General features: G+C 48.7%; 2 protein-coding genes across 4 annotated transcripts; one reads left to right on the plus strand and one right to left on the minus strand.

The window, feature by feature from the left end:
* Nucleotides 1–28,078: 28,078 nt before the first annotated feature.
* On the minus strand, nt 28,079–33,022 carry LOC103633129 (Octicosapeptide/Phox/Bem1p (PB1) domain-containing protein / tetratricopeptide repeat (TPR)-containing protein). 3 transcript variants are annotated; one of them, XM_035961059.1, is made up of 5 exons: nt 32,839–32,928; nt 32,316–32,416; nt 30,282–32,210; nt 29,629–29,849; nt 28,079–28,477 (listed from the first exon to the last, which is right to left on the minus strand). In XM_035961059.1, exons 3-4 carry the CDS (start codon nt 32,194–32,196, stop codon nt 29,701–29,703), a joined length of 2,064 nt encoding a protein of 687 aa, XP_035816952.1. In that variant the 5' UTR covers nt 32,197–32,210; nt 32,316–32,416; nt 32,839–32,928; the 3' UTR covers nt 28,079–28,477; nt 29,629–29,700. The 3 variants fall into 3 exon arrangements, with proteins under 3 accessions (XP_035816952.1, XP_020396563.1, XP_035816953.1); XM_020540974.1 differs by having other exon boundaries at nt 32,316–33,022; XM_035961060.1 differs by having other exon boundaries at nt 30,282–32,226; nt 32,316–32,930.
* Nucleotides 33,023–33,263: 241 nt separating this feature from the next.
* LOC100283950 (uncharacterized) lies at nt 33,264–39,038 on the plus strand. The gene is made up of 6 exons (NM_001156848.2): nt 33,264–33,639; nt 33,827–33,874; nt 33,991–34,053; nt 34,447–34,500; nt 37,947–38,033; nt 38,637–39,038. Exons 1-6 carry the CDS (start codon nt 33,514–33,516, stop codon nt 38,760–38,762), a joined length of 504 nt encoding a protein of 167 aa, NP_001150320.1. The 5' UTR covers nt 33,264–33,513; the 3' UTR covers nt 38,763–39,038.
* The last annotated feature ends 32,635 nt before the right edge of the window (nt 39,039–71,673 follow it).

Raw genomic sequence — 71,673 nt, forward strand, 5'->3', positions numbered from 1 at the left:
AAATACCTGACGAACTAAAAGCAACTGCTTTCAGCCTAACTCCACATAAAGCTAGTCCACCTCAGTCAAATGGGACATTTGCTGAGTACGTTGATGTGTACTCACCCTTGCTTTCACAAAACACCAGGTTACCTTTGCTGCAATCTATGCTCAGGTAAAGAAAGAGAAGAAGGCGTTGAGGCGGATCTCCAGGAGTTCCAGGATGTCGATGAGTTCGAGGATTAGGCTAGCGACCTCCCCCAGTCAGGTGCCTGTGGTGGGTTAATTTACGTTGGCTACGTTTCTATCATGTGCACTTTGATTTATATTATGTAAATGGCTCTAGTCTTTAATATTATTACTTACTCTTTATTGTAATTCAAAGCATTGTGCTATGATGAGTCATTTATGTAATCGCTGTGTACGTGAATTTTTGATCCTGACACGTACATGGTTCACATTTGGTTTACCTTCAAAATCAGGTGTGACACCCAGGCTATGAAGTCCAGGGGTTGGCATAGCCCAAATGATGGTGCTCGGGACCCACGCTATACACACCGTCTGCCATAAAGAATATGGTGCAACCAGGTGACCCCAGGGCCCACGGGCTGCATGGTTTCACCCTAGATAGAACACTTGGTTTTACCATTGCCCGATGGCTCCTTCTTGAGAAAGCCATCATTGGCCGACCCCGTCCTTGGCCTATAAAAGGAAGAGGTTGGCCCCCAGACAGACAAACACACACACATGAGCAATAGACAGAAACCAGACACGAAGACGACAGACTGATGAACATGAGGAGGACGCACCAATGAGGATCTAGAGGCCAAAGCCCCGCCACCAACCCAAGACTTAGTTAGGACTCAACTTTGTAATCCTTAGCTCCACCTCCACTCCTCCACCATGATAAGAGACTTGGGAGCCTCTCCTCCCTCTCTCGCCCGCTTATAACCCCTAGTGTGAGCCTTGATCATCAATGGAGCCAGTAGCGCAAGCCACTGATGACTGGAAGTAGGGACATTCTACCTGAACAAGTATAAATCTTGCGCCCATCGCGCACACCGTTTGAAGCCCGCAACACGCACAATAAATTTACTTGTCAGAGTGAGGTTCAAAACACCAACAGTTGGCGCGCCAGGTAGGGGGCTTGCGTATTCCCGATGAAGTTGTTCAAGCTCTCGATGGCCAACAATGATGCTGGCGCGGTTTGGGCCCCCAAAATGACCTTCCATTTTGGGAGTCTCAACTTTGTCATCGACAGCAAGGGAGCGATGGGTGAGCCCTAGAGGCCCGGTTCGCCCCACGCCCCACGACGATTCTCTCGGCATCATCGAAGGTCTTGACGCCCTTCGGCTTGGCCCCCAAAGAGGAGGTAACGGGCGGCGGTGTGCGTCGCAACCCGCTTCTTCCGAGATCATGGGAATGCCTGGCCTCATCTGGTACTCCTTCCATGACCTCCTCCTGATAGGGTCAGAAGGTGGACTTAGTTCCCCATCGGGCGAGACCAGCCATAACTTGGCCTAGGAGTGCCTCATGGTCACTTTGGCAAAGGACCCCTCCCTGCTCACGGGGAGGCCCAATGGAGCTTTCACCGACGGCACAGTGTACGTCACGACGCCTGCCCCGCCCCGATTCGACTTGCCATCTTGAGAACCGTTGCAAGGGCAAAGCCCCTCCTAGGGTGACCAGGGTCCCTTGGCCAGAAGGTGGGGGTTTCCGCAATGGCAAACAAGGCGGCCGCAACGGAGCGCACGACGAGCGTGCGTCGTAGCGGTTAGCGCCTGCCGCCGCCTGATCTACGGTGGGGCCGACCTACCACGATTCCCCTAGGCAAGCCAGAACGTCACAACCGCTGCGGCGCTCCTGGACAAACTCTCCGAGGTGGAAATTCGAGCGAACGAAGGACCCACCAAGTAATCTGAGGCCTCCTTAACCTCGCTTTACAGCAGCTAGCTGAGAGTTCCTTGTCACGACATTGAGAGTTGACGACTGACTAGTACACCGCATCGACCCCAATGAGAAACGACACCTTGTTGGGGTGACCACACGAACCCGAGGAAGACATAGCACGAACCTCACCCTGCCGGCACCCAATGTCAGGCAGACGAGAGTAGAGCGCGCCTAACCTAGGGAACAACGAGGGAATGCGCAGGGAATCGAACAACGACCTTCAATACAACCGGCTCCACGAAGGTCGTTTCAACCCCAATGAGGACCGAAGTCTGAGCCACCACCGCGGAGGCCTCGGGCTTTAGCTGTCACATCCTTCAGGCGCTACAGCCCCCCCCCCCCCCCCGCCAACATCGCAAAATATTGTAGGGGAAATAACTCCAACCTCTGGCTGGGAGACTATCGGCTAGCGTGTCAGGCGAGAGGGCATATCATGACGACTTCATAATCCGGAACCTTCCCCTCTATCTGGCGGATTCGACATGAGCATGGCTCGAGAACCTGAGACCTGGGTGTATCCAAAATTGTGCTGACCTCGAGGAAACCTTCATTGGGAATTTTTAGGGCACATACATACGCCTAGGTGAAAGGGAATTAGGCTTACACCTATTTCCTAATTAATTTTGGTGGTTGAATTGCCCAACACAAATAATTGGACTAACTAGTTTGCTCTAGTCTATAAGTTCTACAGGTGCAAAAGGTTCACAATAAGCCAATAAAAAGACCAAGAAAAGGGTTCAAACAAGAGAGCAAAGGGCTACCCGAAGTGCTCCCTGGTCTGGCGCACCGGACTGTCCGGTGTGCCACCGGACAGTGTCCGGTGCACCAGGGGACTCCAAGCTGAACTCCTCACCTTCGGGAATTTTCAGAGGCGCTTTGCTATAATTCACCGGACTGTCCGGTGCACCACCGGACAGTGTCTGGTGCCCCAAGGGAGAGCGACTCTGAACTCGCCAGCTTCGAGAATCCGCTCCGCTATAATTCACCGGACTGTCCGGTGTGACAGCGGAGCAACGGCTACTTCGCGTGCAACGGTCGACTGCAACGCATTAAATGCGCGCCTGCGCGTGCAGAGGAGCAGAGCACGCGCGGGTGGCACACCGGACAGCCTACAGGGCCTGTTCGGTGCACCACCGGACAGCCAGGAGGGCCCACAAGTCAGAGCTCCAACGGTCGGAACCCAACGGCCACGTGACGTGGCTGGCGCACCGGACTGTCCGGTGGGCCCGTCGACAGCAGCCTCCACCAACGGTCAAGTTTGGTGGTTGGGGCTATAAATACCCCAACCACCCCCACATTCAAGTCATCCAAGTTTTCCACCTTCCAACTACTTACAAGAGCTCTAGCATTCAATTCTAGACACAACCAAATAGATCAAATCCTCTCCCAACTCCACACAAAGCTCTAGTGATTAGAGAGAGAGATTTGTTGTGTTCTTTTGAGCTCTTGCGCTTGGATTGCTTCTTTCTCTCATTCTTCCTTGCGATCAACTCAATTGTAATCGAGGCAAGAGACACCAATTGTGTGGTGGTCCTTGCGGGGAAGTTTGGTTCCCGTTTGATTGAGAAGAGAAGCCCACTCGGTCTGAGGGACCGTTTGAGAGAGGGAAAGGGTTGAAAGAGACCCGGTCTTTGTGAACACCTCAACGGGGAGTAGGTTTGCAAGAACCGAACCTCGGTAAAACAAATCCTTGTGTCTCACTTCTTATTCGCTCACGATTTGTTTTGAGCCCTCTCTCTCGGACTCGTTTCTATTTCTAACACTAACCCGGCTTGTAGTTGTGCTTAAGTTGTTAAATTTCAGATTCGCCCTATTCACCCCCCTCCCTCTAGGCGACTTTCAATTGGTATCAGAGCCCGGTGCTTCATTAGAGTCTAACCGCTCGAAGTGATGTCCGGAGATCACGCCAACAAAGAGACGGGGACCGGCGAGAAGCCCATTACAAGCCACGGGGAGGCTCCATAGGGAGAGTCCTACAACAAAGGGAAGGGGAAGGAAAAGGAATCCCCTTCACACAAGTCGCGTCGGAGCGGTGACAAGAAGAAGAAGATGAGGAAGGTGGTCTACTACGAGACCAACACCTCGTCGCCATCCACCTCCGGCTCCGACACGCCGTCCGTAACTTCTAAGCGCCATGAGCGCAAGAAGTTTAGTAAGATCCCCCTACGCTATCCTCGCATTCCTAAGCATACACATTTACTTTCCGTCCCATTAGGCAAACCACCAACGTTTGATGGTGAAGACTATGCTAGGTGGAGTGATATGATGCGATATCACCTAACCTCACTCCACAAAAGTATATGGGATGTTGTTGAGTTTGGTGTACAGGTACCATCCGTAGGGGATGAAGATTATGATGAGGACGAAGTAGCCCAAATCATGCACTTCAACTCCCAAGCCACCACTATACTCATCGCCTCTCTAAGTCGAGAGGAGTATAATAAGATGCAAGGGTTGAAGAGCGCAAAGGAGATTTGGGACGTACTCAAGACGGCGCACGAAGGAGACGAAATAACCAAGATCACCAAGCGGGAGACGATCGAGGGGGAGCTCGGTCGCTTCCGGCTTCGCCAAGGGGAGGAGCCACAAGACATGTACAACCGGCTCAAGACCTTGGTGAACCAAGTGCGCAACCTCGAGAGCAAAAAATGGGATGACCACGAAATGGTTAAGGTTATTCTTAGATCACTTGTTTTCCTTAACCCTACTCAAGTTCAATTAATTCGTGGTAATCCTAGATACACACTAATGTCTCCTGAGGAAGTGATAGGAAACTTTGTGAGCTTTGAATTGATGATCAAAGGCTCAAAGAAAATCAACGAGCTTGATGGCCCATCCACGTCCGAAGCACAACCAGTCGCATTCAAGGCGACGGAGGAAAAGAAGGAGGAATCTACATCAAGTAGAACACCCATCGACGCCTCCAAGCTCGACAACGAGGAAATGACGCTCATCATTAAGAGCTTCCGCCAAATCCTCAAACAAAGGAGGGGGGAGGATTACAAGCCCCGCTCCAAGAAAGTGTGCTACAAATGTGGTAAGCCCGGTCATTTCATTGCTAAATGTCCATTATCTAGTGATAGTGATAGGGGCGACGACAAGAAGGGGAGAAGAAAGGAGAAGAAGAGATACTACAAGAAGAAGGGCGGCGATGCCCATGTTTGCCGGGAGTGGGACTCCGACGAGAGCTCCACCGACTCCTCCTCCGACGAGGACACCGCCAACATCACCGTCACCAAGGGTCTTCTTTTCCCCAACGTCGGCCACAAGTACCTCATGGCAAAGGACGACAAAAGAAAGAAGCTAAAATCAAGATCCTCCACTAAATATGAAACCTCTAGTGATGAGGATAATGCTAGTAATGAGGAGGATAACTTGTGCATCCTTTTTGCCAACCTAAACATGCAACAAAAAGAAAAATTAAATGAATTGATTAGTGCTATTTATGAGAAGGATGATCTCTTGGACACCCAAGAGGACTTCCTTTTTAAAGAAAACAAGAAGCATGTTAAGGTTAAAAACGCTTACGCTCTAGAAGTAGAAAAATGTGAAAAACTATCTAGTGAGCTAAGCACTTGCCATGAGACTATTGACAACCTTAGAAATGAGAATGCTAGTTTAATTGCTAAGGTTGATTCAAATGCTTGTGATGTTTCAATTCCCAATCTTAGAAATGATAATGTTGATTTGCTTGCTAAGATTGAAGAATTGAATATTTCTCTTGCTAGCCTTAGGATTGAAAATGAAAAATTGCTTGCTAAGGCTAAAGAATTAGATGATTGCAATGCTTCCATTTCCGACCTTAGAAGTAAAAATGATATATTGCATGCTAAGGTTGTAGAATTAAAATCTTGCAAACCCTCTACATCTACCGTTGAACATACTTCCATTTGTACTAGATGTAGAGACATTAATGTTGATGCTATCCATGATCACCTAGCTTTAATTAAGAAACAAAATGATCACATAGCTCAACTTAATGCTAAGATTAGTGAGCTTGACTTAGAAAATGAAAATTTTAAATTTGCTAGAAGCATGCTCTATAATGGGAGACGCCCTGGCATCAAAGATGGCATTGGCTTCCAAAAGGGGGACAATGTCAAACTTAATGCCCCTTCTAAAAGATTGTCTAATTTTGTTAAGGGCAAGGCTCCCATGCCTCAGGATAACGAGGGTTACATTTTATACCCTGCCGGTTATCCCGAGAGCAAAATTAGGAGAATTCACTCTAGGAAGTCTCACTCTGGCCCTAATCATGCTTTTATGTACAAGGGTGAGACATCTAGTTCTAGGAAATCAACACATGCAAAATTGCCTAAGAAGAAAACTCCTAAGGCATCAAATGATTCTAACATCTCATTTAAGACCGTTGATGCCTCTTATGTTTTAACTAACAAATACAGCAAGGTAGTTGTCAAATATGTTGGGGGCAAACACAAGGGATCAAAGACTTGTGTTTGGGTACCCAAAATTCTTGTGTCTAATGCCAAAGGACCCAAAACCATTTGGGTACCTAAAATCAAGAACTAAACTTGCTTTGTAGGGTTATGCATCCGGGGGCTCAAGTTGGATCATAGATAGCGGGTGCACAAACCACATGACAGGGGAGAAGAAGATGTTCTCCTCCTATGAGAAAAACCAAGATCCCCAACGAGCTATCACATTCGGGGATGGAAATCAAGGTTTGGTCAAAGGATTGGGTAAAATTGCTATATCACCTGACCATTCCATTTCCAACGTTTTTCTTGTAGACTCTTTAGATTACAATTTGCTTTCCGTATCTTAATTATGCAAAATGGGCTACAACTGTCTTTTCACAGATGTAGGTGTTACTGTCTTTAGAAGAAGTGATGATTCAATAGCATTTAAGGGAGTGTTAGAGGGTCGGCTATATTTAGTAGATTTTGATAGAGCTGAACTCGACACTTGCTTAATTGCTAAGACTAACATGGGCTGGCTCTGGCATCGCCGACTAGCACATGTTGGAATGAAGAATCTCCACAAGCTTCTAAAGGGAGAACACATTTTGGGACTAACAAATGTTCATTTTGAGAAAGACAGGATTTGTAGCGCATGTCAGGCAGGGAAGCAAGTTGGGACTCATCATCCACACAAGAACATCATGACGACTGACAGGCCACTTGAGCTCTTACACATTGTCACACCCGATTTTGAAGGTAAACCGAATGCGAACCATGTACGTGCCAGGATCAGAAATTCACGTACACAGCGATTACATAAATGACTCATCATAGCACAATGCTTCGAATAACAATAAAAAGTAAGTAATAATATTACAGACTAGAGCCATTTACATAATATAAATCAAAGTACACAGAATCGAAACGTAGCCAACGTAAACAAACCCACCACAGGCAGCTGACTGGGGGAGATCGCTAGCCTAATCATCGAACTCGTCGAAGTCCTGGAACTCCTGGAGATCCGCCTCGACGCCTTCTTCTTTACCTGAGCATAGGTTGCACCAAAGGCAACCTGGTGTTTTGTGAAAGCAAGGGTGAGTACACATCAACGTACTCAGCAAATGTCCCGTTTGGCTGTAGTGGACTAGCTTTATGTGGCGTTAAGCTCAAGCAGTTGCTTTTAGTTGGTCAGATATTTATTATTAGTGGAAGCCAAGTTTTAGTAATAGCCAACCCGTGAACAGCTTCCTCCTCGAGGAACATCATGATCATCATCGAACCAAAAAACATTAATAGAACCATTGAGTCTCGAACCAGTTGTATCTCTAATCAAAGAGGATCCCAAGGCTGCTCTTAACCGTGAGCACGGCTGATATATCAGTTTCATTCCCTCTGCAGAGGTCGCACACTTTACCCATGAGCCGTGATTCCCGTCTTGCCCGAGGATCATGACTCCCCATTGACCACTTCCTAGGTGGTCCGGCAGGGTATCACTACGTAGCCTTTACAAAGATTCCCTAGAGGTCATAGCCGCCCGTTAGGTTTCTCCAGTTTGATAAACACAATACCTCTCCCCGCAGGAGGGTGACTAACAAAAGCAAAACGAAAGAACCTCGGCACTCAGCCTCGGCAGAGCAAGCACTGTGCCTGGACCCCATTGACGGCACGACGGCGAAGCAACTACACCTCTAGTTCCTCTAATTAATTAGCTAAGGGCATCCCATTTCACCCTCATGGTTGCACTGTTATCCCGGGTGGTCTCTCAACAAACAGGTCCTTACGGAGAGGTACTCGGAAAACAGCCCGAGTCCCCTTAAATGCCACAAATATATCATCATATCCAGAATAAAATCATAGTATCATCATTGTATCTCATCATGTTCATTGATTAAAGTAAAGCGCTAGCATGTAGCTAACCATAGTAACCCAAAAGGTAAATCAAGGACAAGATAAATAGAAAGCTAGTGAATCCTTAGGTTGTTCATAGTAAGCGAGACAGGGTATTGTAAAGTAAATGGGACATAATGGGTCAGAGGACACTTGCCTTCACCAAACAGATGCTCAGGGTCTTCAACTTTGTAGAACTCGATGAGTTTGATCTCTTGGTCGCCGAAGCTTGACTGTCGATTCCTCGAAGCTCGGAAATAGATCGCAGTCTATTCGCGACGCGCAACGAATACAAACAGGCACAAGCAAACATATACTTGCATAAGAACATTACACCATACAAGATAAAATATTATAAAAGCGAGCAATATAAAATAGAGAGCGCTTCTACGGTTACGCGAGGAAAAGAAACGTCGAACTCGAAGCTACGGTCAAGAAGTTAATGGGTTTATGCTAAACAAATATTAACTATATTTTTTCATTCAACATTATCAAATATAAATAATATCTACCATTTAGTTTTGATTAAATTTGCTACACTAACAGCTGTCAAATAAATAAGTAATTTAATTAGCAGAGAGATTCTAAGCGAGGCGAGTTTACGATGCGCGAAACAGCATAACAGCGTGCGAACGATACGCGGACACGCGCGACGTAGCACGCTGGCGATGCACGAAACAGTGTGCACGGCTAGCGCGAACGACGCGCGAACCAGCACGCGACTATAAGCACATCACACGCGCAAGCGCGCGACAGGCGAGAAAGACTAAATAGATGACGCGTTTATACTAAACAAGTATCGAATCCAAACATTTAAGTTGGTAATAATTAAGTTAGTACTTATTTGAGTTGGTATTAATCATGCTAATGTTTATTTATAAAAGCGCAAGAAAACTATAAATTAAATTTAATTGGAAGGTCACTTTTATAACTATCGAATGAATACTAATTAATTAATTAAAACTTGCGATGGGGTAAAATAATGCTACTAGTATGAAATCGACGACGACTGAAATGTATCGAAACGGGTCTACAACGCATAATATATTGAATAAATAGCGACTCGCAGGTTACCGGTGGTGTGGCTAATTCCTACTAGCCTCAAAGTGGCCACACGAAGAGTCACGGGAAGCACAACCACAGAGGATCCAAAATGGGGATCAAATTTGGCTATGGCAATTCTTTTCTCCCTCTTCCTGGCTCCACGGACGGACAACTGCACATGCTTCTTCTTCTCCACGGGTAGTTCTTCAAGCTGCAGCAAGAGAAGGGATCTATGGCAGAGAAGGAAGAGGCTGGCCTGGGCGGTTTCACCGCTGCGTAAGGGTGTGGGGGTCTCGGCGGTGCCGACTGGCCGGCCTACCACGGCGAGACACAGGCAACACGACCACGCAGGAAAAACATGTGAGAAATCACCATTGCAGGGGCTAGAGCAGGGCTGTGCTAGGGCCGAGCTGCTGGCCGCGCTAGCCTAGAGCAGGCTCGCCGGCGGCTCGCCAGCCAGCGGCCGTAGCCACGGGGCGCAGCAGGCTGCCCCACGGGCACGCAGGGCGCGGATTGGGCGCTAGCTGGAAGCGGGTCACGCACGGGAGAGGCCCAGCCGCCGGCCGGGGGCAGCACCGACCAACGCGCCTGCGAGCTGGCTTGCGGGCTTGGCTAGGGGCGAGGTGCTCGCGGAATGGGACGAGGCAGGGGCCGGACGTGACACTGCTGAGCTGGGCAGCAAGCTGCGTCGCGCGCGGGGGCTGCTGGCCGCGCTGCGCGCTGAGGCCCGGACGGGCTAGCCGGGACAGTCCGCTGTGCCGCGCGCGCTGAGCTTGCGCGCTGCCGCGCCGGGACACCGAGGGGCACATGGAGCCAGGCCGCCGCGCCGGAGCGCGGGACAGGCGCGCAGGGGCGGGCTGCTGGCTGCGCAGGGCTGCGGGAGTGGGGCCGGCTGGGAGAGCACTGCTCCCTACGCGCTGAACCAGGGAAGAACAGGGGAGGCAGCCATGGATTGAAGACAACCTGCTGCAGGGGACATGGCCACGGCACAATCGCTCGACCGGGGAAAACAGAGGGAGCGCAGGGGAGGGGAGAGAGGGAGAGGGCTCACCTGCGCCTGGTAACCGTCGGGGTGCCTGCTCCTGCGCGTTTGGATCTAGGGGAAGATGAGGGGTTGCGAGGAGGGATGTGTGCGTATATATAGAGGAGGGGTGCGACAAGGCGGTTGCGCGCACGACGCGCGGGGCGTTGCGCAACGGGGCAAGGAAAAATGAGGTGACCGCGACCGAGCAAAAAAAACAATTGCGCGAGACAATATAAGACAGACTGACTTAGTCAGGTTAGATAAAATTAGACGAAGACGGTCAGAGCTGGTCTGCGACCCAAAATAATGAGGATAGCCGACGCGGGCAGCATGCCGTTCGCGAGAGGAAGCGGTTCGGTGATCTCGCGAAAAAGGACACGAGATCTCGGATAGGTTCGACGAGAGGAAGATATAAATATATATATTATCGAGTTTCCAAGATCTTGTAGTTTTCGTAAATACTAAATTTTAGGTATTTAATTAATATTAGAGAGACTGAAATTCATATTTAATACTTGAAGAAACGTTTTGAAGGTTCCCAAAAAAAATTCGGAAACAAAATCAAGATAATTCGTTTTAGTTTGAAAAACGTTTGCACTCATAAACACTATGCAACAACATGAATGCAACAATCAAAGTTTCTCCAGGATTTTATTTTGCTACGCCAAAAACTCATATATATATATATAATAAAGTTAATGTCAATTATTTATAAACGAAAAAAGAAGAAAAGCAAGTGAAGAAGAGGGTAACACCTGAATTTGGTGGATATTAGAAAAGAAATTTTATACCCCCAAATTTAGGGTGTTACAAATCTAACCCCCTTAACAGGAATCTCGCCCCTGAGATTCAAGAAGAAGCTAGCAAGAAAACGAGGTTGGTTCATAGGTTGTTCATGACTTTCTTGAGTTGACTTTGACTCTACAAGCTTAACTTGGGGATTGGTTTGCTTTGACTTTCAGGCGTTCACAACCAATTGATGCAATCCTTGAGGATCCCTTGTACTTGTAGGTTAGGACCCACACACGCTTTCGCCGCGCCCTCTGATTTTGTTGGTTGATGTTGATCGCATTGTCTTCGTTGGGGTTAGCGGCTAACCCCCTTAACAAGAGCGTTGATACGCACTTGATGAAGATGTTGCCGACCCTGATCTTGACTGATTAAGAGAGGTTGCAGGATGCCAACCAGACAGGTGCAAAAGGGAAGAGTATAGATAGAAAAGGTAAGCATAGATGGCTTAAAGAGAGAGAAGGTAGAGCACCCAGCTACCTAACTATATGGCACTCAACTAGTAAACTGGTGTTATTGTGGACCAAGGGCCACAACACATCAACACTCATCACAAAGAAGCAAATCAGTCCTCACACAAAGACAAACAGCACAAGCATACAACAACAAACATCTCGTTTCTATACGTAACTTTTAATTAAATGGTGGTCTTTCCTTACCAAGGGGAAACTATTCTAAGGCCATCGAAAGGCAAGGGGAATAATAAGACATGCAGGATAGGGGCATGAGCACTATAAAAAATGGAGCTAAAGCAAGGATTGTAACCGACGGGGGAGAGAATGCAACCAAGGTCAAGATAGGTAAAACACCACTCTCAAATCGAGATGGGAAAGATGATGATTCAAAAGGTAGGCAAAAGATAGGCATCATGGAAAGATCTAGTGATTACAAAGGTACAGGAGGTAACAGGCAAAAGCACACCAAAAGATCGAGTTAAGACAAGACTTGCAACACGATAGAGGAATAGGGAACGAACAAGAGCGGGGAGGGTTAAGACAACACTCTTGAACTGAGACGGGAGAGGAGGCTTTAATTTTAAAATGCAAGTACAGGATAAGCATCAAGGTAAAGATCGAGGGATGACAAGGGTTAAGGTGATAACGAAACAACACACAACAAAGGATGTATTTTAGACAAAACTTGCAAGGCGTCAAAGAAGGGGAAGCAATCGATGGTGAAGTAGGTGAGGCATTATCCTCGAACAGGGATGGAAAAGAGGAGTCTTCAAAGGGTAGTTTCAAGGTAAGCAGGAAGGCAAGGGCAGAGATATCACGAGGGTTTTAAGGGTTATAATGGACAAGGATGTAGAAGAGGAGGTAAATAAGCATAAGGCAAATGATATAAGTACCATAAAGGATGGAGTTAAGACCGGACCTGCAAATGGAAAAGGAGAGGGTGCGTCTAAGGGTCAGATAGGTAAATTGCCACTCTCAAATTGAGGTAGAAGAGAGGGGATTTTTAAGAAGTAGAAATAAAGATGTGTATCAAGGCAAGATCGATGGACGATAAGAAGAGGATGATAGCAAATAAAAACACAGGAAGGGATGGAATTAACACAAAACTTGTAAGGCGACAAGAAGTGAAAAGAAGTCAAGGGAGAGATGGGTAACTCGCAACTCTCAAACTGGGTTGAAAGAAAGGGGAGGCTTTTAAAGGATAAGTTCAAAGTAAACATTTAGGTAGAAGGCCTCAATATCGCAAGGGTCAAAGGCGACAACAGACAAGAGTATGAGAGAAAAGATGAAGGCATTGGAGAGCTAGTGGTATGAGTACAACAAAGAATGGAGTTACGTCGAAGCTTACACGCGGTAAAGAAGAGGATATAGCCAAGGGTGAGGTAAGTAAAACACCACTCTCAAATTGAGATAGGAGACTGGAGATTTTAGATAACAGACATAATGTAATCACAAGGTAGGATAGAGTGATGAGAAGGGTAAAGGTAATAACAAACAAAAGTAGGCAAAGGATGGAGTTAAAAACTCGCAAGTGACAAAGAAGATGATACGTCCAAGAGAAAAATAGATAAAACATACAACTCTCGGATGGAGATGGAAAAGAGGAGATTTTAAAGGGCCGAAATAAGATAAACATCAAAGTAAGATATAGAGGTGATAAGGGCAAAGGTGATAATGATGAAAAGCATAATCCATGGACAGAGTTAAGGCAAGACTCGCAAACTGGCGAAGTGGGGAAACCAATCAAGGATAAGATAGGTGGGGTTCCAACGGAAGAGTTAAAGTAAAAAATTCATTACTGAGGGAAGTTACAACGAAGCAATGAGATTACCAAGGATGTGCAAAGTAAAATGACCGCTAATGGATCATTAAGAAACAAGGGTGGTCAAGGGCATGTAAGCTGAAATGCTCTAAATAGACATTGGGATATAAAGGTACACACATATATATATAAAGATAAGAGTATGCAAGGTTCCAAGGATACGAGCATAGCAAAACCAAGAGAATAGAAATTGCCGAAAGTTAGTTATTAACAACAAAATAGGAAAGGATCTCCGAAGGCAGGAAGGTCAAGGACATATAAACTGAAATGTTTAAATAGGCAGCACAGATTTAGAGATCAATATTTGAATTAAGGGAAAGGGTATTGAAGATTCCAGGGATACAAGCATGTCAATACCAAAAGAATAGATATGGTCAAATGGTAGCAATTTAATGATGGAAGAGGAAATAATCCTAAAAGACAAAAGGCTATGGTCAGGGAGCATCTACAAAGATGTCGCAAGCACAAGATGAGATCAGATCTAATAGATTGAGAGAAGTATAGACCATACTAGAAAAATACTTTTTGGCAAGGGGGCATATAGAAGCACAACATAGAATTAGTCGAGGTGACTAATATTTTGAAGCAGAATCAAGGATGAGATGAAGTAATAATCAATAAGTCCTTAAAACGGCCAATGCTACTCTAGGTCAGCGGTCCTACAGTCAGCACGGCTTTGATACCACTTATGTCACACCCGATTTTGAAGGTAAACCGAATGCGAACCATGTACGTGCCAGGATCAGAAATTCACGTACACAGCGATTACATAAATGACTCATCATAGCACAATGCTTCGAATAACAATAAAAAGTAAGTAATAATATTACAGACTAGAGCCATTTACATAATATAAATCAAAGTACACAGAATCGAAACGTAGCCAACGTAAACAAACCCACCACAGGCAGCTGACTGGGGGAGATCGCTAGCCTAATCATCGAACTCGTCGAAGTCCTGGAACTCCTGGAGATCCGCCTCGACGCCTTCTTCTTTACCTGAGCATAGGTTGCACCAAAGGCAACCTGGTGTTTTGTGAAAGCAAGGGTGAGTACACATCAACGTACTCAGCAAATGTCCCGTTTGGCTGTAGTGGACTAGCTTTATGTGGCGTTAAGCTCAAGCAGTTGCTTTTAGTTGGTCAGATATTTATTATTAGTGGAAGCCAAGTTTTAGTAATAGCCAACCCGTGAACAGCTTCCTCCTCGAGGAACATCATGATCATCATCGAACCAAAAAACATTAATAGAACCATTGAGTCTCGAACCAGTTGTATCTCTAATCAAAGAGGATCCCAAGGCTGCTCTTAACCGTGAGCACGGCTGATATATCAGTTTCATTCCCTCTGCAGAGGTCGCACACTTTACCCATGAGCCGTGATTCCCGTCTTGCCCGAGGATCATGACTCCCCATTGACCACTTCCTAGGTGGTCCGGTAGGGTATCACTACGTAGCCTTTACAAAGATTCCCTAGAGGTCATAGCCGCCCGTTAGGTTTCTCCAGTTTGATAAACACAATACCTCTCCCCGCAGGAGGGTGACTAACAAAAGCAAAACGAAAGAACCTCGGCACTCAGCCTCGGCAGAGCAAGCACTGTGCCTGGACCCCATTGACGGCACGACGGCGAAGCAACTACACCTCTAGTTCCTCTAATTAATTAGCTAAGGGCATCCCATTTCACCCTCATGGTTGCACTGTTATCCCGGGTGGTCTCTCAACGAACAGGTCCTTACGGAGAGGTACTCGGAAAACAGCCCGAGTCCCCTTAAATGCCACAAATATATCATCATATCCAGAATAAAATCATAGTATCATCATTGTATCTCATCATGTTCATTGATTAAAGTAAAGCGCTAGCATGTAGCTAACCATAGTAACCCAAAAGGTAAATCAAGGACAAGATAAATAGAAAGCTAGTGAATCCTTAGGTTGTTCATAGTAAGCGAGACAGGGTATTGTAAAGTAAATGGGACATAATGGGTCAGAGGACACTTGCCTTCACCAAACAGATGCTCAGGGTCTTCAACTTTGTAGAACTCGATGAGTTTGATCTCTTGGTCGCCGAAGCTTGACTGTCGATTCCTCGAAGCTCGGAAATAGATCGCAGTCTATTCGCGACGCGCAACGAATACAAACAGGCACAAGCAAACATATACTTGCATAAGAACATTACACCATACAAGATAAAATATTATAAAAGCGAGCAATATAAAATAGAGAGCGCTTCTACGGTTACGCGAGGAAAAGAAACGTCGAACTCGAAGCTACGGTCAAGAAGTTAATGGGTTTATGCTAAACAAATATTAACTATATTTTTTCATTCAACATTATCAAATATAAATAATATCTACCATTTAGTTTTGATTAAATTTGCTACACTAACAGCTGTCAAATAAATAAGTAATTTAATTAGCAGAGAGATTCTAAGCGAGGCGAGTTTACGATGCGCGAAACAGCATAACAGCGTGCGAACGATACGCGGACACGCGCGACGTAGCACGCTGGCGATGCACGAAACAGTGTGCACGGCTAGCGCGAACGACGCGCGAACCAGCACGCGACTACAAGCACATCACACGCGCAAGCGCGCGACAGGCGAGAAAGACTAAATAGATGACGCGTTTATACTAAACAAGTATCGAATCCAAACATTTAAGTTGGTAATAATTAAGTTAGTACTTATTTGAGTTGGTATTAATCATGCTAATGTTTATTTATAAAAGCGCAAGAAAACTATAAATTAAATTTAATTGGAAGGTCACTTTTATAACTATCGAATGAATACTAATTAATTAATTAAAACTTGCGATGGGGTAAAATAATGCTACTAGTATGAAATCGACGACGACTGAAATGTATCGAAACGGGTCTACAACGCATAATATATTGAATAAATAGCGACTCGCAGGTTACCGATGGTGTGGCTAATTCCTACTAGCCTCAAAGTGGCCACACGAAGAGTCACGGGAAGCACAACCACAGAGGATCCAAAATGGGGATCAAATTTGGCTATGGCAATTCTTTTCTCCCTCTTCCTGGCTCCACGGACGGACAACTGCACATGCTTCTTCTTCTCCACGGGTAGTTCTTCAAGCTGCAGCAAGAGAAGGGATCTATGGCAGAGAAGGAAGAGGCTGGCCTGGGCGGTTTCACCGCTGCGTAAGGGTGTGGGGATCTCGGCGGTGCCGGCTGGCCGGCCTACCACGGCGAGACACAGGCAACACGACCACGCAGGAAAAACATGTGAGAAATCACCATTGCAGGGGCTAGAGCAGGGCTGTGCTAGGGCCGAGCTGCTGGCCGCGCTAGCCTAGAGCAGGCTCGCCGGCGGCTCGCCAGCCAGCGGCCGTAGCCACGGGGCGCAGCAGGCTGCCCCACGGGCACGCAGGGCGCGGATTGGGCGCTAGCTGGAAGCGGGTCACGCACGGGAGAGGCCCAGCCGCCGGCCGGGGGCAGCACCGACCAACGCGCCTGCGAGCTGGCTTGCGGGCTTGGCTAGGGGCGAGGTGCTCGCGGAATGGGACGAGGCAGGGGCCGGACGTGACACTGCTGAGCTGGGCAGCAAGCTGCGTCGCGCGCGGGGGCTGCTGGCCGCGCTGCGCGCTGAGGCCCGGACGGGCTAGCCGGGACAGTCCGCTGTGCCGCGCGCGCTGAGCTTGCGCGCTGCCGCGCCGGGACACCGAGGGGCACATGGAGCCAGGCCGCCGCGCCGGAGCGCGGGACAGGCGCGCAGGGGCGGGCTGCTGGCTGCGCAGGGCTGCGGGAGTGGGGCCGGCTGGGAGAGCACTGCTCCCTACGCGCTGAACCAGGGAAGAACAGGGGAGGCAGCCATGGATTGAAGACAACCTGCTGCAGGGGACATGGCCACGGCACAATCGCTCGACCGGGGAAAACAGAGGGAGCGCAGGGGAGGGGAGAGAGGGAGAGGGCTCACCTGCGCCTGGTAACCGTCGGGGTGCCTGCTCCTGCGCGTTTGGATCTAGGGGAAGATGAGGGGTTGCGAGGAGGGATGTGTGCGTATATATAGAGGAGGGGTGCGACAAGGCGGTTGCGCGCACGACGCGCGGGGCGTTGCGCAACGGGGCGAGGAAAAATGAGGTGACCGCGACCGAGCAAAAAAAACAATTGCGCGAGACAATATAAGACAGACTGACTTAGGCGGGTTAGATAAAATTAGACGAAGACGGTCAGAGCTGGTCTGCGACCCAAAATAATGAGGATAGCCGACGCGGGCAGCATGCCGTTCGCGAGAGGAAGCGGTTCGGTGATCTCGCGAAAAAGGACACGAGATCTCGGATAGGTTCGACGAGAGGAAGATATAAATATATATATTATCGAGTTTCCAAGATCTTGTAGTTTTCGTAAATACTAAATTTTAGGTATTTAATTAATATTAGAGAGACTGAAATTCATATTTAATACTTGAAGAAACGTTTTGAAGGTTCCCAAAAAAAATTCGGAAACAAAATCAAGATAATTCGTTTTAGTTTGAAAAACGTTTGCACTCATAAACACTATGCAACAACATGAATGCAACAATCAAAGTTTCTCCAGGATTTTATTTTGCTACGCCAAAAACTCATATATATATATATATATAATAAAGTTAATGTCAATTATTTATAAACGAAAAAAGAAGAAAAGCAAGTGAAGAAGAGGGTAACACCTGAATTTGGTGGATATTAGAAAAGAAATTTTATACCCCCAAATTTAGGGTGTTACACACATGGATCTTTTCGGGCCGATAGCTTACATAAGCATCGGCAGGAGTAAGTATTGTCTAGTTATTGTGGATGATTATTCTCGCTTCACTTGGGTATTCTTTTTGCAGGAAAAATCTCATACCCAAGAGACCTTAAAGGGATTCTTGAGACAAGCTCAAAATGAGTTTGGCTTGAGGATCAAGAAAATAAGAAGCGACAACGGGACGGAGTTCAAGAACTCACAAATCGAAGGCTTCCTTGAGGAGGAGGGCATCAAGCATGAGTTCTCTTCTCCCTACACGCCACAACAAAACGGTGTAGTGGAGAGGAAGAATAGAACTCTATTGGACATGGCAAGAACCATGCTTGATGAGTACAAGACTTCGGATCGGTTTTGGGCTGAGGCGGTCAACACCGCCTGCTACGCCATCAACCGGTTGTATCTACACCGAATCCTCAAGAAGACATCATATGAACTCCTTACCGGTAAAAAGCCCAATATTTCATATTTTAGAGTCTTTGGTAGCAAATGCTTTATTCTTGTTAAAAGAGGTAGAAAATCTAAATTTGCTCCTAAGACTGTAGAAGGCTTTTTACTAGGATATGACTCAAACACGAGGGCATACAGAGTCTTTAACAAGTCCTCAGGACTAGTTGAAGTTTTTTGTGACGTTGTGTTTGATGAGACTAACGGCTCTCAAGTAGAGCAAATGGATCTTGATGAGATAGGTGATGAAGAGGCTTCGTGCAATGCGCTAAGGAACATGTCCATTGGGGATGTGTGTCCTAAGGAATCCGAAGAGCCTCCAAATACACAAGATCAACCATCCTCCTCCACGCAAGCATCTCCACCAACTCAAAATGAGGATGAGGCTCAAGTTGATGAAGGAGAAGATCAAGAAGATGAGCCACCTCAAGATGACGGCAATGATCAAGGGGGAGATGCAAATGATCAAGACAAGGAGGATGAAGAACCAAGGCCGCCACACCCAAGAGTCCACCAAGCAATCCAACAAGATCACCCCGTCAACACCATCCTCGGTGACATTCATAAGGGGGTAACCACTAGATCTCGTGTTGCTCATTTTTGTCAACATTACTCTTTTGTTTCCTCTATTGAGCCACACAGGGTAGAGGAAGCACTACAAGATTCGGATTGGGTGGTGGCGATGCAAGAGGAGCTCAACAACTTCACTAGGAACGAGGTATGGCATTTGGTTCCACGTCCTAATCAAAATGTTGTAGGAACCAAGTGGGTTTTCCGCAACAAGCAAGATGAGCATGGTGTGGTGACAAGGAACAAAGCCCGACTTGTGGCCAAGGGATATTCGCAAGTCGAAGGTTTGGATTTCGGTGAAACCTATGCACCCGTAGCTAGGCTTGAGTCAATTCGTATATTACTTGCCTATGCTACTTACCATGGCTTTAAGCTTTATCAAATGGACGTGAAAAGTGCCTTCCTCAATGGACCAATCAAGGAAGAGGTCTATGTTGAGCAACCTCCCGGCTTTGAAGATAGTGAGTACCCTAACCATGTTTATAAACTCTCTAAGGCGCTTTATGGGCTCAAGCAAGCCCCAAGAGCATGGTATGAATGCCTAAGAGATTTTCTTATCACTAATGGCTTCAAAGTCGGAAAGGTCGATCCTACTTTGTTCACTAAAACTCTTGACAATGATTTGTTTGTATGCCAAATTTATGTTGATGATATTATATTTGGGTCTACTAACGAATCTACATGTGAAGAATTTAGTAGGATCATGACACAAAAATTCGAGATGTCGATGATGGGGGAGTTGAAGTACTTCTTGGGATTTCAAGTGAAGCAACTCCAAGAGGGCACCTTCATTAGCCAAATGAAGTATATTCAAGACATTCTAAACAAGTTTGGGATGAAGGATGCCAAGCCCATCAAGACTCCCATGGAAACCAATGGGCATCTCAACCTTGACCCGGGAGGTAAATCCGTCGATCAAAAGGTATACCGGTCGATGATAGGTTCTTTACTCTACTTATGTGCATCTCAACCGGATATTATGCTTTCCGTATGCATGCGTGCAAGATTCCAAGCCGACCCTAAGGAAGCTCACCTTACGGCCGTAAAACGAATCTTGAGATATTTGGTTCATACTCCTAAGTTTGGGCTTTGGTACCCTCGGGGATCCACATTTGATTTAATTGGTTATTCGGATGTCGATTGGGCGGGGTGTAAGATTAATAGAAAGAGCACATCGGAGACTTGCCAGTTCTTGGGAAGATCCTTGGTGTCTTAGGCTTCAAAGAAGCAAAATTCCGTAGCTCTTTCTACCACCGAAGCCAAGTATATTGCCGCATGTCATTGTTGCGCGCAACTACTTTGGATGAGGCAAACCCTTAGGGACTACGGTTACAAATTAACCAAAGTTCCTCTTCTATGTGATAATGAGAGTGCAATCCGCATGGCGGATAATCCCGTTGAGCATAGCCGCACTAAACACATAGCAATTCGGTATCATTTCTTAAGGGATCACCAACAAAAGGGAGATATCGAGATTGCATATATTAACACTAAGGAACAATTAGCCGATATCTTTACCAAGCCACTAGATGAACAAACTCTTAACAAACTTAGGCATGAGCTAAATATTCTTGACTCTAGGAATTTCTTTTGATGTCTTGCATACATAGCTCATTAATATACCTTTGATCATGTCTCTTTCATGTGCTATGACTAATGTGTTCTCAAGTATATTTCAAACCAAGTCATAGGTATATTGAAAGGGAATTGGAGTCTTCGGCGTAGACAAAGGCTTCCACTCCACTCCATAACTCATCCTTCGCCGTCGCTCTGAGCATCTCTCCGTCTTTGGTATAATCTTCACTCATATTTTATTTGCCAAAGAGGAGAAAATAGTTACTAAGGGCTTATATTTCACTCAAAGTATCCGTTTTTGGCGATTCATGCCAAAGGGGGAGAAAGTATTAGCCCAAAGCAAAAGGACCGCACCACCACCTTATTTTAAAGAGTTTTTCAAATTGGTATCTTATTGTGTTCAAAAGGGGAAGAAAATAGCACCTTCAAAAAATTAGTATCTTAAAACCCTCTTGAACACTAAGAGGAGGAATTTATTGAGGGGGAGTTTTGTTTAGTCAAAGGAAAAGCATTAGAAACAGGGGGAGAAAATTTCAAATCTTGAAAATGCTTCGCAAAATCTTACTTATGTACCTTTGACTATTTGCAAAAGAACTTTGAAAATAATTTACAAAAGAATTTGCAAAAACAAAACATGTGGTGCAAGCGTGGTCCAAAATGTTAAAGATGAAGAAACAATCCATGCATATCTTATGAGTATTAATATTGGCTCAATTATAAGTAACCTTTGCACTTACAATTATGCAAACTAGTTCATTTATGCACTTCTATACTTGCTTTGGTTTGTGTTGGCATCAATCACCAAAAAGGGGGAGATTGAAAGGGAATTAGGCTTACACCTATTTCCTAATTAATTTTGGTGGTTGAATTGCCCAACACAAATAATTGGACTAACTAGGTTGCTCTAGTCTATAAGTTCTACAGGTGCAAAAGGTTCACAATAAGCTAATAAAAAGACCAAGAAAAGGGTTCAAACAAGAGAGCAAAGGGCTAGCCGAAGTGCTCCCTGGTCTGGCGCACCGGACTGTCCGGTGTGCCACCGGACAGTGTCCGGTGCACCAGGGGACTCCAAGCTGAACTCCTCACCTTCGGGAATTTTCAGAGGCGCTTCGCTATAATTCACCGGACAGTGTCCGGTGCCCCAAGGGAGAGCGACTCTGAACTCGCCAGCTTCGGGAATCCGCTCCGCTATAATTCACCGGACTGTCCGGTGAGTCACCGGACAGTGTCCGGTGCACACCGGACTGTCCGGTGTGACAGCGGAGCAATGGCTACTTCGCGCGCAACGGTCGACTGCAACGCATTAAATGCGCGCCTGCGCACGCCGAGGAGCAGAGCACGCGCGGGTCGCACACCGGACAGCCTACAGGGCCTGTCCGGTGCACCACCGGACAGCCAGGCGGGCCCACAAGTCAGAGCTCCAACGGTCAAAACCCAACGGCCAGGTGACGTGGCTGGCGCACTGGACAATGTCCGGTGGCGCACCGGACTGTCCGGTGCGCCCGTCGACAGCAGCCTCCACCAACGGTCAAGTTTGGTGGTTGGGGCAATAAATACCCCAACCACCCCCACATTCAAGTCATCCAAGTTTTCCACCTTCCAACTACTTACAAGAGCTCTAGCATTTAATTCTAGACACAACCAAATAGATCAAATCCTCTCCCAACTCCACACAAAGCTCTAGTGATTAGAGAGAGAGATTTGTTGTGTTCTTTTGAGCTCTTGCGCTTGGATTGCTTCTTTCTCTCATTCTTTCTTGCGATCAACTCAACTGTAACCGAGGCAAGAGACACCAATTGTGTGGTGGTCCTTGCGGGGAAGTTTGGTTCCCATTTGATTGCGAAGAGAAGCTCACTCGGTCCGAGGGACCGTTTGAGAGAGGGAAAGGGTTGAAAGAGACCCGGTCTTTGTGACCACCTCAACGGGGAGTAGGTTTGCAAGAACCGAACCTCGGTAAAACAAATCCTTGTGTCTCACTTCTTATTCGCTCACGATTTGTTTTGTGCCCTCTCTCTCAGACTTGTTTCTATTTCTAACGTTAACCCGGCTTGTAGTTGTGCTTAAGTTGTTAAATTTCAGATTCGCCTTATTCACCCCCACTCTAGGCGACTTTCACTAAGCAACCCGTGGGACCTTAAGATATGTCGGTAGAAATCGGACGAGATCCTGAGGGTTACATCTAGTGCTTCTCGTGGCAATGCAAGAAGGTTACCAACCTCACGGACGTTGACATTATCAGCGCTTTCATTTTAGGGACCGCTAACGAGACCCTGGTGCATAAGTTACGGTGGAAGAGCGTGCGAACAACGAAGGAACTTCTTGACATCATGACTAGCCATGCAGCGGGAGAAGACACGGTGGGAGCAATATTCGATCACCGCAAGCGGCAGGCCAAGCGCGGCAAGGAGTTTGATGAGGTTTTTGGTAGCTAGCCTGACAAAAGGAAGAAGAGAGATCGACAATGGTAGGTCAAAATGTTGGTGGTTGCGACAGGCCAGAAGGAAAGGAAGCCCCCAACTGAGGAGGCTACTAACCATTTCAAGAAACTCCTAGAGGCCCCCTGTCCGAACCATCGTTACCTACTACGACATGCCTAGTCGCCTACAAGGATTGCGGGTTGCTTAGGAAATTCCTAAGCAAGGAAGCAGCGCCCGAGAAGGGACCCGAGCCCCGTAAGGACGAAGACCCGAGGAGATGAGGCCCCACATTCCCTGATGAAACCATCTATCTTTTGATCTTTGGGGGGTACTACTACTACACCTCAAGAAAATGTCAAAAGCTCGAACAACGTGAGGTATTCAATGCCCGGTAGGTGGCCCTAGTTGCCTTCAATCGGTCCGACCACGCCATTGCCTTCAATCGGTCCGACCACCCCGAGCTCATTTTCTGGTTGGGTCGATACCCGCTTATCGTCGACCCCATCGTTGGTACGATACTATTGGTCAAAGTGCTCATAGACGGAGGCAGCGAACTCAACATTCTCTACTCTGCCATGTATGATGCCATGAATCTCGGCCGTGACCTTCTCCGCCTGTCCGGGAGGCCATTTCATGCCATCATGCCAAGAGTGCATGTAACCTCGCTCGGACGGATTGACTTGCCAGTAACTTTCGAGACACAGCCAACTTCAAGACTGAGACCCTAACCTTTGAAGTGGTCGATTTATATGGGACCTATCATGCCATCCTCGGAAGGCGGTGCTACGTGAAGTTCATGGTCGTCCCCAACTATACCTACCTAAGCTTAAGATGTCCGGCCCACTGGGAACCATCACTGTGGGCACCACGACGCAATGCGCGTACGAATGCAAGGTCGAATGTTGTGACTTGGTCAAGAAAGCCACCACAGCTCAAGAGATATCGGAGGAACTCCAAACCGTCGGCGAGCAGGCCCCGATGTGAAGAGGGCGAGAACGACCTTCAAGATAGCGAATGACGCGAAGGGAGTGCCGCTAGGCCCCAGGCGACCCAATGTGCAGATGGCGCGCATAGGGTCCATGTCCCCTCCTGAATAGGAGGGTGCGCTTGTCAACTCCCTTCGCAAGGAGAAGAACACCTCTATGCGGAAGCTCACCGGTGCGAGGGGCATCCCGAAAGAAACCGCTGATCACTCTTCATGGATTGGTCCTGGCTCACGTCGACCAGGGCAGTTGGCCGACTCGTTGACGGACCGAAAGGAGAGCATGAAATGGAAGACATGCGTCGGTCGCGCTGGCCTCGAAAGGCATAATTCAGATGAACCCCCCCCCCCCCCCCCCCCCCCCCCCCCCTGAGCCATTCCTACCTCCCGACCCTGGAACAACCGTTCATGGCTAAAAGACAGGCTAGCCTCTCAAAAATCTTTTTGCATCCTTTACGTTTTTTTCTCACTAACATACTTCCTGCCTTTCTTGTGCACACAACTGACGCAGGACCTCGAGAAAACTGGAGGAAATGAAAGTCGACAAGGCCACCCTTTAGAACACCCCCGCTTTAGAAATCGAGCGAACATCGGGGGCTATGGGTGTAAATGGTAAGGATATTATTCGAGCATCCGACCGTCCGAAAAGGCTAATTATCTAACTGGATAGTTTTTCGGATATCCACAGAATTTTTGGATTCGGGTTCGGATAGTACAGTTCGGATATCGGATACGGATATGAGATGACTCATATCTTACCCGATTTTGTATTTCGGATAGTTACATGTAAAATCACCCTAAATATCCAAGTTTCGATATAATCAATACTTCACTTTACCATTTTTATATGGGAACTTGAGGTTATGTTCTTATATGATGTTTATTGGTCGATACTGGAATATTTTATGAATTTAATTGCATTTTGATAATTTTCTGTAGAATAATAATAATAATACACAAATAGTCTCGAAAATTCATGAAATTTGATGGAGGGGCAATATATGCCCATAGAGCATCCTCAAAAATGTTTGGGCCATAAAATCCAAAAATTGCCAACGTTTCTTTAAATTCACTTTCACTTGTTGCGTGAGTTACATGTGAAATCATCCTAAGTATCCAAATTTTAACATAATCAATACTTTACTTTATCATTTTCACATGGAAACTTGAAGTTATCTCCTTATAGGATGTTTATTAGTTTTGGTAACTTATTTGCCATTTTTGGCCGACATTAGAATATTTTATGGATTTAATTATATTTTGATGTTTTTGTACAGAAAGAAAATAATAATGCACAAATAGCCTAAAAATTCATGAATTTTGACGGAGGGGCAACATATGTCCATATAGAATTCTAAAAAATGTTTGGACCATAAATTTCATAATGTGCTAGAGATTCTTTCATTTCACTTCCACTTATTACGTGAGTTACATGTGAAATCACCATAAGTATCCAAGTTTCAACATAATCAATGCTTCGCTTTATCATTTTTACATTATCATTTTCACATAGGGACTTAAGATTATCTTTAATAGAATGTTTATTGGTCCTGGTAACTTATTTGAATTTTTTGGTAGACACTAAATTATTTTTATGAATTTAATTGCATTTTGGTGATTTTCTGTAGAAATAAATTAATAATACACAAATAGCCTTAGAAATTCATGAAATTTGACAGAGGGTCAACATTTGTCCACATAAAATTCTAAAAAATGTTTGGGCCATAAAGTCCATAAGATGTCAGTGATTTTTTTATTTCACATCCACTTGTTGCATGAGTTACACGTGAAATCACCTTAAGTATTCAAGTTTCAACATAATCTATACTATACTTTACCATTTTCATGTAGAGACTTGAGGTTATCTTCTTATGGAATGTTTATTAGTCTTGGTAACTTATTTGCAATTTTTGGTTGACACTAGAATATTTTATGGATTTAAATGCATTTCAATGATTTTTTGCAGAAATAAATTAATAATACATAAATAGTCTCATAAATTCATAAAATTTGGTGTAGGGGCAACATATGTCCATATAGCATCTAAAAATGTTTGAACCATAAAATACACAAGATGCCAACAATTATTTTATTTCATTTCCACTTGTTTGTGTGAGTTACATGTGAAATCACCGTAAACATACAAGTTTCAACAAACAATACTTCATTTTTATCATTTTCATGTGGGCACTTGATGTTATATTCTTGTAGAATATTTATTAGTCTTGATAACTTATTTGCAATTTTCGGTCGACACTAAAATATTTTATGAATTTAATTGCATTTTAACGATTTTCTACTTAAAGAAATTAATAACACTCAAAATAGCCTTAGAAATTCATGGAATTTTATGGAGGCGTAGCATACTCTACATATAATCCTCAAAAATGTTTGGACTAAAGTAGGGGCTAAATGATTACAATTATGATATGTGTGGAATGGTGTCTTACACGATATTGGACAAAAAATATTTGTTACCGACACTATCCGTGTCTGACTAGTTCCGTATTCGACCCACGACTATCTGTATTTGTATTCGAGAACATCCATATTTGTATTTGTATTTGAAGGTATCCATATTCGAATTCGAATAAAAATATGAAAACAGATATGATTTCATTGATATTCGTCCGTATTCGATCCGATTACACCCCTACCGGGGGCGTCCATCCTGGTAAGGTCTCAAACTCATTTCATTCCTTTGGCGGGGATCGAAAAACCCATGACAGTATTGCCGTGGACTCTGGGGTCCGAAAGGCCGGTCCATGAAGGGCTCGCGGCCGCCCCAGAGAGCGAGGGGGCAGTTGGTGATGGGCACACTAGCAGCCAGGACCTTGATGCGCGGAGCGCTAGGGGCATGACCAGCTCGTTATTTGAGAACTATTAGAGAAACATTTTTTGTTTACTTCTTAAATTTAAGATTTAGAAAGTGGTTTATAGAATTATTGGAGTTGCTTTTAGAAGTCTTAATTTAAAAATAGATTCTAAGTTGATTAATTTACGCCTCTTAGATGTCCTGGTCCTCTCAGACTATATATACATGCCTAATTCTGACGGTAACATGTCTAACAATAATATATTTGGGGATGATGTATTTGTGTTCGCCGATTTTTTAGAACAGTGATTGACTCTGATTTATATTGCAAGCGAGTAACAAAATGCATGGTCTAGAGACAGTGAAACCATCCTAAGGTCACATTTTGACAAGATGTTTTTTTGTTGGCATAAAGTCATACATCCAGCGCAGAAGCTTCTTGATGAACTGGTCATGGTTCTCACTTTGGTCATTGGAGCTTTCGGTACTAGCCCCCTTAATCGTGTTGCGAGGACGGACATAGGAACAACCAAACTAGTAGATCATCAGCTTCAGACCTAGATGGTGACCACAAAACGTGCAAGGGACTTCTGTGCTCGCTACAATTTGCTGATACCTCCTAATCCCAAACCTCAAAAGTCAAGCCCAAGCTTGGTTTTGCTGATAACCCCAAACCTCAAAAGTTAAGCCCAAGCTTGGTGAGCACGGGATGCATCTCGTATGTGCGTTGCAGATGTGGACGTGTATCAGTGTTCTGTCTAAAGTCCCATCTCCTGGGTTTGGCCGCCTTCTCATGCTAGCAAATATTTATGCAATGCCCTCTCCTTCGTGCTATGGCATGTGAACCCAGACTCACCTAACTCTGCTGCAACAAGCAGCCAACAACCCAAGCGATACTGAACTACACACATTGAATTAAACCTCATACATACCACGGTAGTTGTATATACATATATCTCCCAAATACACTATTCTCATGAGATCCCTGATGGAGCATAAAAGCAAAAGCAGCTCAACATGAACATACTATGTTTTTTTTTACTTTTTTTTTTCAAACTTAAGACTTGTCTCGGTTATTCCTTTCTCGGACCATCTTCGTGTAATGAGACGCAACTCTTATTCTTCTTAATACAGAGACCCAACTCTCTTGCGTTTTCGAGAAAAAAAGCACAGCTATCCTTTTTTTTCTTTCAAACTTAAGAAAACAACGAATTCTAAATGTAACTGCAGTACAAGCCTAACTGAGTTTGCGCATTGCAGAACAGATAAAATACCACAAAGGAAAAGGAGGGTGCCACCCATGACATCCCCCAACAATGGACTACCATGTCATAATCATATGAATAACTAATTCAATAACAAAAGCACAGCTTCCTGTGAGTTACATAGCAAACCTGACCAAAACAAGAACTAGAGTATGCAAACCGCAGAGGGCTACCAGCCTTGTGAAAAGAATAGGCTTGTATGAATAGCTTCACAACCAGGAAGCAGACTCTTTCAGGTGTAAAAAATGCAATATAACAAATCCATGTAGTGTATCCCATGCAGCAATTGACCTGCAGAGTGGAATCGATTAAAACATTCAGTAAGGACAGCACTTAAGAGGATAACAATTGGACAAATTTGGTCGAACGTTAAATACAAGAACTTAATGCCGTCATGATAACCTGGCTACTTTGAATGCATAGAAGCAACTGAAATCAATTATTGAAATATCATCACAGTAGTTGAGAAAAGAATTTCATAAGGAGATACATATCATCTGACTTGAATTAGTTACAAAGGTCAAGGACCCATGGCACAAACAATGACTCGTAGTCTGGTACTCCATAGTAAAACTGTACAAAGGAACACCAAACTTGTGTTGGACTCAATAAATCCACAACCTCTTAAGATGATCTGAGGCTGAGCGGCTTCAAGCAAACATGCTTAAATACTTTAAGGCCACCTTAAAAGGAGTTTTATAGTCAGTTCACACCAATGGTAAAATTTGCCTACTACCTAGGTTAAAGTCCCTCAAACAGATCATGAAAAATGTACAGCTGGTACAGTAGCCCCATAAGGGCTAGTTTGGGAACACTAATTTCCCATGAGATTTTCATTTTCCCAAGGGAAAATGAACTAATTTCCCTTGGGAAAATGAAAATCCCACGGGAAATTAGTGCTCCCAAACTAGCCCTAAAATTATTGTACGTAGCAGTGACTGTATCCCTGTTATAATGTTGCACCTATGGATGCACATTTTTGAACATTTGATGGATTAATGATGTACTGTTGCCCCTTTGAATGCACAATCAGAAAGCAATAAAGTTCATATATTAAAGAATGTGAATTTAATCAGTAAGTACTAACAACTATTGACGATAAAAGTGGAAACAGCAGCAAGTTTGTGCTGGGGATCGGGGACTCGAGAATCCTAGTGCTGGACTATGTTAAGAAAATATTTTTCTTGGAAAAAACACACAGCCAACTTGTGCACCACAAATTCACAATCAGATGACCACTACAACTGTCTTCAAAGCAAAGCACATCAATTGTCCCCCAAACCACATGGAATGGAAAAGATCCATTCCATAGTCACAAACATTTAATTAGAAAGTGCAAGGGGGCAGGTAAAGGAAAAATCAACAAATATCACAGTGCATAGTGCTTGTCGTATGAATAAAACTAATCTATTACAAGATAAAAATACAGTTATTGTACTCACCAAAAAAAGAGAAAAGTGTCACTGATAAAAAAGCATTGAAATCCAATATGATGTAGAACAACTTCATGAGTACTATATATGTTCAAGTGCAGTATGCAATTGTGGAACTCTTCGCCTAAATAATGGCTCAAGGCGAAATGATGGAACACCACGCAGCCACCGTTTAATGTCATACATTTCATTCCAGGCTTGAACAATTTCATCAATCTTGAAGCCCAAACCTACAAAGAAATTGGACAATCATAGTTAATACTTTCTCCACAGTAAGGGTGGGGATATGGAAACATTCAGCATAGCATACAACGCTCGACCACTAACAGTTACAGATTGTGCTATATAATCATCCTTTTCAGTTTTCACAATGTTCCCAAAAAAATGACCTCAAGGTAAAGAAATAAGCTGAAAGTGATTCAACACTTGATGAATGTGCAACATATAAACTTTTAAACAATGATAATAGGTGAACTCCCAACTGTAAAGGTCCAATAATTAATTTAACAAACTCAGTGGGACTACTACAAAGGATCCACAGAACAAATGGTATTCAACACAATTTAATTAACACTTTGCATAATCCCTTTACAATTCTTGTATTCTCCAGCAAAAATCAACAGTTTAGTTTTCACAGGACAAAAACAGTAAATTTATCTTACCATCTTGAGCAGTTTCATTGGCACAGTGGTTTTTCACCAGCACAGCAATATCTGTGGCAGAAGCTCCCCCAAGTTTGAACTTTTCAATAGCAGCCATCAAACAATCCTCCCACATTGGGAGACCTAATTTAAATTCCACAACTGAACGTTCATAAAGGAGCATACCCCATAAAATGTTTATCTGAGACCTTAAATTGGAAGCCTGTTCAGCCGCATCATCAGTGGATACATCCTTGATATACTCCTCCAAGCCCATCTTCTCTAGCACAATATTCTCCTGGCTAGGTTTAGATCGATTCTTCAGACGCTGTTCTTCCATTTCCTCCCACATCTCTATACCTTTCTCAATATTATCCTCAGCTTTATTGAAGAGCTCCAGAATTTCAGAAGAACAGCTGTCCAAATCTGCATTACTACCAATTGCATAGTACCATGACAGTTTTGCTTGTTCAAACTGCTGGTGCGCCAGTGCAAGGAAACCTTCAAAAAAGTCCGGCTTGGCCTTCACGGCATCTTCATATCTTGTTCCAGCCTTATTGTATTCGTCCCTTGCCCATTCATATGCTTCCTTCACCTGCTCAAGCACCAATTCACTTGGGGAATCTCCTGATAGCAACAATCTCTTCCTGGCCCGGGACATGTGAACATTACCCCAGTGGAAAAATGCAAGTGCTGCCATCTCCTGAAAGTTTCCCTCAGCAAGATGAAACACCTCCTGGGCTTCCTCAGTAGTAATAGTGTCCTCGATTGCCTCAGTGTAGAGCTTCATACTGACCTCATGGAGGTCCAGGTACTCATCAGAGCTAATCCCAACATGGTTCTTGAAAAGCCGGGCGAATTGCACAATCCAATCATCAATACAGGTCACAGTGCTCCTGTCCTCATCCTGCCTATTGCTTCTAATACTTCCATTATCCGAATTGCTGTTTACATTTCTCTCCATATTGGTGTCGTCAACATAAGGTTCATGTTCCGGATCAGCCTCGGTAACATACAGCCGAAGTGAGCTCCCAGCCTCAGCCAACTCCTCAGCCCATTTCAGCTCATCCTGGTTGGTGATTGTCACAAGATCACCCTCCTTGTCCTTGTACTTGACAAGAACAGCCTTCAGTCCAGGAAACTTGCTCCGGACGGCCTCGCGCAGCTGTGCCATGCTGCAGCTCGCCGGCACCTGAGCCCACCTTATGTCCTCCCCAAACACGAGTTTCACCTGCCTTGGCTGCTCCTCCACCTCCTCCTTGATAGCTTCCGCAATCTTCTGTTCATCGACCTCCTCCACAGCAGCAGCCGCAGCCTTGGCAGCGAACTTCCGTCCTCCCCTCTTCTTGCGCGGTTTCTGCTTGGGTGCAGCGGCCACCACCTCCTCCGGCGTGGGCATGATCTCCTTGTCGTCCAGAACGATTCCCTTCTCCTCCATAGTCTTCTTGATCCTGTCGGATACATCCAGCGCAGTAAGGTTGTTGGGCTCCAGAGCGAGCACCTTGTTGACGTCCCTGCACGCGAGGTCGAGCCTGCCCAGAGCCTCGAAGCAGCGCGCCCGCTTGAGCAGCGCCTTGGTGTACTTGGGCGACGCTTCGAGCGCGATGTTGCACTCGTTGATGGCTCGGTAGTAGTCGGGCGGGCTCATCTGCATGTAGCAGGCGGCGATGTTGCTGTGGAGGTAGGCGACGTCGGGGTGCGCCCGGGGCAGAAGCTTTATGGCCTTGTCGTAGTTGAGCAGCGCGCGGTCGTAGTCCCGGCGCTGGAAGAGCTTATTGCCCTCTTCCTTGTGCTCCTGCGCCATGTCCGTGAAGAGGGTCTCATCGCCGTCGAGGACCTTGGAACCAGACCGCTCCAGTGACGCCGGCTTGCCCCCGTGGTCGCCGGACTTGCCGCCGCCGGAGGCCCTCTTCTTCTTCAGCGACGGCTTGCCCATCTCCGGCAACAAATCTACAACCAAAAGGCTCTTCTCGCAATCAACAAACGCGGTCTCGGATCCTCAAAAAAAACTGCCAAATTAGACGGAAGCAAGGTGGAATTCCACAGAAATCTTACCTTTCTATTGCCAAACCCTGCCAAACGGACCAATTGAAAGCAACAATTCAAGAGCGCCGCTCCTCTCAAACCCCGACAGGAAGCAACCAAATCCCCAAAGCCTGGAGGAAGGCGAGGGGGGAGAGAAAAGCCAACTACCCCAAGTCAAAAGCAAGCGAAGGACAGAGTCACAGAACGGAAACCAACAAGGCAACGAAGACGCGGTCGGAGCAGCGAATCTGCCTCTTTCTCGTGCGTGCGGCTGGGGATTGACGAATTGTTGGGATGCGTGGAACGGAGTAAACGAACAAACTGCCAGTACAGTACGCTTAACGGCTCAGGCAAGGGAAATGAACAGCAAGGCAGCAAGCTTAAGCTTCTGGTCTACTAATCCTTTATCTTTCCGCTGGCGTGGTCTGGTCTCGTGGAGCAGGTAGTACTAAAGAACGAGAAATCAAGGCTCAGGCAGTGCTCCACTAATCTTTTTGATTAGCGTGTATGGTTGGTTTGTGGGAATGGCTACGCAGCTGCGGGTATGCGGGACCTGGTCGGCGTCGGCGGGCGCGTGTGGTGACAGCCAAGACGCGGGCGCCGCCTGCCGGCCGATGCGCTGGGTGTTCCAGTGCGTGTGGTTGTGGTGTGGAAGCAACAACGGTGGCGGTGGTTAACGCCGGACCGCCGATTGTGAGCGCGACATGCCCAAACGGGGCCGTCCACCCGTCCTGCGTCAGCTGTCAACGTCATGGGCTCATGGAAAAGTTAAACGAGCGCTAAGCCGCCGCCACCCCGCGGATTAGGTTAGGGTTTCCCGCCTCGGCTGCGTCGCGTTCACTCTCTTTCAACGCCGGGCCAGGCCGCGCCTCCCATTACCAAGTGGGAGTGGGTCGACTTCTATGAATGGGCCAGCTAGGCCCATTTGTTGGCCCACGTGCACCCTGACTTCTTGACTGGATGAGCCCCTCTCCGTGACGTGCGTCGACCAATCAGCGCGTGCCACGTCATGCTCGGGGCTCTCACCGACGTGCGGGCCCTAGCCCGTCGAGGAGGATCGGCACTGCACGGGCTCCGTAAGCACTTCCCGAGAAAAGGAAGACAGAGAAGGAAACTGCAGTGAAGTCGCCGGCGCCGCCGCGACAGGAGGAAGGAGCAGCAGCGGCAGGGGAGGCCCGGCGATCTCTTCTGCTGCGTGCGGCGAGGGAGTAAAAGGAGCCGCGACAGGATGCACTCCTTTGGGCACCGCGCCAACGCGGTGGCAACGTTCGCGGTCACCATACTGGCCGCGATTTGCTTCGCCGCCTCCTTCTCCGACAACTTCAACACCCCAACACCCACTGCCTCCGTTAAGGTACCACACCCCTCTTCCCTGCCCCACCGCGTCTCTCTAAATCCCGTCGAGCCCGCCCGCCTGCCTTGTGTCCGATCTCCGCTGGCGTATCTATCTTAGTTCGTGACTTCGAGCGTGGGCGGCTCGATCTGCTTGTACAATCTTCATGTGTCATGCTAACACGGTCCCCGTCGTTTGGGTTACACAGATCTTGAATCTAAACTGGTTCCAGAAGGAGGCCAACGGCAACGACGAGGTAAGTCATCTCCGTTTTTTTTTTGTGCAAATTATTCAGAGCTAACATCAGACTACTTGTGTCAGATATGTTCCTCGAATTTGTAACGATTGATTGCTCTGTCTTTCGTTCTTCAGGTTAGCATGACGCTGAACATTTCGGCCGACCTTTCGTCTCTTTTCACGTGGAACACAAAACAGGTAAATGTGTATTTCTGGTACTTCAGACCCTTCCCTTCATGGTCGCCATTCCCAGTTTCCACTAAGTTTTACTGCACTAGAAAGTATGGTTTTAGTTTTGTGTACGAGGTCAACACTGAAAAGTAAGGAATCCTCGAGCACAGGAAGTACTCTCTCCTTAATGTTTGTGTCTTTGAGCGAATGCGAATTTGAACCTGAGCTTTGGATAACTGTTAGAGTGTTCTCAGTTTGCACAATGGTCTATGAGAAATATAATGGGAATTTGCCAGAAAAATTCGGTGAATCATGATACATCTGTGCGACTAAATCTCTAATGCACCTGATCTATTAGTGCTGCTCAAGCGAAACTTTAAAAGATCACTGCTTAACTTTGCTTTTATTGCATGCTTATAGGTGTTTGTTTTTGTGGCAGCAGAGTATGAGACTCCACAGAATGCTTTGAATCAAGTAAGTTTGTCAATTATTATTCTTCGTGAGTCCATATATTACTTGTGGTTCTGTAATGTGGGCCATTATTATAGTGGCTCAGATGATTAGCATCTCTATCAAGATGCCTCAAATTAGTGCTCCAAAAGTTGAAATACTACATCATTTAACGTGTTTAGGGCACTAAAAACAAATTGTGCTCCAATAGTTAAGCCTTAAATAATGTATTTTAGGAAATAAATTACATTATTAGGAAAGAAAATATTGAGGATGATGTAGAAAATAAGGATAGGGACTAATCCGAGTGTTGTATATTTGTGTCACTTCATTGTCTGCCCTATTTTATTTTTATTTTTTTGATAAAAAAATTGTAAAATAGAACGCTGTTGAAGTTGTTTCTTTTATGAGTAGAGCCCTATATTTTAAGATAGTGCACTGATTTAAGACACTGTTGGAGATGCTCTTAGTTACTACTAACCTACAGTCCTACACAATTGTTCATAAAAGCATGAGTTTTCTGCTCGGGACTGTAGTGCAATCTCATGCAATTGCCACTTGCTTGAGGGTTGCAGTAATGATGTCATATAGTTTTCTTCTTGGTCAACATACAATGGGATTTGTTGTGGACACATATAGTGGTTTTGGAAAGTGAATTTACTTTGCTGTGGGGTTGTGCCAAACCTTTATAAGCTACACAATCTGACCTAACCCATTAGACATCTCCATGTGTTGTTGATGGGAATTTTTTTTCACGTAGATGAACTACAGTTGAAGTATAAATCGGGGAAAACTGAAGTCTGTTAGAGTAATTAATCCATGTCCTTTTAGACCAGCTAGCTAAATCTGGTTCAAGGAACATCATAGTTGATAAAAAGAATGCAGTTTAATTGCAACAGGCCCAAAATAACATTTTAGAACAAGGTAAACAGTGTCCTTGATGTTAGCTTGATAATTTGCATAACTACTGGTTTTCCAAACTTTCGGGTAGCAACTTGAGACTGCTCTATATATTTATGTGATATAATCTTGGACTTGATGGATACCTATACAAGTATGCCATTTGCACAATTACTGTTGGTTTTCTGAGCTTTGGGTCAGCAACTAAGACTATTTTTATGTGATACAATCTGTTATGGTCGCTAGATCGGTGAGGGATTGGAGAGGGAATTTGATGGTTGGGGGTCTCTGCCCACGGTACTCGTGGTTACTGTTCACAGGACGCCGGCCGGGGGTCTCTGCCCACGGCCGAGCAAGAGGGGGGGGTTTCCCTTCTAATTCTTGCTTGCTTTATTTCTCATCCATTGATTACATAAATAGGCCGGTTGGCTGCCCCTATCTAGCTAGAGATCCTTATCTCCTAAAAACTCTCAACAAACTACTAACTGATAACCTTCCTAGATAATCTCAACTAATCTCCTAAATAATCTCAACTAATCTTCTAATCTTATCTCTAACTATCCTTATCTAATCCCCCTTGAGGGCCCATGGCTGCTGCTATCGCAGCCCCTCCGTGGGCCTCCTTAGGCCCTGACACTACACCCCTCCTGGACAAGCAGCTCGCCCTCGAGCTGCCGCATAACGGGTGCTCAAAGACCGAGTCTACTTGACCCAAAACCAAACACCTAGAAGACAAGTCTTTTACATCTCGGCTTATCTTATTATTCCGAATCTGATTTCTTTTTACCCCATAAGATAAGGCGGACACGCACGTGTGCAGCCACCTGGATCCCATGGACGCCATCTGCACGAAAGGGGAGCACATGGATGGGCACCTGGAATAGGTCGCAACAATAACCAGCGGAGGCGCCCTCGTGGCGGCCGGTAGCGGAATGTGGTGGCGCTAAATAGTGCGCCCTTGTTGATGACGAGGTGAGTGCCTTCCCTACCGCCGCTGCCGTAGAGTTGAAGTTCGTCGCCCGCGAGACACGTATCATGCTCGCACTTCGAGATAGTGGCCTGGTGCCACTGTTGATGGCCGTCCGACAGGGTGAGGTCGCGTCGACGTGTGCCGAGGTCAACCGTCACCAAGGCTGCCTCGAGCATCTGCCGGCGCATCTCCCGCACTTTCTGTCGTGCAAGGAAGCCACGAGCAGCAGCTTGTATGCCCACAGCCGCCGACGCCCGGAGCCGTGTGGACATCGCCAGCTGGTGTTGCTCATGTTGCACTGCTGCCTTGATTTGCAGCAGCCCTTGCTCAACCTTCTGGAGCGTGGCTTGCATCTGTGTGAGATCAGCCCTTATGTTGGTCCACAAATCTCCCATCGATGGAGCTGGTGATTGTTGAGTCGTGGCTGCCCCTAGTGGCGTCGCCCATGGGGACGGAGACGCCGTCAACGAAGATGATGTGATGAAATTTGGCATTGTCCCTGGGGATGGGCCCGCTGGCGTCCAGGATGTGGTGACAAAATTGGCAGGCGATGCTGCCCATGGAGATAGGGACGCCGGTTGCCAGGATGGCGTGACGAAGGTGGCATGCGGCGCAACCCATCGAGATGGGGACGTCGGTTGCCAGGACTATGTGACGAAGGTGACATGCAGCGTTGTCCATGAAGATGGGGACGCCGATTGCCAGGATGATGCCGCGAAATTGGGAGCAGAAGCCATGGGATCAGATCGAAACCCAAGCTAGCCGATACCAGATGTTATGGTCGCTAGATCGGTGAGGGATTGGAGAGGGAATTCGATGGTTGGGGATGCTGGTGGAGGTGGTGCGGTACTGTTCATGCGTGAACAGTATTCGCGGTTACTGTTCACAGGACGCCGGCCGGGGGTCTCTGCCCACGGCCGAGCAAAAGGGGGGTTTCCCTTCTAATTCTTGCTTGCTTTATTTCTCATCCATTGATTACATAAATAGGCCGGTTGGCTGCCCCTATCTAGCTAGAGATCCTTATCTCCTAAAAACTCTCAACAAACTACTAACTGGTAACTTTCCTAGATAATCTCAACTAATCTCTTAGATAATCTCAACTAATCTTCTAATCTTATCTCTAACTATCCTTATCTAATCCCCTTGAGGGCCCATGGCTGCTGCTATCGCAGCCCCTCCGTGGGCCTCCTTAGGCCCTGACACAATCATACAATCTTATGACTTCATAGAGAGAACGCGGTCATAGTGTGGTGGCAACACCTTCGAGTTAGGCTGCCAAACCTGGTTCTCCCCAAAAGAGGCCCCTCGCTGTGTGTTCCCTGTGGTCCTGGCATGGTAGCTAAAGTTTTAACGTGCAGATAGTAGCTAACTTTCAGGACCTTTTCTCGATCTTAAGTGCAATGCCTTTGAAATGTCTATTCCCTTGGGTCAAGTTTTTTTAATGACTCCATGGATATCTGTAACAGTGCCTTAAATCAGTGCACTGAATATATTCAGGTAAACAGTGCACTGAATATATTTAAGCACTGTTGCCCTGAGGTTCTGTTACATTTCAGATTTTCCTTATAACTATATTGTAATTGTTTGGATTATGTGACAGGTTTCCCTTTGGGATGGCATTATACCTGCAAAGGAGCATGCCAAGTTTTTGATCCATACCACAAACAAGTACAGATTTATTGACCAGGCAAGCACATTACTTAGACTTAATGCTAATTTAATGTAGTCTTTAAAGTTTTATCATTGATGCCAATGTACTTCCGTACACTTATTCTTTTTTTTATGAATGAGGATCTTTCCCCTTTTCTGTATATGTATTTTGAACTTGGGGGATGGGGGCAGACCTAGTGCCGGAGGCTCCCACATGTGTGGATCTACTTATAAATGGTCATGGTGCCAAATCATTTTAAGTTTTTACATGCCTTTCAGTCTACTTGATAGAAATTCCAAATTCTACATAAATTCAGGTAGAACAGTATTGGGTCTGGGATCCACACCCATTTCCATGTGGTATTTCGCTCTTTACATTAATTTTGGGTAGCTATATAAGTACAGGACTACAGGTTGACCCTTACTGGTGTACTGAGCATCCATTACTTTGGTTGAGATCAATATCCTTTATTTGTGTTAGGATAAGTTTATAATGGTCTATGTTCTGTTCATTATTTCGATCGATGAGTATACGTTGTACTTTGCAACTACCACAAAAAAATATTATGTACTGCAACACACGATTCTTCAGAGATTGCATTGAATGGTTGATTAATGATTTCTTATTATTGAATTACAGGGAAGCAATCTAAAGGGCAAGGAATTCAACTTGACAATGCACTGGCACATTATGCCAAAGACTGGCAAAATGTTTGCAGATAAGATAGTAATGACAGGCTATCGTCTCCCTGAGCTATACAGATAGTCAGATAGATCATGGACAGGACTAAGTGGCCTGCAAGAAGTGTTAGTGGCAGTGGCATAATTGATCCTGAGCGTTTTGTTCTAATCTAAGTGGAGCATGTAACCTTATAAGCTTGTACTTAAGCTGAACCAGGCAAAACAAAGTTGTAATTTGAGAGGATATGTATGGTTCAATTTTGATTTGCCTATCAAATGTTGATTCTGAACTTGAAAGGTATGCCTTGCAATTCGTGGAGCACTACGTTTGGAAGTCTATTTTTCCTTCTTTTGCCGCCGTCAAACACTGTCTTCAACTTCAAACGTCATCACAATGTTGGCCTTCTTTTTATTTATCCAAATATCATGCCAGTTTCTGCTGTCATGGCCTTTTATTTGAAAGATTGGATCGGCAAATTTTGGAGATAAAATTGACGAATCATCATAGACATCTCGCTGTCGACAGCTTACCACTAAAATCACAGAGTCACCAAATTCCAAAATATTCGCTCTCACGATGTTATTAAAGCTATCGTAATCACTGGGCTACATTCTCGCTTGATGTCCTTTTAGTGCTAGGCTCTATACGGGCTGGTCTCTTTTCAGTCATTGCAGTGGGCTTTTGGCAGGCCAGTGCTAAACAGGCCGTGATTATCTGTGGAATTCTCGAATATGACCCGCTTCCTGCTGATGGCGTTTGTTCTGTACAAAACATAGCATGAACTATTGAAGCACTCAGTCACACTTGGGCACTTGGGGACGCGAGTACCCTAGTTTATTGCTTTGGATCACTGCGCATGTTCATTTACATTTTTACAAGATTGTATGCTTTAAAGTATGAACTAGTTAGTTCTTAGTACAATGTTTAGATCACTCAATCATTCAAGATCATATTTAGATGTAACCGGATTTACTTCAATGCACAACCATATATATAGATTGCTACAAATCTGACTACATAGAAAAGGCCCAGCAGTAGATGAGCATCCATGGCATTCAGAATTTCATCTGACACTAAATCACTAGCTGCTCTATTCCGAACGGTAATAAGTTGTGTTAACTTTTTCGTTCTAAAATAAACTTTCGTGACCGAGTGTTCGTACTGTTCAAAGCAAAGAGACGCCAGGACACGTGGACGCGAATAATCCACGTTGGCGCGTGGGGATAGGTGGGCGGGGACAAGAGCAGTGGGCCCGCGGACTGCGTGTGCACTGCGTGCGTCCAGCTCCAGCATTGCAAGGTGCAGGAGTTGAGCAATGCTTCGGAGGAAGGGACAGGGAGATCAAATAAAGGAGGGAGCAGAGCAGGTGAGCCCAAGCGGCTGAGTCCAAATCCAGACAGCAACGCGAGAAGAACATCCTATCCGATGCATGGACCCTTTGCACCTTTTGAACGGAACAAACTCAAGCGGCACCGCGCGCTTTTAATACATCGACGGCTTCTGAGTATCTCTCCTCTTTTCGTTGTTGTTAGATTATCTCCAGCAACGTCTTCTATATTCATTCTCTATATCCATCCTTTACCGTCTTCTCTAAAAGATTTCATCCCCTATATCAACTTTTTCTCCAACAACGTCCTCTAAATCACGTCTTCTATATGCAAATACTTATATTAGAGACATTTTTAATTTTTTAATTTTTGTACATACTTATTTGTCATACTCTCAAATGTATTGTACATATTTTAGTTTTGCTAAATCGGTTGTTTAAAGTATTCAAATAGATAGAGAACCGTTTAGAGAAGATCTATATATAGAGGATTCAGCAATGTTCTCTAAATTTAGAGGACCGTTTAGAGAACGCTGTTGGAGAGAGTAGAAGACGACCTCGTCCTCTAAATTTAGGGTACATGACCCTTTAGAGTTCCTTGTTGGAGCTAGTCTTATGCTTTTGCTGTATATACATGATCAGCAGAACTCGTTAGATGATTCATCTGAGACATATATATACATGGTACACTTTTTTTTGCAAACTTAATAAAATATAAGGTAATTTGGCTCAGACGATCAAATCTAGAAATGCATTCTTCTTGGAAAAAAAAAGGTGCTTGCATGTAAGCCAGAGTACAGAACTTCAGAATCCTACATGTAGGATACAGAGAGCACACATGGTAATGTTACCTTAGCAACAGTTCATAGGAACATGAGCCATGTATATCTTTTTGGTTGGGGGAATCGAATGAAAAAGGCCAGGAAAGTTGTAATTGATTACACTTGTTGGGTGGGCCATTACATCTTTTTCGGTGCCGGTACCAGTCATGTCTCTTTGGCGGCTTCTCGGCCGGCATCACCGAAGACTACCCAACCATACCTGGTTATCAACTTATCATCTCTCATCCTTCACACATTTATGATATTTAATTAGCGTAGTAGTATTACTTTTATGTTGTAAAACATTCTAAAACATACTCCCTCCGTCCCAGGATATAAGGCGTAACCACCTCTGGTTCAAAGACCAAGAAATGCATTTAATTGTCTCTATACCACTGCATCGATATACGTATGCATAGAGAGAGCACGCCTTATATTGTGGGACAAGAATAAAAAGTAGTTACGCCTTATATCCTGGGACGGAGGGAGTATGTTATAACTGGTCAAAATTAATAAAAATCCTGCTATACGTCTGACCGTAAACGTCCGACTTGCGTTCGACCAGCCTAAGGAGCCAATCAATCCCCTAGATTTCACTCATGTGGGTCCACACACGCACGTCGGACACATGGTCGTACGCAAGTCGGACATGCTGATCGTACGCCCAGCATTTCCAGCCAATTAATAGTGATTGACTTAGCACAAACTAAAACGACTAACTCATGTGGACGGAGAAAGTACTGTATTACACTCTCTGCTCCTGAATAAAATAATTTCTACAGTTGTCTTAAGTTTTTTTTAAATAATTTAGTTTATATAAAAGAGTATCAAAACGTATAACACTGTTTTAATATACACGACATAAACTATATTTTCATTATGTGCTCGTTTGATGTTGAAAGAGTCAAGATACCAAAGACGATAAATGAGCATTAGAATTATATGGAATGCGAGAATAATCAAAGGAATAGTTTTGATTAACCATTTTCTTTTTCGTAGACCAATCTTCGTCGTCGTCTTTTTGTGAAGAAGAGGAGACATCGCTGTCATAGTAGATGATCTTCTTGATACGTCTCTTCTTCATCCCATCCTCCTCTTGTTGTTTGAGCCTGAGTCAGTGATCTTGTCACCTTTTGGCTTGTCGACGTTGAGGATCTCCTTTTCCTTATCGTTGATCACCTTCTCCTTTTTTAATCTAAGTCTCGTTTGCTCCTTTTGGCTTGACTTCATTAGGTCCCTAGCACTTAGACAAGTATGATTAGTACATAAAACAATTGACTAAGTGTCCAGAGCTTACCTTTTTCACTTGGTACCATATAGATTTTTACTTTGCCCTCTTCCAAGCTTAGTTTGTTTTACATACCTATGCTCATTGCTCTTGTAAGATGATGTTAGTCTAAATGTAATGTGTTGAGCATTTAATCACCAAAACAATATAGAAATAGTCCAAGGGCACATTTCCCTTTCACCATCCACAACCATGTATACCTTTGAGTTGGGTCACCCGAAAGCTCTTCGGTTGATCGCCAAACTCCCGATCGTTATCAAGTCATTTAGATGATGTTGATCATCAAGAGTGATAAGCACTAACTCTCACTTGACTTGACCAAGTATAATACGGGAGTTGAATGCACACAAGCTACTCATAATGCATTAGTCAAGAGATTATGAATTCATGAGTCCTCACTAGGCAAATGCTCTTTTTCACTCTCCAATGAGTTTCTTCAGCTGATGAAATGGTCAATAGACCTCAAATGAATGAGTTGGGGGTATAAATAGATCCAAGAAAATGAACTAGTTATTACCCCTACAGCGGCCTAATCGGGTGCACCAAATATATCTGGTGCGCAACCACTCTCTGCACTTGCCTAGTGAACGAGACCAACCTTAGATGATTCCAGATCTGCTTAAACGAGACCAACCTATAAAGGTGGCGAACAACTTTAAGAGTTGGTCCACAACTCGGGACATATCATCAGAGTGGGGCTGAAGCAGCCCGATATACGCAATGAAGCAAATCAGCGGTCCAACAGCCACATGCAAGGTTGGGAACAGTCGTAACTCTTACCTGATCTCCTTTTTCTGAAAAACAACAAATAAGCAAGGGTGAGTACAAACGTACTCAGCAGCCCACCTTCACCCGCGGAATGGGGAAATCAGATATAATGCATGAAATATGTGGAGCTCAGGATATTTTGCAGAAACAGCAATATTTTATGCAGAGTTGTTTTGAAAAACATTTTGTATTTTTGCAAAGCGCATCCTCTCCAAAAGGAGCAGGAAGTTTTTCAGTATTATAACAAAATCCCCTGGACTAAACCATCCAGATATCTCAGCAGTTCCCACTAGTTTTCATTTTCAAAAACAGCTACTGGACTTCCCGTCCACCATAGCTCACGGCTCAACCGCCGAACCTTTTAAAAACCACTTTTCAAAAGCATCTCTTTTTTTGGAAAACAAAACATTAATTGCCATACCATACCAGACTCGTCCATTCCTGTGGACACAGACTATTCGAATAGGTTTTCGAACTCTGCGCAGAGGTGTACACTTTACCCACTAGTCCGGCTCTGTGATCTCATGATCAATGAGATCCGAATCCGAATCTCTTTCTTTCCTCGCACGTCCTAACCTTAACGGTTATTCGGAAGGAGTCAGGCCACTGCCATGTCCAAACCGGACAAAACTTTCCCCCTCCTTATCCTCCCGGTGCTCCCCAGCCTTCATAACCCTGGGGTCGGACCGCACGAGTTCAGATTAATTGACTGCCCACACAGTCTCGAGTGGTTGTACTATTAAAGAGTACAGGTAGCGAAGATGACAAACCGGTCCTTATATGAGGGGACAATCCTTCTGCTCACGCCTAAACCAGCTGAGCCAACACCTTAGGCCCTCCCCTAAACCAGGGAGTCCCTGATTATCCCACTCACAAGGTGATAAGGGTGAAAACCCTTCATCACACACATTTTGAAAAGCATTTTCTTTTGAAAACTCACACCTGTTCTTAAATCATTTAGAACATATATATCAGGGATTGATTGCGGCAAGCGGCTGGGTGGCCATAATAACTTGTCTCAAAATCATATCATGCATAAAATAACAGGCTGAGGTTTGTGGTTGAAAAATCATAGGTAATTTATGCATCAAAGGGATCCAGTGAGCTTGTCGTGCTTATTCGGCGAAGGGGGAAGGGGAGCTCGCGGAACTGGCTTCTGGCTCCACCGCCTAGCGTAGACTTGCGGATCTGGCCTCCATGAGACGGCACGAACGCTCCGATAACTATGCAACATGAACAAGCAAACATATAAACGAGCAAGTATACCAACAAATATTTAGTATAGTGGTCAGAATAGTGATACATGGATGGGTAGAGTCTTGAGTAGAATATGTGTCATGTGGTGTTGAAATACTACTAGTGGTGGAGCGGAGGTGCTTACCAGGAGGGTGGACTGGAGGCGAAGCGACACTATGCGTGTAGCCGGCAGAGCAGAGTAACTGAGTGGGTGGGGTGTTTGCCTTGGCTGAGGGTGTTGAGTGTGTGTGGAGAGGGAGAGGGTAGCTGGGTGTATTTATAGCTGGGTGTATGTGGTGTAGCACAGTGAAGTTCACTGTTGGTGAGAATAGTGGTGAATGAATCGTCTGACTTAGTATGAACATGAGAGTTATAGGCATAATATGGGACAAGAGTATTTTGGGAGTTTTCTGGAATATGGACCATGCTTAAGGGATGACATGGTTGGATAGGGAATAGTTTGATAAGAATTTAGAAACGACAATTATTGGAATCTGAGTTTGGGAGCCTGGTTCGAAGGAATCTCAAAGTTAAGTGTGCTTAACTTGGAGAAACCTAGGATGGGTGACCAGATGGGAAGTTCCCTACTGGAAGGAAAATCACAGTCACCGGAGTTTGTATGACTGGAATATGGGTCTGGCTGGTCTTAGGTGGACTGGACAACATGATGTATGAGTAGTTGAAATTTGGGGTGATCGGCTAATCGATGAATAGTAACAATGCATAGTAACGATGAATAGTGACGACGAAATAGTTACTATAGATATCATCGATGAGTAGTAACGATGATAAATAGTAACAATGGATAGTAACGATGGTGAATAGTGTCGGTGAATAGTAACGGTGAATAGTGGTGGTGAATAGTTCGATGAATAGGAACTATGACCGAACGATGAACGATGAATAGGAACTATGAACGAACGAACGAACGATCGAATGATCGGACGAACGAACGATCGGAATTTCGGCAGCATAACGGCAGGACAAAGATTATCTGGAAGAACGATGAATAGGGACTATGAACGAACGATGAACGATGAATAGGAACTATGAACGAACGATGAACGATCGGAATTTCGGCAGCATAACGGTAGTAAAAAGATTATTTGGACGAACGGACGGACGGACGATCGAATGATCGGACGAACGAACGATCGGAATTTCGGCAGCATAACGGCAGGACAAAGATTATCTGGAAGAACGATGAATAGGGACTATGAACGAACGATGAACGATGAATAGGAACTATGAACGAACGATGAACGATCGAATGATCGAACGAACAAACGATCGGAATTTCGGCAGCATAACGGTAGGAAAAAGATTATTTGGACGAACGAACGGACGAACGATCGAACGATCGGACGAACGGACGAACGAACCATGAACGATCGGACGAACAAACTAAGAACAGGGGACGAACGATCGAAGAACGATCGAACGATCCTTGTGCTAGTGTGTGCTTGTGTGGAACATGGAGTGTGTGTGGGGGGGGGGGGAAGAGAGTTGCCATGAAATGGCTTGGGGTGGGATGAGAGGAGGCCCTTGCCCCTCTATTTATAGCCATGGTGGGGGGATTAGGGGGAGGGATGAGAGGATTAGTGGGAGGATGAGAGGATTAGTGGGAGATTAGCATGTATTTGTCTTGTATAAGTGAGATTAGCTTGTAGAGCTCACCGTATGACACCGGAGGCATACATATACGTATGAGCATGAGGAAAGTTTTGAAGAAAATATTTGTAGGGACTTGAAAAATCATTCTGAAGGTATTTCTCAAGAAGAAAAATACTTGGAGATATATCGGTGGAATATTTGGACAGTATTTCTGGAAAGAACTTGAGGGGATTACTGGGGAAATATATGGGCGGTATTTCTGGAAAGAATTTGAGGGGGATCACTGGAGAAACATTTGTAGGATATTTTGAGGAGGATTTTGGAGAGAAATATTGTCGGCGTTTCGAGACCGGGGGTCCCTAAGCCGACGAGTGAATGTGTCGCGTGCCCCAGCCCAGATGGGTCGAGCGCGTGGGCGAGCGCGAAGGGGGGAAGCGAGGTGGCCGGAGACGGGCGTGAGAGAGGTGGAAATCCCGCGGCCTTCGTGTTCGTCCCGCGCCCAGGTCGGGTGCGCTTGCAGTAGGGGGTTACAAGCGTCCACGCGGGTGAGGGAAGCGAGCGGCCCCAAGAGAGCGCCTGTCTCGTCCTCGTCCCCGCGCGGCCAACCCTCTCTAAGAGGGCCCTGGTCCTTCCTTTTATAGGCGTAAGGAGAGGATCCAGGTGTACAATGGGGGTGTAGCAGAGTGCTACGTGTCTAGCGGGGGAGAGCTAGCGCCCTAAGTACATGCCAATGTGGTAGCCGGAGAGATCTTGGCACCCAGCTGGTGTGATGTCGTGGCTGTCGGAGGAGCAACGGAGCCTGGCGGAGGGACAGCTGTCGGAGCGGTTGAGTCCTTGCTGACGTCCTCCTGCTTCCGTAAGAGAGCTGAGAGTCGCCGTCGTCACAGGGCTTGCGGGGCGCCATCATTGCCTATCTGGCGGAGCTAGCCAGATGGGACACCGGTCTTGTTCTCTGTGGCCCGAGTCGGCTCGGGGTAGGGTGATGATGGCGCTTCCTGTTGACGTGGCTGGCCTGCGCCCTAGGTCGGGTGGCGTGGAGGCTCCTCCGAAGCCGAGGTCGAGTCTGTCTTCCATGCCCGAAGCCGAGCCCGAGCCCCTGGGTCGGGCGAGGCGGAGGTCGTTCGGCAGAGGCCAGGGCGGAGTCCGAGCCCTGGGGTCGGGCGAAGCGGAGTTCGTCGTCTTCTGGGGCTGAGCCCGAGTCCGAGCCCTGGGTCGGGCGGAGCGGAGTTCGCCGTCTTCCGGGGCCTAGCCCGAGTCCGAGCCCTGGGTCGGGCGGAGCGGAGTTCGCCGTCTTCCGGGGCTTAGCCCGAGTCCGAGCCCTGGGTCGGGCGGAGCAGAGTTCGCCGTCTTCCGGGGCCTAGCCCGAGTCCGAGCCCTGGATCGGGCGGAGCGGAGTTCGCCGTCTTCCGGGGCTTAGCCCGAGTCCGAGCCCTGGGTCGGGCGGAGCGGAGTTTCCTATGGTGCCTTTGGCAGGGCCTGACTGCCTGTCAGTCTCACTCTGTCAAGTGGCACTGCAGTCGGAGTGGCGCAGGCGGCGCTGTCCTTCTGTCAGACCGGTCAGTGGAGCGGCGAAGTGACAGCGGTCACTTCGGCTCTGCCGGGGGGCGCGCGTCAGGATAAAGGTGTCAGGCCACCTTTGCGTTAAATGCTCCTGCGACTCGGTCGGTCGGCGCGGCGATTTAGTCAGGGTTGCTTCTTAGTGAAGGCAAGGCCTCGGGCGAGCCGGAGACGTGTCCGCCGTTGGAGGGGGGCCTCGGGCGAGACGGAAATCCCTCGGGGTCGGCTGCCCTTGTCCGAGGCTAGGCTTGGGCGAGGCGTGATCGAGTCGCTCGTATGGACTGATCCCTGACTTAATCGCACCCATCAGGCCTCTGCAGCTTTATGCTGATGGGGGTTACCAGCTGAGAATTAGGCGTCTTGAGGGTACCCCTAATTATGGTCCCCGACAGTAGCCCCTGAGCCTCGAAGGGAGTGTTAGCACTCGCTTGGAGGCTTCCGTCGCACTTTTTTGCAAGGGGACCAGCCTTTCTCGGTTGCATTTAGTTCCGGTGGGTGCGCGCGAGCGCACCCGCCGGGTGTAGCCCCCGAGGCCTCGGAGGAGTGGTTTCACTCCTCCGAGGTCTTAATGCCTTGCGTAATGCTTCGGCTGGTCTGGTTGTTCCCTCATGCGAACTGGCCGTAGCCCGGGTGCACGGTCGGGGCCCAAGTTCTCAGGCTGGTATGTTGACGCTGTCAACGGTTCGGCCGGAGCCGGTTTTGCGAGAGCAGCCCCCGAGCCTCCGCACAGGGCGAGAGGGCGATCAGGGACAGACTCAGCTTTTTTACATACGCCCCTACGTCGCCTTTCCGCAAGGAGGAGGGGGGGAGAGCGCCATGTTACCCTCGATGGGCACCGAACATGGTGTCTCCGGTGAGCTGCAAGCGGGTAATCCGAGTGGACGTCCGTGCCCCGTTCGTTGGGGGTCGGCTAGGGGCCCAGAGGCACGCCCAAAAGTACCTGCGGGTGATCTGCCGGACCCGGTCCCCTGGCGACGGGGTCCGAGGGCTCGATGCCTCCCTCCGATGGGATTCCGTTACAAGATCGCTCCCGCTGGTTTCGGAAATGTCCTAGGGTACCTCGGGAGCGCAGCCCGAGCCTTGGTTATGTATCGAACGTACCCCTGGTCATCCCTCGCTCGGCGTCTGAGGCGACTGTGAACCCTTCGGGGGCCAGCCTTCGAACCCCTGATCAGTAATGGGCACGGAGCCCGAGTAGCCTGAGGCGGCCGTGGAGCCCTTCGGGGGGCCGGCCTTCGAACCTCTGACCAGTAGTGGGTGTAGGGCCCACGCGATCTGAGGCGACTGTTGAACCCCTCGGAGGGCCAGCCTTCGAACCTCTGATCAGTAGGGGGGGCTCGGAGCCCAGTTCCTTCACAGGGAAGGATCCTTTTCGGGGTATCCCCCTTTCCCGGTTCCTGTTGCAGGAGATAGAGAAAGAGGAAAAAAGGAAAAGGATACGAAATCGAACGACGTGGCGTACCTTTTTTGGCACGGTTATTACGGCGAAGGCGAAGCGTCGCCCGCTTCTCCTGCCAGAAGCGCCGCCTGTCCCGCCGCGGAGTTAATGCGACGGGGCGAGTGGTTGGCAGGGCGGCCGTTGCGCGTGCGCGAGCCGTTCGAGGAACGAATCACGGGCGCCCTGTCTTCACGCCGTGAGAGGGGGTTCTCTTGCTGCCCCCGGATGGGACGTGAGCCTGGCCGACGACGTGACCGCTGCTCCCGCCCGCCTGCCACCATCATTACTGCCGGCCCAATTTCGGCTGCATTGACCGTCGCGCCAGGCTGGCGCTGCTGGGTCGTGCGCTGGGCCGCCTCGAGTTGTGGTATTGGTTCCGCAACCGAAGAGGCGCGGTGGTGGCGCAAGTGGCGGTGCAGTTGCTTGCATGCAGCATCCGGCGCGCTGGTTGCGTGACGCGTGGGCCTGGGCCTCCATGCCGGCGTGTTGGGAGTCGGGGAAGCGCGTCCACCTGGCGCGGTTGCATGCCGCCTGCATGGCTGCCTGCCCCTTCCGCCCGTTGGTCTGGGCAGAAGTGGGGGGTCTCTTGTAACCGCTGGGCGGTTGTGTGCACCACGCGCGGCGGTTTGGCTTATTCTGCTCTGAGCCGGTTTGCATGACATGCGGGACCCAGCCCCCGCGCCGCAGGGGAGGGCCTTGGAGCGTGTTGGAGAAGACTCAGCCCGTGATGTTTGGGGGCGCACGTAGGGAGAGTTGCCTTTAAAAGGAGGGCGACCCCTTTCGGAAGGCGACCATGTCTTCTCCCTTCCTTATGCATCGCGTCTTTTCACCTTCCAAGCCCCCGGATGGGGGGAACCCGCCATCTTTTCGCCTCATCGTTGGAGGAACGCAACTCCGTGGGAGTTGGTACCTTTCAGCCATCGTTCGGCTTCAAGGATTTTCATCACACAGCCCGGTTGCCCCCCTCCGCTGGTGGTCACCCAAGACGGTGACCTCCAGCTCCTGGATGGGGAGAGGCAAGCCGGGCTGTGATCCCGCCCTCAGCATCGGGGGTGTTCGTCATCCTCGCTGGGGCGGGGAGCGAGGCAAGCTGGGGCTCTACCTCCTGTGCGGGTCGGCGAACCACCTCTTCTTCCAGCTTCTGGTGGTGGCAATCGTCCTCCCGCGCTGCGACGGAGACGTCCTCCAGCCATGCCGGGGAAGGCGAACTGTTGCTGCCCAGCTAGGATGCAACATTCCGCCTTCTCCCTCGCATTCGCGGCGAGGATGGCAGCGAGGATCTGCCGGTGCGCTTGGGAGCGGCCCGCTCTTTGGTTTTAATAGCTGGTTCGCGTCCCTTGAGCGGGACCGCGAACGAGAGCCCTCCAGTGGCCGCATCCACCCGGGACCATGGTTGCTGCTGCAGAGGTCGCTGGCGAGCCTCCCGATGTTCGTCGCCCCGCAGGCTCGAGGTTGCTCATACCCGCAGGGACGGAACCAGAGTTCCGTTTGTAAGGGCACTTTGAATGCCAGTGTTTTTGTTCATTGTGGCTGTCGAGGCCTGAACATGTATGTAATTTTGGCACGGAGCTATGTTTTTTCCTCATTTTCGAGCACTAAGACTCGCCTGTTGATTATCTGAACCGCTTCACCAAGCATGAGTCGCCCCGTGTCAAGGTGACGAGTGAGGTATCCGTATCCCGGAGGCGTAGGAATCCCTCGGCTCGATCGACCTTGTTGTCTGGGGCTCCTCTAGCTTAGTTAAAGAGACCCCTTGGCCGCTCTTCGACGAGCCGAGGCCAGGGGTAGCGATATCAGCACGAACAGAGGCGGAGTTGGCTCGAAAATGAAAACCTGGTTGGCCGGAGCCTAACCGGGTTGTCCGTCAGCGGGGCCGATGCCGGAGTTGATCAGCCGAGGCCTCGGATCGGGCTGGCGCCCTTAGAAGATGGTTGGCCGAGGCCCCAGGGGTAACCGGCCGAGCCGCCTGCTCGGGCCGGATTCCCGAAGAAGTCCCTGGACCGCGTCACCGTCCGAGGCTGGGTCGGACCTCGCTGAAGGTATCGTCGATGCCGAGGGTGCTACAGCCCCCTTCCAGCGTGAAGACCCGAGCCTGCAGGATCAGATTGTCTTGTAGCGTGTGCCTTCTGCGGCCGCTGAGGCCAGAACACACACCCTCGCTGCGTTGTAAAGCTGCGTCTCTTTTCCTCTTATTTCGAGTATCTGGACTTTTTTGCCGGTAACAGGGATGTTTGTGCGAGCGAGAGTTGCTTCTCGCGGAAGGTGACGAGTGAGGTATCCGTATCCCGGGGGCGTGGGAGTCCCTCGGCTCGGTCGGCCTTGCCGCTTACGCGTACTTTCACCCGTCCATGAGGCCCTGTCACCGAATCAGTCGAGAAGGCTCGAAGGATCGCTTCGGCAGAAGAGCTTCCGAACGTAAAGACTTGTTCGGTCCGCGGAATCACTTTATCCGAACGCGAGTTACTTATCGCAGAAGGTGATGAGTGAGGTATCCGTATCCCGGAGGCGTAGGAGTCCCTCGGCTCGGTCAGCCTTGGCTGCTTACGTGTACTTCGTCGTTTTCAGGACCCGCTTTTCGAAGTAGTCAAAAAGCATGAAAGATATTCTGCTAAAAGAGATCTTTTTTCGAGGAAAATTTCGACGCAGAGGGGGTCCCCCCCTTTTAGCCCCCGAGGGAGGGTCGGGCTTTGCCGAGGCGAGGTCAACCCTTCCTTGATGACTAAACTTTGCGTGGGTGCGAGGTATACGAACAGCTTGAAAACATCTTAAGGGTAGAAGCGACGTAGCTGTTGGATGTTCCAAGCATTGTCGTAGACCTCGCCTTGACTGTTGGCCAGCTTGTACGTTCCGGGCTTCAGAACTTTGGCGATGACGAATGGCCCCTCCCAGGGGGCGTGAGCTTGTGCCTCCCTCGGGCGTCTTGCCGCAGCCGAAGCACCAGGTCGCCCACCTGGAGGTCTCGGGGCTGAACCCCTCGGGCGTGGTAGCGTCGCAGGGACTGCTGGTACCGCGCCGAGTGTAGTAAGGCCTTGTCCCGAGCTTCTTCCAGCCGAGTGTAGTAAGGCCTTGGTTGCTTTGACCGCTGTAGGCCCTCGTCCTCGGGGAGCCGTATTCCAGGTCAGTGGGCAAGACGGCCTCGGCCCCATAGACCAGGAAGAACGGCGTGAAACTCGTGGCTCGGCTCGGCGTTGTCCTCAGGCTCCAGACCACCGAGGGGAGTTCCTTCATCCATCGCTTGCCGAACTTGCTGAGGTCGTTGTAAATCCGAGGCTTGAGCCCTTGTAGAATCATGCCGTTGGCACGCTCTACTTGCCCATTCGACATGGGATGAGCCACGACGGCCCAGTCCACCCGGATGTGGTGATCCTCGCAAAAATCCAAGAATTTTCTGCCGGTGAACTGGGTGCCGTTGTCGGTAATGATGGAGTTTGGGACCCCGAAGCGATGGATGATGTTGGTGAAGAACGCCACCGCTTGCTCGGACCTGATGCTGTTCAGAGGTCGGACCTCGATCCACTTGGAGAATTTGTCGATGGCGACCAGCAGGTGCATGTAGCCTCCAAGCGCCTTCTGTAAGGGACCGACGAGGTCGAGACCCCACACAGCAAAGGGCCAGGTGATGGGTATCGTCTGCAGAGCCTGAGCGGGCAGGTGGGTCTGCTTCGCATAGAATTGGCACCCTTCGCAGGTGCGGACAATTCTAGTGGCGTCAGCCACCGACGTTGGCCAGTAGAAGCCTTGCCGGAAAGCATTCCCGACAAGGGCTCGAGGCGCTGCATGATGGCCGTAAGCCCCCGAGTGTATCTCTTGCAGGAGTTCCTGACCTTCGGCGATGGAGATGCATCGTTGGAGGATGCCCGAGGGGCTGCGGTGGTAGAGCTCCTTCTCATCGCCCAGCAAGACGAACGACTTGGCGCGTCGCGCTACCCGCCGAGCCTCGGCTTGGTCGAGGGGTAGCTCTCCTTGGTGGAGATATTGCAGGTACGGGGCCTGCCAATTTCGATCAGGCGTGGCCCCACTCTGCTCCTCCTCGACGTGCAGTGCCTCGCCCTCGGGGGCCGAGGGTACCTCGGGCTGAACCGAGGGCGCCTCGGGCCGAACTGAGGGTGCCTCGGGCTGAGCCGAGGGTACCTCGGGCTGGACCGAGGGTGCCTCGAGCTCGGGCGTGTCGTCGATCTTGACGGAGGGTTGATGCAGATCCTGGGAGAAGACGTCCGGGGGAACCGTCGTTCGCCCCGAGGCTATTTTTGCCAGCTCGTCCGCAGTCTCGTTGTAGCGCCGAGCGATGTGGTTAAGCTCGAGCCCGTAGAACTTGTCTTTCAGGCGCCGAACCTCATCGCAGTAGGCCTCCATCTTCGGGTCGCGGCAGTGGGAGTTCTTCATGACTTGGTCGATGACGAGCTGCGAGTCACCGCGGGCGTCGAGGCGTCTGACCCCTAGCTCGATGGCGATCCGCAACCCGTTGACCAGAGCCTCGTACTCAGCCACATTGTTGGATGCCGGGAAATGGAGGCGTAGCACGTAGCGTAGGTGTTTCCCGAGGGGCGAGATGAAGAGCAGGCCCGTGCCGGCTCCCGTCTTCATCAGCGACCCGTCGAAAAACATGGTCCAGAGCTCCGGTTGGATCGGAGCCGTCGGCAGCTGGGTGTCGACCCATTCGGCTACGAAGTCCGCCAATACCTGGGACTTGATGGCCTTCCGAGGGGCGAACGAGATTGTCTCGCCCATGATTTCCACCGCCCACTTTGCGATCCTGCCCGAGGCCTCTCGGCACTGGATGATCTCCCCCAGGGGGAAGGATGACACCACAGTTACCGGATGAGACTCGAAGTAATGTCGCAACTTTCGCCTCGTCAGGATCACTGCATACAGCAGCTTCTGAACTTGTGGGTAGCGGATCTTGGTCTTGGACAGTACCTCGCTGACGAAGTAAACTGGCCTCTGAACGGGCAATGCATGCCCCTCTTCTTGCCTCTCGACCACAATCGCGGCGCTAACCACCTGAGTGGTTGCGGCGACGTAGACCAAGAGGGCTTCTCCATCAGCTGGGGGCACCAAGATAGGCGCCTTTGTGAGGAGCGCCTTCAGGTTCCCGAGAGCTTCCTCGGCCTCTGGGGTCCAAGCGAAACACTCGGCCTTCCTCAAGAGGCGGTATAGAGGCAGACCTCTTTCGCCGAGGCGTGAGATGAAGCGGCTCAGGGCCGCGAGACATCCCATGACCCTCTGTACGCCTTTTAAGTCCTTGATGGGCCCCATGCTGGTGATAGCTGCGATCTTCTCCGGGTTGGCTTCGATGCCTCGCTCGGAGACAATGAACCCCAAGAGCATGCCCCGGGGCACCCCGAAGACACACTTCTCGGGATTGAGCTTGGCGCCTTTCGCTTTGAGACATCGGAATGTCACTTCAAGGTCGGAGAGGAGGTCGGAAGCCTTCCTTGTCTTGACTACGATGTCATCGACGTAGGCCTCGACTGTGCGACCGATGTGTTCGCCGAACACATGGTTCATGCACTGCTGGTACGTCGCGCCCGCATTCCTCAAACCGAACGGCATGGTGACATAGCAGTACATGCCGAAGGGCGTGATGAAAGAAGTCGCGAGCTGGTCGGACTCTTTCATCCGGATCTGGTGATACCCTGAGTAGGCATCGAGGAAGGACAGGGTTTCGCACCCAGCAGTGGAATCCACGATTTGATCGATGCGAGGCAGAGGGTAGGGAACTTTCGGACATGCTTTGTTGAGACCAGTGTAGTCTACACACATCCGCCATTTCCCCCTTTCTTTCTCACAAGCACAGGGTTGGCAAGCCATTCGGGATGGAATACCTCTTTGATGAACCCTGTTGCCATTAGCTTGTGGATCTCCTCGCCTATCACTCTGCGCTTCTCCTCGTCGAATCAGCGTAGAGGCTGCCTGACGGGTCGGGCTCCGGCCCGAATATCCAGCGAGTGCTCGGCGACATCCCTCGGTATGCCGGGCATGTCCGAGGGACTCCACGCAAAGACGTCGGTGTTTGCGTGGAGAAAGTCGACGAGCACTGCTTCCTATTTGGGGTCGAGCCCGGAATCGATCCGGATATGCTTGGAGGTGTCGCCACTGGGGTCGAGAGGGATGGCCTTAACCGTCTCCGCTGGCTCGAAGTTGCCGGCATGACGTTTCACGTCTGGCACCTCTTTGGAGAGGCTCTCCAGGTCGGCGATGAGGGCCTCGGACTCGGCGAGGGCCTCGGCGTACTCCACGCACTCCACGTCGCATTCGAACGCGTGTTTGTACGTGGGGCCGACGGTGATGACCCCATTGGGGCCCGGCATCTTGAGCTTTAGGTAGGTGTAGTTGGGGACGGCCATGAACTTCGCGTAGCATGGCCTCCCCAGTACCGCGTGGTAGGTTCCTCGGAACCCGACCACCTCGAACGTCAAAGTCTCCCTTCGGAAGTTGGAGGGCGTTCCGAAGCAGACGGGAAGGTCGAGTCGTCCGAGGGGCTGGACGCGCTTCCCGGGAATGATCCCGTGGAAGGGCGCAGCGCCTGCTCGGACGGAGGACAGATCGACGCGCAGGAGCCTGAGGGTCTCGGCGTAGATGATGTTGAGGCAGCTGCCCCCGTCCATCAGGACCTTGATGAGCCTGACATCGTCGACGATGGGGTCGACGACGAGCGGGTATTTCCCCGGGCTCGGCACATGGTCGGGGTGGTCAGCTTGGTCGAAGGTGATGGGCTTGTCAGACCAGTCTAGGTAGACTGGCGCCGCCACCTTCACCGAGCAGACCTCCCGGCGCTCGTGCTTGCGATGCCGAGCCGAGGCATTCGCCACATGCCCACCGTAGATCATGAAGCAGTCGCGGACCTCGGGGAACTCTCCTGCTTGGTGATCTTCCTTCTTGTCGTCGTCGCGGGCCCTGCCACCCTCTGCGGGTGGCCCGGCCCTGTGGAAGTGGCGCCGAAGCATGACGCACTCCTCGAGGGTGTGCTTGACGGGCCCCTGATGATAGGGGCACGGCTCCTTGAGCATCTTGTCGAAGAGGTTAGCACCTCCGGGGGCTTCCGAGGGTTCTTGTACTCGGCGGCGGCGACAAGGTCCGCGTCGGCGGCGTCGCGTTTCGCTTGCGACTTCTTCCTGCCTTTCTTCTTGGCGCCGCGCGGAGTTGACGCCTCGGGAGCATCTTCCGATGGGCGACCCTGGGGCTGCTTATCCTTTCGGAAGATAGCCTCGACCGCCTCCTGGCCAGAGTCGAACTTGGTGGCGATGTCCATCAGCTCGCTCGCCCTGGTGGGGGTCTTGCGACCCAACTTACTCACCAGGTCGCGGCAGGTGGTGCCGGCAAGGAACGCGCCGATGACATCCGAGTCGGTGATGTTGGGCAGCTCGGTGCGCTGCTTCGAGAATCGCCGGATGTAGTCCCGGAGAGACTCTCCCGACTGTTGCCGGCAGCTTCGGAGGTCCCAGGAATTCTCGGGGCGCACGTACGTGCCCTAGAAATTGCCGGCGAAGGCTTGGACCAAGTCATCCCAGTTGGAGATCTGTCCCGGAGGCAGGTGCTCCAACCAGGCGCGAGCAGTGTCGGAGAGGAACAGGGGGAGGTTGCGGATGATGAGGTTGTCGTCGTCCGTTCCACCCAGTTGGCAAGCCAGGCGGTAGTCCGCGAGCCACAGTTCCGGTATCGTTTCCCCCGAGTACTTTGTGATAGTAGTCGGGGGTCGGAACCGGGTCGGGAACGGCGCCCGTCGGATGGCCCGACTGAAGGCCTGCGGACCGGGTGGTTCGGGCGAGGGACTCCGATCCTCCCCGCTGTCGTAGCGTCCCCCACGCCTGGGGTGGTAGCCTCGGCGCACCCTTTCATCGAGGTGGGCCCGACGGTCGCGACGATGGTGCTCGTTGCCGAGGTGGCCCGGGGCCGCAGGCGCGGTGTTGCGCGTGCGCCCGGTGTAGACCGAGGCTTCCCGCATGAATCGAGAAGTCGCGGCATGAGGTTCCGAGGGGTATCCCTGCCTTCGGGAGGCAGAGCTCTCGGCCCGTCGGACCGCAGCGCCTTCCAGGAGATTCTTGAGCTCTCCCTGGATTCGCCGACCCTCGGTGGTTGATGGCTCCGGCATCGCGCGGAGGAGCATCGCTGCGGCTGCCAGGTTCTGACCGACCCCACTGGATGCGGGTGGCGGCCTGACCCTGACGTCGTTGGCGACGCGGTGCTGGAAACCCTGGGGCAGGTGACGTACTTCTCCGGTTGGGGGTTGGCCCGCCCATACCTGCCCGACGTCCCGGCGGATCGGCTCAAGCGCTCCTGCTCCCTCGTCGAGCCTGGCCTGCGCCCCGCGGACTTGCTCGAGCTGTGGGTCGTGACCCCCCGCCGGAACGGGGACCACAGCTAGCTCCCGCGGGATGTCTGCGCGAGGCACCGGCCTAGGGAGATCACCGTCCTCCGGCATGCCGAGATGGTTGCCTTCGGAGGGATCCCCTAGCTCGATGTGGAAACATTCGCGGCTTGGGCCGCAGTCCTCGTCATCGAGGCTGCGGCTACCGTCGGAACAGTCGGAGAGGCAGTAGTCACATGCGGTCATAAAGTCCCGCATGGCACTGGGGTTGCCAAATCCAGAGAAATCCCAACAGATGCTGGGATCGTCATCTTCCTCGGACCCAGAGGGCCCGTAGGTCGAGACGTCCGTCAGCCGGTCCCAAGGCGACCGCGTGCGAAACTGTGAGCACCTAGAGGGGGGGGGTGAATAGGTGATCCTGTAGAACTTACACTTATAGCCACAATAAAAAACTTGGTTAATCGTTAGCACAATAATTGCCAAGTGGCTAGAGAGGAGCCAAGACACAATAATCACAAGAAATCAATCACAGAGATGACACGGTGGTTATCCCGTGGTTCGGCCAAGTACAAAACTTGCCTACTCCACGTTGTGGCGTCCCAACGGACGAGAGTTGCACTCAACTCCTCTCAAGTGATCCAATGATCAACTTGAATACCACGGTGTTCTTCTTTTCTTTGATCTTTTCCCGTTTGCGAGGAATCTCCACAACTTGGAGTCTCTCGCCCTTACAATTGAATTTCACAAAGAAGCACAGAGTAAGGGAGGGAAGCAACACACACAAATCCACAGCAAAATGCGCACACACACGGCCAAGAAACAAGCTCAAGAGACTATCTCAAAGTTCACACTAGAACGAGCTCGAATCACTGAGAATGACAAACGAATGCGCAAAGACTGAGTGTGGATGATCAAGAATGCTCTAAGGTTGCTTGGTTGACTCCTCCATGCGCCTAGGGGTCCCTTTTATAGCCCCAAGGCAGCTAGGAGCCGTTGAGAACAAATCTGGAAGGCCATCCTTGCCTTCTGTCGTCGGGCGCACCGGACAGTCCGGTGCACACCGGACATTGTCCGGTGCCCGATTTATTTCCTTAAACAGCGCAGCCGACCGTTGCCGACCGTTGCAGATCTGGCGCACCGGACAGTCCGGTGCACACCGGACAGTCCGGTGCCTCCTTCCGACCGTTGGCCAGACCACGTGTCGCGCGTAGATTACGCAGCCGACCGTTGGCTCGGCCGACCGTTGGCTCACCGGACAGTCCGGTGTACACCGGACAGTCCGGTGTACACCGGACAGTCCGGTGAATTTTAGCCGTACGCCGTCGGCAAATTCCCGAGAGCGGCGTCTTCAGGTCGAGGCAGCCTGGCGCACCGGACACTGTCCGGTGCACCACCGGACACTGTCCGGTGCACCACCGGACAGTCCGGTGCCCCAGACCGAAACAGCCTGTTGGCTGTACACAGCCAACAATCTCCGTTTCTTCTTCTCTCTGTTTCTAACACTTAGATAAATATATTAGTACACAAAACCAATGTACTAAGGCTTAGAAACATACCTTTGCTCTAGATTTGCACTTTGTTCATCCATGGGCATGAATCACATTTAAGCACTTGTGTTGATACTCAATCACCAAAATACTTAGAAATGGCCCAAGGGCACATTTCCCTTTCAATCTCCCCCTTTTTGGTGATTTATGCCAACACAACATAAAGCAACTAGAACAAGTGCAAAGTAACTTCAAATAAAACTCAAATTGTTTTTGATTCAATTTTGGCATATATGGATCATCCTTTGCCACCACTTGGTTTGTTTTTGCAAATCAAACTCAAATCTCTATCTCTATGTCAAACACACATGTTGAGGCATAAAGAGAGTCATTCCAAAAGAGATTGATCAAAGATTTCAAAAACTCCCCCTATTTCCCATAATCAACACTTCTCCCCACAAGAAGCCAACTTTTGACAAGAGAGACAATAAAAGCATTTGACAAAACAAAAACTCTATTCTATTATTTTCAAAATCTCTCAAGTGGTAGCTGATCCATTTATCGCTTTGGCCTTTATTTTCTCCCCCTTTGGCATCAAGCACCAAAACGGGATCAATCTTGGCCCTTTTTAACCCCATTGCCTCACCAAAATCTGCAATTAAGAGTACAAAGGCAATAAAATCATAGAGATGAACTTGGAATAAGTTACCCGCTCATCGGAGTGCAGTGGAAGTCTTGCATGGTCCAAGTTCACCTTTCCCTTTCAATCCACCTTCGAGACTAAATCAAGCACTCAAGCAAATGGTTAGTCTCAAAGGGTCAAGTTGTAACACATCTCCCCCTAAACATGTGCATCACTTTGCAACGGACTTGTGAGGTCCAGGGAGTGTTTGTACAACTTGAGCACCACAATAAGCAACAAAATGCAGAATGAACATGATCAAAGGCATAAACACATGTATACTACAATTCAATCCAAGTTCCGCGAATCTAAGACATTTAGCTCACTACGCAGCCTGCAAAAGGTCTTCTCATCTAGAGGCTTGGTAAAGATATCGGCTAGCTGGTTCTCGGTGCTAACATGAAACACTTCGATATCTCCCTTTTGCTGGTGGTCTCTCAAAAAGTGATGCCGGATGTCTATGTGCTTTGTGCGGCTGTGTTCAACAGGATTTTCCGCCATGCGGATAGCACTCTCATTATCACATAGGAGTGGGACTTTGCTCAGATTGTAGCCAAAGTCCCGGAGGGTTTGCCTCATCCAAAGTAGTTGCGCGCAACACTGTCCTGCGGCAACATACTCGGCCTCAGCGGTGGATAGGGCAACGGAGGTTTGTTTCTTAGAATTCCATGACACCAGGGACCTTCCTAAGAATTGGCACGTCCCCGATGTACTCTTCCTATCGACCTTACATCCAGCATAGTCGGAGTCTGAGTATCCAACCAAGTCAAAGGTAGACCCCTTTGGATACCAGAGCCCGAAGCAAGGCGTAGCAACTAAATATCTAAGAATTCGCTTCACCGCCACTAAGTGACATTCCTTAGGATCGGATTGAAATCTAGCACACATGCATACGCTAAGCATAATATCCGGTCTACTAGCACATAAATAAAGTAAAGACCCTATCATTGACCGGTATGCTTTTTGATCAACGGACTTACCTCCTTTGTTGAGGTCTGTGTGTCCGTCGGTTCCCATCGGCGTCTTTGCGGGCTTGGCGTCCTTCATCCCAAACCTCTTTAGCAGGTCTTGCGTGTACTTCGTTTGGGAGATGAAAGTGCCGTCTTTGAGTTGCTTCACTTGGAACCCAAGGAAGTAGTTCAACTCGCCCATCATCGACATCTCGAATTTCTGCGTCATCACCCTGCTAAACTCTTCACACGACTTTTGGTTAGTGGAACCAAATATTATGTCATCGACATAAATTTGGCACACAAACAAATCACCATTACAAGTCTTAGTAAAAAGAGTTGGATCGGCTTTCCCAACCTTGAAAGCATTAGCAATTAAGAAATCTCTAAGGCATTCATACCATGCTCTTGGGGCTTGCTTAAGTCCATAGAGCGCCTTAGAGAGCTTACACACGTGGTCGGGGTACCGTTCATCCTCGAAGCCAGGGGGTTGCTCCACATACACCTCCTCCTTGATTGGCCCGTTGAGGAAAGCGCTCTTCACATCCATTTGGTACAACCTGAAAGAATGGTGAGCGGCATATGCTAGCAAGATTCGAATTGACTCTAGCCTAGCCACAGGAGCAAAAGTCTCCTCGAAATCCAAACCTGCGACTTGGGCATAACCTTTTGCCACAAGTCGAGCTTTGTTTCTCGTCACCACCCCGTGCTCGTCCTGTTTGTTGCGGAACACCCACTTGGTTCCCACAACATTTTGCTTGGGACGAGGCACCAGCGTCCAAACTTCATTTCTCTTGAAGTTGTTGAGCTCCTCCTGCATGGCCAGCACCCAGTCCGGATCTAGCAAGGCCTCCTCTACCCTGAAAGGCTCAATAGAAGAGACAAAGGAGTAATGCTCACAAAAATTAACTAATCGAGAACGAGTAGTTACTCCCTTGCTAATGTCACCCAGAATTTGGTCGACGGGATGATCCCTTTGAATCATCGCTCGAACATGGGTTGGAGGTGCCGGTTGCGCATCTTCCTCCATCACATGATCATCTTGTGCTCCCCCTTGATCACACGCCTCCTGTTGATGAACCTTTTCATCGTCTTGAGTTGGAGGTAGCACCATAGTTGAGGAAGGTGGTTGATCTCCTTCATCTTGTTCCTGTGGCCGCACTTCTCCAATCGCCATGGTTCGTATAGCGGCCGTCGGAACATCTTCTTCATCTACATCATCACAATCAACAACTTGCTCTCTTGGAGAGCCATTAGTCTCATCAAATACAACGTCGCTAGAGATTTCAACCAAACCCGATGATTTGTTGAAAACTCTATACGCCTTTGTATTTGAGTCATAACCTAACAAAAACCCTTCTACAGCTTTGGGAGCAAATTTTGAATTTCTACCCTTCTTCACAAGAATGTAGCACTTGCTCCCAAATACACGAAAGTACGATACATTGGGTTTGTTACCGGTTAGAAGCTCATATGACGTCTTCTTGAGGAGGCGATGAAGGTAGACCCTGTTGATGGCGTGGCAAGCCGTGTTCACGGCTTCCGACCAAAAATGCTCGGGGGTCTTGAACTCTCCAAGCATAGTCCTCGCCATGTCGATTAGCGTCCTGTTCTTTCTCTCTACCACACCATTTTGCTGTGGTGTGTAGGGAGCGGAGAACTCGTGCTTGATCCCTTCCTCCTCAAGGAACTCCTCCACTTGAAGGTTCTTGAACTCGGACCCGTTGTCGCTCCTTATCTTCTTCACCTTGAGCTCAAACTCATTTTGAGCTCTCCTGAGGAAGCGCTTGAGGGTCCCTTGGGTTTCAGACTTATCCTGCAAAAAGAACACCCAAGTGAAGCGGGAAAAGTCATCAACAATAACTAAATCATACTTACTCCCTCCTATGCTCACATAGGCGACGGGTCCGAAGAGGTCCATATGCAGCAGCTCCAGGGGTCTTGAAGTGGTCATCACATTCTTGCTGTGATGTGCTCCTCCCACTTGTTTACCTGCTTGACAAGCTGCACAAGGTCTATCTTTTTCGAAATGCACGTTAGTTAAACCTATCACGTGTTCTCCCTTTAGAAGCTTGTGAAGGTTCTTCATCCCCACATGTGCTAAGCGGCGATGCCACAGCCAGCCCATGCTAGTCTTAGCTATTAAGCATGCATCTAGACCGGCCTCCTCTTTTGCAAAATCAACTAAATAAAGTTTGCCGTCTAATACACCCTTAAAAGCTAGTGCACCATCACTTCTTCTAAAGACAGACACATCTACATTTGTAAATAGACAGTTATATCCCATATGACATAATTGACTAACAGATAGCAAATTATATCCAAGACTCTCCACTAAAAATACATTAGATATAGAATGCTCATTAGAAATTGCAATTTTACCTAACCCTTTTACCTTGCCTTGATTCCCATCACCGAATATAATTGAATCTTGGGAATCCTTATTCTTGACGTAGGAAGTGAACATCTTCTTCTCCCCCGTCATATGGTTTGTGCATCCGCTGTCGATAATCCAGCATGAACCCCCGGATGCATAAACCTGCAAGGCAAATTTAGGCTTGGGACTTAGGTACCCAACTCTTGTTGGGTCCTACAAGGTTAGTCACAATTTCCTTAGGGACCCAAATGCAAGTTTTGTCTCCCTTGCATTTTGCCCCTAACTTCCTAGCAACTATCTTCCTATCCTTTCTACAAATAGCAAAGGAAGCATTTAAAGCACAATAAATTGTAGAAGGTTCATTAACTATTTTCCTAGGAGCATGAATAGTATTCTTTCTAGGCACATGATGAATAGCATTTCTCCTAGTCATATTTCTACCATGCATATAGGAAGAACTAGAAGCAGTCATGGCATAAGCATGTGAATCAAAAGCATCATAACTTCTAAAAGTATTTCTAGAATCTTTCCTATCATGATACAAAAAGGCATGGTTCTTTTTAGTGCTAGTAGCCATAGGGGCCTTCCCTTTCTCCTTAGCGGGAATGGGAGCCTTATGGCTTGTTAAGTTCTTGGCTTCCCTTTTGAAGCCAAGTCCATCCTTGATTGAGGGGTGTCTACCAATGGTGTAGGCACCCCTTGCAAATTTTAGTTTATCGAAATCATTTTTGCTAGCCTTAAGTTGAGTATTAAGACTAGCCACTTCATCATTCAATTTAGAAATTGAAACCAAGTGATCACTACAGGCATCAACATCGAAATCTTTACACCTAGTGCAAATCTCAACATGTTCTACACAAGATGTTGATTTACTAGATTTTTCTAGTTTAGCATTTAAATCATCATTTATGCTCTTCAAACTAGCAATTGAATCATGACATGTAGACAACTCACAAGAAAGCATTTCATTTCTCTTAATCTCTAATGCAAGTGATTTTTGTGCTTCTACAAACTTGTCATGTTCTTCATATAACAAATCCTCTTGCTTTTCTAAAAGCACATTCTTATCATTCAAGGCATCAATCAATTCATTGATTTTGTCTATCTTAGATCTATCTAAGCCCTTGAATAAGCATGAATAGTCTATGTCATCATCATCACTAGACTCATTATCACTAGAAGAAGCATAAGCGGAGTTTCGAGTACTCACCTTCTTCTCCCTTGCCATAAGGCATGTGTGACGCTCGTTGGGGAAGAGGGATGACTTGTTGAAGGCGGTGGCGACGAGTCCTTCATTGTCGGAGTCGGAGGAGCAATCCGAGTCCCACTCCTTTCCGATATGTGCCTCGCCCTTGGCCTTCTTGTAATTCTTCTTCTTTTCCCTCTTGTTCCCCTGTTCCTGGTCGCTATCGTTATCGGGACAGTTAGCGATAAAATGACCAATCTTACCGCACTTGAAGCATGAGCGTTTCCCTTTTGTCTTGGTCTTGCTTGGCTGCCCCTTGTGACCTTTTAGCACCGTCTTGAAGCGTTTGATGATGAGAGCCATCTCTTCATCATTAAGTCCGGCCGCCTCAATTTGTGCCACCCTGCTAGGTAGCGCCTCCTTGCTTCTTGTTGCCTTGAGAGCAAGAGGTTGAGGCTCGTTGATCGGTCCATTCAAGGCGTCGTCCACGTATCTTGCCTCCTTGATCATCATCCGCCCGCTTACGAATTTTCCGAGTACCTCCTCGGGCGTCATCTTCGTGTACCTGGGATTCTCACGAATATTGTTCACGAGATGAGGATCAAGAACGGTAAATGACCTTAGCATTAGTCGGACGACGTCATGGTCCGTCCATCGCGTGCTTCCGTAGCTCCTTATTTTGTTGATAAGGGCCTTGAGCCGGTTGTATGTTTGGGTTGGCTCCTCGCCCCTTATCATTGCAAACCTTCCAAGCTCGCCCTCCACCAACTCCATTTTAGTGAGCATGGTGATGTCGTTCCCCTCATGAGAAATCTTGAGGGTGTCCCATATCTGCTTGGCATTGTCCAAGCCGCTCACCTTATTGTACTCGTCCCTGCACAAAGAGGCTAGCAACACAGTAGTGGCTTGTGCATTTTTATGAATTTGTTCATTAATAAACATAGGGCTATCCGAGCTATCAAATTTCATTCCATTCTCTACAATCTCCCATATGCTTGGATGGAGAGAGAATAAATGACTACGCATTTTGTGACTCCAAAATCCGTAGTCCTCCCCATCAAAGTGTGGAGGTTTGCCGAGAGGAATGGAAAGCAAATGCGAATTCGAACTATGTGGAATACGAGAATAATCAAATGAAAAGTTTGAATTGACCGTCTTCCTGTAGTCGTTGTCATCGTCCTTTTGGGAAGAAGAGGATTCGTCACTGTCGTAGTAGACGATCTCCTTGATGCGCCTTGTCTTCTTCTTCTTCCCATCTTTACGTCTGTGACTCGAGCCAGAGTCGTTGGATTTATCATCTTTTGGCTCGTTGACGAAGGACTCCTTTTCCTTGTCGTTGATCACGTACGATTCCCTTCCCCTTAGGATCCATCTCTTCGGGCGGTTAGTCCCTTTCTTGAAGAGAACGGTTCTGATACCAATTGTGAGCACCTAGAGGGGGGGGGGTGAATAGGTGATCCTGTAGAACTTACACTTATAGCCACAATAAAAAACTTGGTTAATCGTTAGCACAATAATTGCCAAGTGGCTAGAGAGGAGCCAAGACACAATAATCACAAGAAATCAATCACAGAGATGACACGGTGGTTATCCCGTGGTTCGGCCAAGTACAAAACTTGCCTACTCCACGTTGTGGCGTCCCAACGGACGAGAGTTGCACTCAACTCCTCTCAAGTGATCCAATGATCAACTTGAATACCACGGTGTTCTTCTTTTCTTTGATCTTTTCCCGTTTGCGAGGAATCTCCACAACTTGGAGTCTCTCGCCCTTACAATTGAATTTCACAAAGAAGCACGGAGTAAGGGAGGGAAGCAACACACACAAATCCACAGCAAAATGCGCACACACACGGCCAAGAAACGAGCTCAAGAGACTATCTCAAAGTTCACACTAGAACGAGCTCGAATCACTGAGAATGACAAACGAATGCGCAAAGACTGAGTGTGGATGATCAAGAATGCTCTAAGGTTGCTTGGTTGACTCCTCCATGCGCCTAGGGGTCCCTTTTATAGCCCCAAGGCAGCTAGGAGCCGTTGAGAACAAATCTGGAAGGCCATCCTTGCCTTCTGTCGTCGGGCGCACCGGACAGTCCGGTGCACACCGGACATTGTCCGGTGCCCGATTTATTTCCTTAAACAGCGCAGCCGACCGTTGCCGACCGTTGCAGATCTGGCGCACCGGACAGTCCGGTGCACACCGGACAATCCGGTGCCTCCTTCCGACCGTTGGCCAGACCACGTGTCGCGCGTAGATTTCGCAGCCGACCGTTGGCTCGGCCGACCGTTGGCTCACCGGACAGTCCGGTGTACACCGGACAGTCCAGTGAATTTTAGCCGTACGCCGTCGGCAAATTCCCGAGAGCGGCGTCTTCAGGTCGAGGCAGCCTGGCGCACCGGACAGTCCGGTGCCCCAGACCGAAACAGCCTGTTGGCTGTACACAGCCAACAATCTCCTTTTCTTCTTCTCTCTGTTTCTAACACTTAGATAAATATATTAGTACACAAAACCAATGTACTAAGGCTTAGAAACATACCTTTGCTCTAGATTTGCACTTTGTTCATCCATGGGCATGAATCACATTTAAGCACTTGTGTTGATACTCAATCACCAAAATACTTAGAAATGGCCCAAGGGCACATTTCCCTTTCAGAAACCCCAGAGGGGTTGCACTCGCCTCAACGAGAGCGCCCGCCAAAGCAAGGTCGCTAGGCGGGTTGAGGCGGAGTCGAAATAACGTAGGATGGGAATCAGTCGGTACCTTTTGGTCGACGAGGAGCGACATAGTCACGTCGGGGACTGATTGCACTGTCGTCGCAGGTACGAGGGCGACGTCCTGCAAGCTCTCCGCGAGCGCGCTGGCGTCGTCCACTTGCTCGGGATTGGCGTGTCGCGGGGGGACGGCGCCCGCCTTCGTCTCAAACGCGAGGTCGACGCCCGACGCGCCCCCCGTTGGGGCGCTGGGGACGTCGATTCGCTCGACAGCCGACGAAGCGCGGCCTCCCGCTTGGCCTTGGTTGCCCCGCCTCCTCCTCCGTTGGCGGGGGAGAGGACGGGGCGAGCTCGAATGCTGTTCTTCCACCACGCGGGGAAGATGTCGTCGATTCCGCCGCCGGCGGGCGGGTTGTCGGCCGCCATTGTCGTTGTCGCGCGGCGGTGGAAGGAGTATCATGTCGTAGCTGCCGTCGAAGGACATGAACTCAAGACTCCCGAAACGGAGCACCGTCCCGGGCCGGAGAGGTTGCTGGAGACTGCCCATCTGGAGCTTGACGGGAAGCTGTTCGTCAACACGCAGCAGGCCCCTACCTGGCGCGCCAACTGTCGGCGTTTCGAGACCGGGGGGTCCCTAAGCCGACGAGTGAATGTGCCGCGTGCCCCAGCCCAGATGGGTCGAGCGCGTGGGCGAGCGCGAAGGGGGGAAGCGAGGTGGCCGGAGACGGGCGTGAGAGAGGTGGAAATCCCGCGGTCTTCGTGTTCGTCCCGCGCCCAGGTCGGGTGCGCTTGCAGTAGGGGGTTACAAGCGTCCACGCGGGTGAGGGAAGCGAGCGGCCCCAAGAGAGCGCCTGTCTCGTCCTCGTCCCCGCGCGGCCAACCCTCTCTAAGAGGGCCCTGGTCCTTCCTTTTATAGGCGTAAGGAGAGGATCCAGGTGTACAATGGGGGTGTAGCAGAGTGCTACGTGTCTAGCGGGGGAGAGCTAGCGCCCTAAGTACATGCCAATGTGGCAGCCGGAGAGATCTTGGCACCCAGCTGGTGTGATGTCGTGGCTGTCGGAGGAGCAACGGAGCCTGGCGGAGGGACAGCTGTCGGAGCGGTTGATTCCTTGCTGACATCCTCCTGCTTCCGTAAGAGAGCTGAGAGTCGCCGTCGTCACAGGGCTTGTGGGGCGCCATCATTGCCTATCTGGCGGAGCTAGCCAGATGGGACACCGGTCTTGTTCTCTACGGCCCGAGTCGGCTCGGGGTAGGGTGATGATGGCGCTTCCTGTTGACGTGGCTGGCCTGCGCCCTAGGTCGGGTGGCGTGGAGGCTCCTCCGAAGCCGAGGTCGAGTCTGTCTTCTATGGCCGAAGCCGAGCCCGAGCCCCTGGGTCGGGCGAGGCGGAGGTCGTTCGGCAGAGGCCAGGGCGGAGTCCGAGCCCTGGGGTCGGGCGAAGCGGAGTTCGTCGTCTTCTGGGGCTGAGCCCGAGTCCGAGCCCTGGGTCGGGCGGAGCGGAGTTCGCCGTTTTCCGGGGCCTAGCCCGAGTCCGAGCCCTGGGTCGGGCGGAGCGGAGTTCGCCGTCTTCCGGGGCTTAGCCCGAGTCCGAGCCCTGGGTCGGGCGGAGCGGAGTTCGCCGTCTTCCGGGGCCTAGCCCGAGTCCGAGCCCTGGGTCGGGCGGAGCGGAGTTCGCCGTCTTCCGGGGCTTAGCCCGAGTCCGAGCCCTGGGTCGGGCGGAGCGGAGTTTCCTATGGTGCCTTTGGCAGGGCCTGACTGCCTGTCAGTCTCACTCTGTCAAGTGGCACTGCAGTCGGAGTGGTGCAGGCGGCGCGTCCTTCTGTCAGACCGGTCAGTGGAGCGGCGAAGTGACGGCGGTCACTTCGGCTCTGCCGGGGGGCGCGCGTCAGGATAAAGGTGTCAGGCCACCTTTGCGTTAAATGCTCCTGCGACTCGGTTGGTCGGCGCGGCGATTTAGTCAGGGTTGCTTCTTAGCGAAGGCAAGGCCTTGGGCGAGCCGGAGACGTGTCCGCTGTTGGAGGGGGGCCTCGGGCGAGACGGAAATCCCTCGGGGTCGGCTGCCCTTGTCCGAGGCTAGGCTCGGGCGAGGCGTGATCGAGTCGCTCGTATGGACTGATCCCTGACTTAATCGCACCCAACAGGCCTCTGCAGCTTTATGCTGATGGAGGTTACCAGCTGAGAATTAGGCGTCTTAAGGGTACCCCTAATTATGGTCCCCGACAAATATAGACCACTATATTTTATTTGTCGATATCAACTCGCAAACAAACATTTTGAAATGAAATTTGAAATTCATTTTGAATTTAGAGCAAGTTTGAGAAAATTTCAGGATTTGAATTTTTGGGATGCTACAACCATATCCAATACGCAACGGACACGCAGGTGCTTCCCTTGTTCTCAGTAGGGAAATCCTCTATTTGGTGGCCCATATTTGGGGCACACCGAACTATTATAGTTTTTTTACTGTAAACGGGGAAGAGCACTAACTCATTTATTTCAATTGCTTTTTGAGCTGACTTTTCATGGGTTTTTACCTAGCACTAGCTATCATAAGTGTGCATTACCGCTTCTAACTAGACTTTCCTAAATCAAGTTATCCATGCCCCCCCCCCTTTGTGGTATGGCCAAGAAATAAAGGTTCTAATCACTACTCTAAGTGTCCAATAACTCCACTTATACACTTAGAACTAGTTGAACATTAACCTTATTATCACTTATCCTTTGAAAACCTACGATTGATTTTCATCAGTAGGGACACAGAAACCATATAAATCCAGCTAATCTCCACTATGATGACCTAGGTTATATTGCTTATGCAAAGCACACGTTAGAACACATCAGAACGAAATGGGGGTAGATTCGATGGCCGTCGACGTCGTCTCCAATTAACCTGTCGTCGCTACTACTTTTGACTGCAAATAAAATCAAAGCCCCATCCAAATCCAATCATCCATGCATGGCCATAAGTGCATATAAGTGCATTGGAGAGTGTCCATGAACTGAAAGTGGTGGTGATCTACAAGCAGAAAACATCAACTGTATATACGCGTGCGGTGTGCATGCATACAAAATGTACACAAGCAGCCAATAACACACGCATGTTGTTGCAGAGTCAATCCGTAGCAGCTGCTGCTAGCTAGCTCATGTGGCTGGCGCGCAAAAGCGATCTGCTAGGCGCCCATGCATCTATATGTGCTGTGTCGCTTCTACTTGACCTCCGAGATCCCCTCTCCGTCCTCTGGGCTAGGACGCTGGGTCCCTTCCCACCAGCACGGAGTGTGCATGTCGCGCGCCAGCATCATGTGCGTGCCCTCTGCTTGCGAGGGATCGAATATTCATGCCAGGGCGCAGACAAGACGTCGCATGTCTGAATATTTCCACGTTCCATGTCTCTTGTCAATTATGGCACAAGAGCTTGTGTGTGTTGTGTTGTGTTGTACACAGCAGGGCCGGCCGGCCGGCCGGAGGCGGCCAAGACTGAAGTATCTTCCATTCTCGTGAATTAATGTCTAGCTAGTGTGTATATATATAGCAGCAGCAGCAACAACAAAGCATCTGTCAGATGATGTATGCAGTTGTTAGGCCAGCCATATATACCTAGAGGTCACCAAATGATATGACAGTCCGAGTCCGATGATGATGGGTATCCATGCACACGTCTTATGCATTGGTTCCAGAAGAGAGCAATGCAGCATGCATGTATTATAGTATATATAAGTACATACGTGCCAACAATTTAGCACTAGTACGTACCACCATGCAAGCAGATCATAATAACACTGTTGCTGAGGCCATCTCAGTACACTTAATATTCTCTTTTCAGGCTATATGCGTTCCGCTCTGCTGTTACATATCTACTATTGTTGATCTCTGCTTCAAGCTAGCTAGCTTTAAACGATGCCTCGTGTTCTGCCTGTCTTTCTCATTCCCCCTCCCTGCAAAGCTCATTCACATTTCTATTCCCGGCTATCACGTGTCTTTCTCATTCCCCCTCCCCGCAAAGCTCATTCACATTTCCATTCCCGGCTATCACGTGTCTTTCTCATTCCCCCTCCCACAAAGCCTATTCTCATTCCCACGTGCATCCCACGCCTAGCTAAAATTAAATTAAAAAAACAAACTCCAAGGGGATTCGAACCCGCGACCTCTCAAATAAATGTGTTTGTAGCTACCACTACGCCACATGTGTGTTTATGTCTACATCTATTATAGTAAAAACATATAATACATCTCTCCCGAAGCCCACCTGCTACCCTTGCACAATGTGTAGTAGTAGATAAGTATCACTGAGATTATTAAATTATATTTTTGGATTGAGGGAGTAGTATTTAAAGAAGAGCCTTGCATGCAATTGCTTTTGTTTGAATAATGTTTTCAACTTAAATACTTTTTTTGCATGTGTAACATTTATTCTCCATAATATTTTTCCATGGATCTAACTTATAAATCATTTTCATAAACCAATGCCAAAGATGAATCCATGTTTCTTACTTGTAAACCCCGAACAAACACCACTAGCACGAGGCGCTCGCGTTGGCGTCGCTCACCGACGACGAGAAGAAACTTGGCGACTGCCAGTTCGAACTCTGGAAGCAGTCCTACATGGCCCATGCGCCGCTGTGTACGACAAGCTCCGGCGCAGCCGCCGCTTGGACGTGGTCCAGAGCGGCTGCACCGCGCTGTCCATCGTCAAACATGGGGACCTCATGGTCGTCGCCGATGTCGACGACTCTCGGGTTGTTCTGGGCATCACAACCTACGACGACGCCATCACGTCGTCTAGCTCATCATCCACCTGAATCCTAACCTGCCACGTAAGTCGCTACTGACTGACCATGAATTCTTGTGCGCTGGAATGATGACCATTGTTGTTGTTGTGTGAGTGTCCTCGAACAAGATGTATGTAGAGGAGTAGCACATCCGGTGGTGCAACGACCAGGTGTACTAACTCGCTGATGAGCCCGGGGTGCACTTCATTTGGCAGCCCAGCCAAGAGTGATCGGTACTCACCATATCACGCGCGTTCGACGACTATTATATCAAGGATTGTGGCGTCATCTCGACACCGGAGGTGAGCAGAGGTGGACCGACAACAATGACCACTCGCCATCGTCGGGGTACCTTTTGTGCCGACCTGCCTTTAATTCTCTTCGCAAACACACACTTACATTTTTTTTGTTTAAGCAAGCGTGTATGGTGGTGCGTGTCTGATGACTAACGATGTACGACGGAACTTCTACCGGCAG

Source organism: Zea mays, chromosome 7, assembly GCF_902167145.1.
Source record: "Zea mays cultivar B73 chromosome 7, Zm-B73-REFERENCE-NAM-5.0, whole genome shotgun sequence".
Taxonomy (NCBI): domain Eukaryota; kingdom Viridiplantae; phylum Streptophyta; class Magnoliopsida; order Poales; family Poaceae; genus Zea; species Zea mays.

What these genes read in the sequence shown, in the direction of transcription:
- LOC103633129 (XM_020540974.1), bottom strand. Translation starts at nt 32,196, where the DNA reads ATGGGCAAGCCGTCGCTGAAGAAGAAGAGGGCCTCCGGCGGCGGCAAG. An exon ending in CAATGAAACTGCTCAAGATG is followed by an intron (nt 29,850 to 30,281) that starts GTAAGATAAATT and finishes ATTTCTTTGTAG; the next exon opens with GTTTGGGCTTCAAGATTGAT.
- LOC100283950 (NM_001156848.2), top strand. Translation starts at nt 33,514, where the DNA reads ATGCACTCCTTTGGGCACCGCGCCAACGCGGTGGCAACGTTCGCGGTC. An exon ending in TCACGTGGAACACAAAACAG is followed by an intron (nt 34,054 to 34,446) that starts GTAAATGTGTAT and finishes GCATGCTTATAG; the next exon opens with GTGTTTGTTTTTGTGGCAGC. An exon ending in AGTACAGATTTATTGACCAG is followed by an intron (nt 38,034 to 38,636) that starts GCAAGCACATTA and finishes ATTGAATTACAG; the next exon opens with GGAAGCAATCTAAAGGGCAA.